Consider the following 72,089-nt stretch of genomic DNA (forward strand, 5'->3'; position numbering starts at 1 on the left):
TGTGGTGGACACAATGTCGTGCTTCATGCATCTTGCTCAGAGAGGAATTTCTGCCATTTAGCCCCCTTTTGCCTCTAGCAGTGTTCTGGACTCTCTAACACAGTCAAGTTCCTAATTTGCCTCAATGAGAGAGAATTATTAACTGATAATAAGAAAAGGAGCATTCACAGCTTCAGGCTGGGCTGTGTGGAAAAGGGTGATCTACCCAGCACCTGAAGCGCATGCAATTTTTATTAATTCCTGCCTAAAACAATGCATTCAGGAGTAAAATTGCTGTGCTGATGACAAAAACAATTATGCCTTTGATTCGTTCACTCTAAAAATGTGAACTACTTTAGCTCAAATCTAACCAGATTAAACAACTAAAGCGGTTGCTCACCTCTCTTGAAATCCAGTTTAGATTGCAGCAAGTGTGTTTTATGTCGAGAAGTTGCCACCGCCACTTAAACTGATTGTTCCTACTGAAATTGCTGAGTGCACAAGTGATTGTGACAATAATTAATACTGTTCTCTCTATACTGTGGTCCTTTGTTTGGAAGATGACACTGATGGTGGTGTTGCTATCTTTATGGGCATTAATCCCAGAAAGAGATATGTAGGCTCCTGCAGTCAATCCTTGCGTGACTATGGGCTTCTGTAGACGTTCTGTGATTTGCTGCTGCTTAGTCTTTTGTTTGCGGGTCTGTCTCCTTGCCCCGTGGGTAGCATGGTAGTTGCGATCAGAACAAGATGCCTTCATTTCCACTTGCTGCCACATCACTAACGGCCTTTTGCTTCCCAGATATTGGTATCTCCCAACAACCAGGGTTTCCATGACTGATGTTTGCAGAGTTTCTTTTGCTGTTGTTATGAGGATGACTATACATGAGGAATTTGTTGTCTTCCAGGGTCCACGTGTCCACAGTTAGCAGAGCTTAGACGAGCTTACGTATGTAACTGTGTCAAACTGAGTGCAGTTTTGGTGTGCAAATAATGAATACATGTTTGTAAAGGAAGACTGAAAAAAGTGTTGCCAGTTATGCCATGACCACACGTATTCTTATGAAGATCATGGACTTGGTCATAATTTCTGTTGGTTAAAAAAGTTTGTCAAAATGGAAAACAGTCTCTTCATGCTGTTGTTTGGTATGGGCATTTTATTCACTTTTGATCCTCTTTCCAGTGTAGTAGAAATTAATGATTGCTTTTGGATATTCTGTCAGGGTTTTTAACTTTTTAAGATATTTTCCTAGTATATGCAATGCATGATTTGATCTGATTCAATACTTCCAAAGTGAATTGCTGTATCCAAATTATCAACTACAGTTCCCCTCCCTGTGTGTAACCCGAACTAGTCCCCATTCACCGTGATGAAAATTCAAGGGCCCCGGTTACATATGCAGGGTGTCAGACTGGCGGTTTTTCTCAAAGCCAGAGACCATCCCAATGTCATTTTCAAAATCTCCCCTTTGCATCTCTATATAATAGGTAATCAGTTTGTTCTGTTTGAATCTGTTCCCCTTTTAATCATTCCTTGAGTGCTAGGAACTTGTTCAAAACTAAGATTCTATAGTTTGGTCTCATTGGTCAATCAACCACTTAACAGTAACCTTAGAAATTTGAGCTTCTTTTACTCCACTTAATCCATACTTCCTCTTCACACACTCACCTAAGAAAGCTTTCTCAGATTACTTACTATCGCACTCAAAACATTTTCCCTTCAGTCCCTCTATAATTTAATTCATGGATTAAAAAGATTTGTGATTGTTATATAATAAAAACCCTTGGTCTCATTTCTGTAAATGTTATACATGGTCTTAACTACTTGAGGGTTGAAATCATATAATATTTTTTTTAATTGCCTAATAACATCTAGCTTGGCATACTGTAAGTACTCAGTACATTTTTTTGTTTGCCAATTGGTTTCTTTAACGCATACCAAGGGTCATTTCCATGGGCAATATTAAATGATTGTATAAAAAACGATGTATTGGGAGTCTTATCTTATAGAACTAGAAACTAATTTCTGAAGCTGGGATATGAGGAGAAAATTGTATTAGACAAAATTACCTTAAGAATTCTTCCTTAGGCAGCTGCCATATTGGAGACCAAAGAATTCTTTCACCCTAATTAGTCCAAAACAGCAAGGTTATCCTCCAGTACTGGAATAGATGATTGTTTTTTATTTCTTGCTTAAACATAAACGAAACAGTTGGCTTGTATTTAGGTTTCACATTGTAGAAAACAATGTTTGAGTCGCCCTCCGTGCTGGCGGCTGTTTCATACGCGAAAGGCATGAGAACTGCAACCAGCCGAAGGAAGAGTGGCTTCCTGTCTCTCGTTTCATGTTCATTCTGTGGGAATAGCTGGCAGAACTGCCTTGATACATACATAGAATCTTCCCATTTATTTATTTATTTATTTGGCCAACTCACATACAGCAGTGATCATATTACTTAGTGTACCTTGTAATTTGGGTCCATTGTGCAATTTCTCTTATTCCAGGAAAATGCTCCCTGCTACCATTTGCAGATGCGTTCAGTGCGTGGACCTAGGTTGTAAAAGCAATCTCAGTCTCGGGGCTCTTATTTGATGTCGCACCTACCCTGCACTCTTTTGTCTTCGTTGTAACTAATTTCATGTGGTGGTCAAGCAACATTTGAGGTGTAATGCTTCATATGGAAAGTATGTCACTCTCTTAAATCCCAGCGTTGCCAAGAAAGTGCAGTTTAGAGAGATGGATAACTGCCAGATCAAAAAAAGTTCATGAAATTTCTCACTGATCTCAAGGAATCTTGTAGAATTTTCTTGTTGCTCTGCAAGATAAACGGAACAAAACAGGTTTGTGCTCAGCCTCCTTGCTTCCTGCTGAACTTACCACCTTTGCTGTTAATATTTGTCTCAGTTCTCTCAAGAACCTGGCATCCTAAAAGACTGAAAAAGTCTCAGGGAGGGAGGGCTCATACATGCTTCCTAGAAGGTCTCTTCACATCAGGCAGGAGACTTCAGGTGCTGGGTTTGCAGGATTTTATGGCTGTCTGTACCGTGGAGATTATTTCTACTAACTTAGGGTTGACTAAACGTAAGACAACACTGATGTTCGTGATAGATAGTCTCAGGACAAACTATGCAGTACTTTTTCTTTTAATAAAGGAATTTATCAAACATTTTAAATATTTATCAAACAATTGAAATAGGTTGAATTGCAGCTTCTCATCTTCACGTAGTGATCGCATGTAAAACACACACATTTTTAAACATTGGAATGCACATTCTTTCATAAACTGTGATGTCAGGCGGGTAGACTGCATGGGAGACGCAAATTATTTTCTGACTGACAGTTGCACCATCTTTAGAACTAAGGAACTAAAGTAGTTCTGTAGTCTTGTCTTGATTTGCTCTACCTTTAAGCTCTTACTTTTTCTGAACATATAGATTGGGCCCAGAGAAACAGAACACGCCTATTTTCCTTCTAGTATAGGAGAGTGCCGTGTTTGAAAATATCATCTGTATGTGCTTTATTTTTATTTCAACCATACGTGCTTTTATAAGTATTTGAAAAGAAAATATTTTAAAGATTTGAAATAGAAAGAAGGGCATATATGTGAGTTATAGCAGCCCCAGGGTAACAGTATCTCACACGCTAATGATTCAGATGGAGTTTATATGTCTATGTACGCTGTCATTTAGATGGGGGAGGGCTGGCTAAGAAAGAAAGTGTATAGCATTTTCTTAAATACCAGTGATTTCTGAAAAATAAAGAAAGAAAAAAGAGAGCACTCTGAACATTACCCTTATTTAATTAGGAACAATCATCACATAATTATTCACCTTAATTTGGTTTCTTACAACAGTTCTACAATTATTGGCACTTCCTCTTTTCCCCTCTTCGTTCTAAAAGAAAAGAAGAGCGTTTTTTTTAATTAGTTGAAAGAAAAAGGGAAAAAGTTTATTTCTAATGAAATTTATAGAAAAATATCCACACTTGGTGTGACTCCTGGGGTCACGGATATCTGCTTGCTAGACATAAGTCTGTACTTTTCTATAATCACTCCACATTCATAAGTTGCTGTGTCTTTAAAGAGGCCAGTAAACTTGAACTCAGATCTCTTTCATAAATGTAGGATTTAGGTCAGCAGAGTCTAGCTCCTGACTTGGAGAGAACATGTGCAGCACCTCAGAGAGCTCTGTGTGGCAATATAAGACTAAAATTGTAGGCCGAGCTGTCACTGAAGCCGACACTATTATAAATGAGTGAAGGGTTGTATAAATGGCTGAAATATAATTGAATCAGCATACCAATGAGATATTTTCTGTCCATTTTACTTATTTACACAGTTAGGAAATTAGCTTTATAAGTGATGTTAATGGAAAGAAAACAGTTGTCTTTACTTCTATGTATCTTAATAAATTCCAGAAAATAATAACACTGACATGTACATAAATGATTTTTTTCCATCATCACAAAACCGAAAGTTCAGATGAATCTGTACAAATTCTCAGAGGTCATCTTTCTGTGTGTGTGTGTGTGTGTGTGTGTATAAAAGTGTGTGCGTATACTTAAAGGGTAAAAGGAACAAAAGTTGGGGAAATTAGTTGAAAAAGTATTAGTTCTTACGATGTAGGGGCAAGAATAAATTAAAGCAGATGCACATTGGAAAGTTTCCTTTCTACTTTTACCCACACATCCATTTCTTTGCCTTTTGCAATTAAATAGAAAAGAAGGAGAAAACTATTTCCAGGTGTCTTCACTCGGTCTCACAGCTTCAGAAACAGCGATACATGACTTTACTATAGACAGGGGACAGAGAGAGAGAATATCATCTCTTCTGATCCTCTGTTACAAATATAGTTACAAAATGGTGTAAAATAGTTCTTTTGAGTTCCAGATTTGTGACTACAAAAAACTGGGTATTTCTTTTTCTCTTTGCTTGAAAATCAAGTCCACCCTGTCTCGACCACATAAATAGAACAATTTTCCTCTGTGAACTGCTTGATGAGGCTGTGGCCAGATTCATATAAATGTCATAAAAACAGAGTACAGAATGGATTATTTTACGATTAAGATCTGTATGGATCTTTGTATGAATGCAACGTGCTCTGGCAGGGCTCCGCTGCACGCACACTGGTTTTAGTGTGTGTGGTGGAAAAAATGGCCTGCCACACTGTCCCTTTAATGTCTTTCTGCAAAGGAGCAGAAATCGCTGGGCTCCACCAGAGGTTACAGCAATCGTATAAAGGTTTGGTCTGCTAACCAGTACAGCGTGTGTTCTATTTCTCGTCGCGATGCTAACAAGAGTGAGATTCAGTAAAATGACACTGTATTTCTTAGCACTGTGTCATTAAATGCCATGTTGACATCTAATTGTAATCATAAGGTGAAACTTTCCTGTTCTCTAATTTACGTAATAAGATTTAATTTTCTTTCCATATCTTTGATTGTGTAAATATGCCGGAATCTTTCTCTCTTTGAGTCTTTCTTTCTTCAGCTCTGATTTATTTATTTATTTTTTGGAGGCGGGGAGGGGCTTCATTCAGATTTATTTTTTTGAAACATCAGACAAGCTGCCAGCAGCACCTGGACGCCAAGATGGTCCTTTCATAAAGAATCATGGTTTAAGAATTTCAACCAAAGGATTAATGCATTAAGGTGAATAATAGCATCCAGGCAGTAGCAAAGATGATGATCAGAGATGGTGAAAGCGAGATTATTGATCATGTGGCTCTATCAGTCACAAACAGGGAGGAGGAAAACAAAGGAGAGGAAAAGGAGATTAAAGAAACAAAATATAGTGTAGTAATGCCAGTTGATTCTGTTGCTAATTACAAATCTTTGGCAGAAGCCTTCGGTGATACAGTAACACTCCACCTCTCTGGTGGTCGGATTTCCAGCAGTCTTTACCTCTCAGGGCAGAGCTGAGATCCTGGAATTGTACCTTTCAGAGCTTTGACCATGTAAGAGCAACTTTCTTTGCTGGAGATATGAAGCTATCTTCTGGAAAATTTATTGAGTTAATTTTGTATATGCATTTAAGATTTCTTATTTAATATACTTGGTCCTCTGGAATTTTTTTTTAGCTACTTTAAGCTATTTCCTAGGTTATCAAGGAAAGTGTTGTAGGGAGGGGGAGGAAACGCACTGTGGATGGGGAAAGAAGTGCCGTTTCACAGACTACAATGTAATTGCCTTGATTGAGAAGACGGGAAGATAGCCCTTAGCTGTGGAACCCCAGGCAGTCTTCATGGAGAGAGGACAAGGGTATGGTGCCTAGTGGGATATCTAGGGTTTGACAAGGTAGAAACTGGAAAGATGGGTGTTCAGGAAGGCATGGAGTAATAAGATGAAGTCAGAAATATCCGGAGTCATTAATGAGGTGCTGAGAACAGCTCAACTTGGTTGAATCCACGAGAGTTTTAGAAACTGAGGTTAAAATGGCAAGTAAGGACCAGGGTGTGGAGAGTTTTAAGTGTCACACAAGGTATTGTGAACGACAGCATCCAGGCAGCAGGAGAGATGATGGTGAGAGCGAGATCATGGAACATCTAACTCTGACAGTCACAAACGGGGAGGAGTAAACCAAGAAAAGAGTTCATTGTTGGCAATTGGGAGCTACTGAAGGTATTCAGTCAGGGGTGATACAATATCAGAGTTGTGCTGTAGGAGGTGGGGAGTCAAGGAAGGTACCCAGACTTCTGGCTTGTTTGACTTTACAAGTGGTGGTCTCATTACCAAAATGGGAAACACAGAAGACACGCATTCTAGGAGAGTGGAGACAGTGGTGTATTGTGTATGGGGAATGTAGTTGGGTTTCAGAGCATCTGTAGATGGCTAGGCTGCTTTAGTGAGGAGGGTTGCAAGGTAGGGAAGCTGGAGAGAGATCCGAAGTCAACTAAGCTGAGGAAAAGGCAATTCGTATTAAATGTTATAATTCAGTGATTGGATTGGATCGTTAAGGGATAAAGGTAAAGACTGAAGGAATGAGGAATAAGACAAATCCTTAGACTCCACGTTAGTGGGAGAACAGTAGTAGAGGTCTGAGAAGTCAGGAAGAGGGTAATAATGTGAACAAAGATCCACAGAACTGCAGCATTATGGGTAACAGAAAATGGAGGGATAAGAGGAAGCAAAAAAAGAACTAACACACACCAAGTGTCAATGATACGTCAGGTCTGGATGTATACTCAATGTCATTTACCCTTCCCAGGTATCCTATTAGAGGTATATCCTTGGCAGAAATTGGTGTTCAGAGAGATCAGGTAATGTGCTCAAAGTTACACACCTGGCAGGCATCTGAGCTGTAATTTGCTTTCAGGTCTGCTCAGCTCCAAAGTCTTCGCTTCTGCATGTCCAATGCTGCCAGCAGGTTGAAGCATGTAGGAGAAGGGAAAGGGCTCTTCGATTTGTTGACCTTCAGGAGAGTTGTGAGAGCAGAAACCATATTTTAAAAGGATAAGAAACACGTGGATGATGGATTCAATTTAGTCCATATACTATTTACGGGGCATCAGCTATGTAATGGGGAACTGTGCTGGCTTCTGCAGATACAGAGATCAATAGGACCTTGTTTTAGCTCTCAAGGAGATGGCAGCCCAGAAGGAGCAAAACACACATCTATGTTATTTTAATACAATACAGCATCTGTTTCGAGAGCACAGTTTACCATTTCAAAAAGTAGAATAAAAATTTAACAAAAAAGCAAAATGAAGGTTTTTTAAAAAAAATATAATGTACCTGTGAAGATGTGTGTAAACTAACTAGAGGAGACAATGGTGAAGAGGTCATTGAAGATGTTAAAACAAGAGCAGATGACAGAGGGGTGGGACCAAGGACAGGAGAGGAAGGTGGTGGGTGGAGTGAGTGGGTGTAGCAATCTTGAGACAAAAAAGGAGAGTATCTGATATTATCCGTCGCTACAGTTAACAGATGCCCATTACTCTCATATGTACATTCTATGGGGGGGGGGAACTAAGCCGGGGAACATTAACCTAACATTTTAAGTGTGATTAATATTGCTCGTTAGACAGGCCACCCTGTCACTTTCAGCCATGTTTGGTTCTCCATTTGTAGCCGGAATAAACCAAGACCAAGACAGAGAAAGTCTTTTTCAAGTATTTGCACCCAGGAAATGCAATTTGAAAACTGTATCTGGGGCAGATAAAAGAGTGTAAAGATGATTATGTAAGTTTCAAATTCTGATTTATTTTCAAACAAACACATCCAAAAATGTTTAGAAAAAATCCATTTTGTTTAGTCATTACTGTTCCAGTTGTAAGGGGTAAATAATTTAAGTACATTTTAATACTACCATTAGAGACTACCAAAGCTGTGTGCAAAAATTTAAAAAAAAAGCCACTTGTGTGCTGATTTAGACCTCTAAGAGAAGAAAAAAAATTGTGTTCTTGTAGTCGATTAGCTTCAGTAGACTGATATATCATCTCATTGTTTAAGGGTGTAGACAATAATCAGAAATCTTGCCTTCATAGTGTTTTCTCTATAAGTTCTTCTTGCTAAATTGTTTTGTACTTTCCCCAGTTACCTACACATTTGCAGTTTCTCTTATAAGATTCAGTCTGTGGCCTGTGATGATGCAGCCTCTTATTTTTATTATTTTTTGATAGATTACCATTTCTTGTTAGCATCTCTACTTTTGAAAAGCAATTCAATAATGAGTTTTTCTAGGAATGCTGTTAGGTGCTTAAAATGGAAAGATAGGTTACAACTCGAAGGTACCCCGGTGTTACTAGAAAGGCACCTAAAAAGAATGACTCATTTTTGCTAATTTGTGACACATCAAATATTAAATAAATAATTTCTGCTCCTCACATAGTTTTTATTACTTAAGCTCTAATAACTACAAAAAATGCATTTTAAATCTTATAATAATAATAGTCATGTTGTCTGCAATACCAATAATCACAGGTTTGTCCACTTACTAGAAATGATAACGACTCTGTTAAAGGGACTAATCTTTTGACTTGATGAACCTAGTTTAGTTGTTCAGCTTGTATTGGCACTGCCAGGGCTCTGTGACTAAAGGTTCACACTTGGAATTGAGATAAAGCATCCATAAATCAGGCGCCAAGAGAAACGCCTGCATTTTGTAGGAAATGTAACAGTGTCTTTGTTAGCCCAATATTTTATGAAGAGTGTGATGTTTGGTCATTAATGTCATCATCTTTCTTTATCACCTACAGCATTACAGCAAAATCAACCAATACCATATGAATTTGCTTCTGGACATATGGAAAAAAGAGATTAAGAGGCCAACACGGGTTTTTAATAGGAACAATAATCTAACAGTGAACTTCAAAAATAGTAATGACATTTTATTTTATTTTTGAAAGTGTACGCTTTATAACCTTTGCTATTTCAAACTCTGATAGGGCTAGATCCCTTCATCCAGCCAAAAATGACCCACAACCCACAAGTTACATCTCATATTTTGAAACGCACATTATACTGTTGGCCTTTTTTTACTGATTCATACAATTGTAGTTCATTTGCATTATATGCTAGTATTATAATGCTAAATTCAATTCAGTAAAGTGCTATAATAATCTATAAGTTTTTAGTAAATAGTAGTTTTCTCCATTTCTTTCTTGGTTTCACTGTTGTTTATCTAAACTGGGGATATCTTCTCATTGTTTTTTTCAGTATCCTCCAGAGTCTTCTCAAATTACCTCCTTTTTATTTTTTCTTTTCTATTTTCCATACCCGTTTATTGGTGTTATGTTTCTTAATGCAATTTTAATTATAACACTGTAATAATGCTATATATTCTCACTAAGTGAGACAATTTTCAAGGTGTGGATTCAAGAGACTACTCATTAAAAAAATCACATGCCTACTATTATGCTGGTTGCTGGTGCTAATTTTCCTTATTGCCATTGTTTATAAGTATCTCTTGCTAGATGAAGGCAAATATCTTAAAGTGACATATTTCTTTTTAGATTGGAACTCTTAAGAAATATTTTAGGACCTTACTAAGAGGTTCTGACCATGGACTGTGGTTGATGTATCAGATGAAAGCCCAAGGGCATGGCCACATCATTATGACAATAGTTTAAGTTGTTAAGAAGCTCAAGGACCAACAAGTGAGAATGTAATTCTCCATCAAGATTGCCAGCTGTTTTTAAGTGTTCAGAGACTGAGATGAAGACCACAAGAATCAGTGGCAGATTGTCAAAGCAATGATGCAGAAGCCTACCATTACCATTACGAGCCACAAGAGGTACAAGTCTGCTTCCTGTGATGATGAAATTCTCGTTGAGCTCATTGAAAGCAGAGTATAATTAGTTTGTGAACATTTCTAAAATTCAAAACTTTTTTTAAGGAAGAAAATTATATGAATATATAGCAAATAAAATAGAGTCTATATTTATGAGAGAAAACTGGGATAGAAAATCAATTGCACATTTCTCTTGCTGGCTCAAATATTCTTAATTAGATTTGTGGGTTATATAGTGGAATTGGTAAAGGAGCATACTGTGAAAAAGATATTTAGAGACACAAAGTTTTTCTCCAAAAGGTTTTACATTGGAACTGAATGTAAGTTATGTGTTTTTCTATTGTCAACATTTAACAAAGCAGAAATATCTATAAGAATTCTTGTTTTTAACTCTACATCCATTCAAGGCAGTCTTAAATATTATAATAATAATCTGAAACTTGAATTATATGAAAATCTGTCTGAGTTTGGAATGTTATGCTAATTCTGGAAAAGAGAGATCATTACTTTTATTCATCTTACTTTTAGTATCTTTTAGTGAATTAGGTTTTTTTTTATTAAATAACAAAACTCTTACTTTCAAAACAACAAATAGAATTCTGGCTCACACTGGATGGCTATTAAAATAACCCCTGGCTAAGCAACAGAATTACACATATTTCCTCCTAACTTATGGGTTGGCTGAAAGTTTCACCTTTTTTCCCCTAAATGATGGCTCTAGTAGCACTTGGTTGTCTTTAACTTTGTTCAAAACAATTTTGTTAGATTGTATTGTGACAGCTGTCCTATCAGCATGCATTAAAAAAATCAACATGGATGAATTTTTGTGTAGCCATTTTAATATTGAAGATGGGAGAAAATAGGCAACATTTTGGCATGTTACATTTTATTATTTCAAGAAAGGTAAAAATGCAAATGAAACACAAAAAAAGATTTGTGCAGTGTATGGAGAAGGTACTGTGACTGATTGAATGTCAAAAGTGGTTTGCGAAGTTTTGTGTTGGAGATTTCTTTCTGGATGATGCTCCGAGGTCAGTTAGGCCAGTTGAAGTTAATAGTGATCAAATTAAGACACTAATTGAGAACAATTAATGTTATACCTCACGGGAGATAGCAAACCTACTCAAAATATCCAAATTAATAAAATTATTGGTGAAAATGAAAAATGTGTCTTTTATTTTGTGGAAAAATCTAAATGGACTTTTTGGTTAACCTGCTATTTCTACACTCCAGGAGAAGATTCAGTGTATGGCTCCAGCAGGAAGGTTATATATAAGGCAGCACAGTAAGTCCTCAATTACGTCCTAGGAAGATTCTTGGAAACTGCGACTGTGGGTGTAACGATGTATGATGAAAGCAATCTTACCACAAACTCATTGATATAAACAAGAGGTAATATTTTTGGTCACAAAACATCATCATAGTTCTAAATAAAGACCCAAACACTTCTAATATTAAACTTTGAAATAAATGTGAGCTATACTTACATTTAAGAAAGATTAATAAAAGCAAATAAGATTATTCTAATTTTCCAATGAGCTTTTTCTACCTCAGGGTCATGGGTGGCCAGAACCTGCGCATGTCCAGGCTGCTCAGGGTCCAAGGAAGGACCCTCCCTGGGCAAAACGCACTTTCTTTGCAGGGCGCACTCCCACCGAGCCACAGCTCGCTCAGACTGGGCCAGTGTAAACACACCGATTCATTCCATGTGTGCATCTTTGAGAGGGGGGAGGAAATAGGAGAATGTGGAGAAATCTCACAAATACGGGGAGAATGTGAGAACTCCACAGAGGCAGTGGCCCCTGCCCAGGATCATTTTTTTTCTCATCAATATCATAACAAAACGATGTTGAATGTGATGTTATCCGAGGTCCTTCTGTTGTAAGGAGTAGAAGGTTTGGAGTTGGACAGAAATGGGTTCAAATGCTCTCACTTCTATGTATCGATAGTGTGTCCTTAGACAAAAAGTCTAGAGTTATTTTTGCCTTTAAAAATATGAATAACATTGTCTAATACATAGAGTTGTTGAGAGGATTACATTTGATGATGCCTGCAAATTTCTTAATACACTAGTGTGTAGTAAGGATTCAAAAAATAATAATTGTTACAATTAGAACTGTTGTTAGGTCTGAACTTATTCTGGTTCCCTGTGGTTCATGCAAAGTTTCTCTCTCTCTCTCTTTTTAAACACAGATTTACTGTTTAGTGAGGTCAAGGAAATCTTGGATAATTCTATTTGAAGTGCCTGGTTGAGTTTATCATGAATGATTAGACATGTTAGGCCTAAGATGGCTCTCAGCAAGCAATGTTAGATAATTATTCATTTGTCCAAATTGTGTGTATTTATATTTTTCCTAAGATACAGCCCTCTACATTTTTTAAATGAGCTGTGTGTTGTGAGAGTTTACTCTATTTTGGTGGTCAGTGTTTAGTATATTTTGGGAAGCATTTTGTACGTGGTGGAAAGACGTACTAGTCTAAGACTGGTATTGATTATAAACGAAGAGTTTGCAAAATGCTTTCACTTGGGGGACACAGGATTATCTTGTGCAAATGTCTTATCTAATAGATGATATAACTAAGGCTCAGAGGAGTAAAAGGATTTGATAAAATGGCTGGAACTGCAATAGGAATCCAGGACCCTTGACTTTTGGTCCTGAGCACATTTCTTCTCCTTACAATTCTTACTTGCTTGAGGACTATGTGAAACATCTATTTAAATGTGCTTAATATAAAATTTTCTTACATTGAATGCTATTTCCAAAAGGCAAATGGTATGTATTCTAGTCTTCTTTGGGGAACTTGAGATAGTATTTAGTTATAGAAACAAATGTTTGACTATATAAATTCCTATCTAAAGGAGGTTTAATACTTAGTAATAAAAGGAATTCTTTCACAGCCCTAATGCCACTGAGTTGTTCCTGACTTATTTTACTCATTGCAGCTTACATAGTAAATCATTTTTGGTTGCTCAGTACTTAGGGAGTGCTAGGTGTCTTGAGAATGCTGTTGAGCATGGTCCCATCAATACATCTGGAGGTGAAGCAGAACCCCAAATTACTGTGACAATTGCCATGACATCACTTACCAGGCTCTGTCTACCTAGGATAAGTATCCATTGCTGTCTGTTTAGTGTACAAAGTGAATGAACACAAATTTCTTATATCTAGAGGTGAAAAGCAATGAAAAAATACTTAAATAGTCAACTGCTTCAAACAAGAGACCTGTATTTAAGGTGGATACACATCTCTGGGCTTGTACTAGAGGTTATGCAACCAATTTTGGCTTTAGTTGTATCATTTACTTTCATGTCAACACACTATTAAAAGATAGGGTCGAATAAGTGGAAAATAGAAGTCAGTGTGTAAAGTCATACTATTGAGACCACACAGATTATTTAAGTTGGGGTGACACTCCAATGCTATATTTCAGTCACTTACTGGAGGCAAGAATTGCTTTGCTTATCTTAATGGTTTACAAGCTTATCAGTGACTGTGACAGTAGAATGGGAATATTTCTTAAGATAATAGAAAATGAGATAAATAGTGTTAGTCCTATTGAATTTTTCTAAATAATTTTGGAGTGTTTTTGTATTTTGTAAGGTGGGTTTGCACTGTTCAGCATCAGCTGTGTTATTTAGAGGGGGCCTTCAGTGCCATGAAGTGTTCATGGCACATTGCATTCTATGATATGTCTACCGATTCAACACCAAGAAATTCACACAGAAGCCCATGGGAAACTATTGCATAAGGAACTTTTAAGCCGTCTCGCAGTGGCTATGGCATTATTCATAATACTTAGGTATTATGGCTTGAGAGTCTTCAAGATCTTCTCTCTTCCAGGAAAAGGCATGCCATACATTGTGAACCGCATTTCAAATGCCAATTCCTTTAACCTGATCTTCAGAAAAACCAATCCAACAAGGTAGGGCTTATGTCCATTTTACAAACAAAGAAAATTGAGGCGTGGAAAGGTAAAGCAAATCAAAAACTATCCCGGCCAATCTGATGCCAAGTCCTGTTTGTAATCAATGCGCTGTATCATTGGTGTTACAGATGCCAAGCCTTTAACTCCTTGTGCGTTTGAAAGTCCTCCTAACTCATTACCTTCATTCTCACTTCCATTAGCATTATGGATAGGCTCCCATTCTTCAGTTAGCAGGCTGATTTCTCAGTTTTGAACCTAGCTCTTCTCTGACTGCTCCTAGGAGACTCAGGAATCTTGAGTTAGAGGTAGCTTCCACTCATGAGTTTTTTGTTTGTTTGTTTGTTTAGTTGGATCAGAGAGGGATATTGTTCACTTTTCTAATCAGTTTACACTTGTAGAGTTAGCTAGGTAAAGTGGCGAGAGCAGATACGGTAGGTTAAGATCAAACTAGGTTCAAATCCGGGATGGAGCGCTTGCAACACCACTTCAGGGAAATGTGAGCGTCTCTCTGAACCTTCCTTTTCCAGAATACTGACTTCCTGTAAAATTTAGTGAAGGGATATGTAACAAAATAATCTGGAAATTAGTTTTCATTCTACCTATTGGTTTTAAGCAATTGTATAATTTTATTATTATTGTTGTTTAAAAATAGTATCTCCTTTATTATTTAACATTTAATTTCTCATTATAGCTCTAGATGCATAAACTACATTGTGGTGTGTCTGAACCAGGGACTTTGTCAGTGTTTTTGAGGATGTTAGTAGTGTAAGTACCTCTAAACCATGCCCCTTATGGTAGATAAATTTATTGTTCACAGAAAATTCAAGTGTTCACCCACCTTCTCTCACCCTATTCCCTTCTCCCCCATAGGTCAAGCAGTTCCATCTGATTACTTCTTGCCAAGGGACAGTGAGGGCAAGTAATATAATATGACTCACTTTCAAATAAAAAGTATTTATGAGCTGGTATGTGGTCCTTCAGTTCACTCTTTCTGATGCAGTAACTGGATGTAGAATGTTCTTACTGACAGAGTTACAAGATAAAAGTAACTTGAATCCTTGTGACATTAGTTGGAAGATTTATCAGACCCAAAAGAACATAGCATGAACAATTATTAAACCTTTATGCATTATGCTGAGATTCTGGGGTGTATTTGTTATTGCAACATAGCCTAAGCTAACCTGACTAATACATGGAACCTTTGGAGGGGTACCTAAACACACACACACACACACACACACACATTTGAAACATGGTAAGGATACAGGTAACTAGCAAATATAAAGAGCAGTTGCAATAAGTCACCTAAGTAATCTAAGTAGACAAAAATAATAAGTGTCCTTGTCACCAGTCACAAACTTTGTGGTTCTACAAGACAGAAAATTCTTTTTTAAAACATTTTTTAAAATTTTATTTTATTTTATTAAATTTATTGGGGTGACATTTGTTAATAATTCTAACATTTTAAAAGCAAATGTTTTGCCATGCTAAATATTTTCATATAGGATTAGTGATTTATTCAGACCAGCCCATGCTTGATATAAAACTCTTTAATAATAAAAGAAAAAACCCTAACTAATCATATCATACCAGGTCAGGGTAATGTTCTAATTCAGGACTTACACATCTTGTATTGTCAAAAATAAATATTTTGAAGCAAGAGTAGAAACTCAAAAAAACTGTCTACTATTGAAGATTGTTTATAAAGATAAATTTATAAAAATATGATTTATGAGAGTTTCACAATTCAGTAATTTCACTTACCATAATAAAAAAAAAATCAGGTAAATGACTCCGCAATCCAATCAACATCATAGCAATTGTCCTATAATTGGTTGGATAACTCACATGGCTAGTATATCCAGTAAGTTAGCTGCATATTGGAATGCTTTCATTCCTCAGACTTCACTTACTTCTCTGCCAAACTCTTTGTATTTGATAATGTAGATACACAGATAAGTTTTGATTCCATGTTCTATATGATTTGATTTAAAATTTGTGGCCGATGAATGGATGACATTTAAAAATAGATGGAATTTTTACTGATGATGTTAATTGGATGATGTTTGGTTTTAATTGGAAAGGCCAAAAATGATATTTCACATTATTCTCTAATTATGCATTTCTATATCTAAAGGTTTAGTTGCTCTTGTCTCATTAGTGATGATGTGATAAGGGAGCAGGATGATGGCAGAGTGGAGCACGTCAGACGTGGGCTGGAGCCCTGAGTCCTGTGGTTGGCTCCTAGCTGTCTTGCAAATGCATTTGTTACCTGAGTGTCCCTGGGCTGGTCATGCAGCTGTTCTCAGATTTATTTTCCTTATCTGAAGAGTGAAGATACTAATATCCTCCATACTTAAACTCATAGGGTCAGTCAATGTAGGAATCAGATTAGCTAAAGCACGTGAAAATGGCTTAATGACATATAAATGTTTTACTTACATTTATTTAAACTTGTGGACGATGTACATATATACAAATAACCACTAATCTGGTGAGTCAATTCTCTTGATCCTTTGCCTTCCATCTTGGAACTCTGAACTGTTTGCCAACCTCCTCGTGTAAACATTTCCTGACCTTTCACCCCATCCCCAAATCTTGGCTAAATGCCCCTCATCCATGGTTCAGAGAGTCCTCTGCACAACTGCATTACAGCACTTCCGGCAGAACATTGGCAGGATGCGTCTCTGCTGGTCTCCTCCACCGGACGGTGAGCTCCTTGAGAGCTGTGGCAGTGCGGTTTTTACTTCTGCATCTCCCATTTCCGGCATTGGCCTTGCTCCTAAATGTTTACCAAACTGATCATAAAATTTGGAGACACTATGATGACTAGTATGTTTTTAAACAAATATTCTCATTTAAAAATATTATTCCACTTGGCTGGTTGACAACTTACAATAAATATGACTTTGCAATTTCTAATTGGAAACCTCTTAATTTCTTAATTGGCTTCACACAATTTATGTTACATCTAATAGAAAGCAATAAGAGTATTTTTTTCTGCTTTTAATATTACTAGAAATAGTTTTTGCAAAACATGAAAATTCTTTGCAACTTTTTCCTTTTAAAGTTCTACTGAGCAGTTTATGGAATGGCAACTTGCCAAATGGTGATCCATTTTCTCAAAAAACATCGTTTGAGACCATGCCAACCAGGCACACTGAGCTTATCTACTGCATCATGGCACAGCCACATAATTCGTGCAAAATTATGTTTGACATTAAATTATAAACCCTTAGCTTAATAATAAAAAATAAATAACCCTAAAAGCAAATTAAAAATATGTTTTCACTGGAGCAGGTTATTAGCCCACTGGAAACTTGATCTGTCGTAGTCAATCCATGGGCATGCTTCCATTTCTGGAGGGGTTTGAAGTTTCTCTCTGCACAGAGAAAAATCCCTAATTCATGAAAGGAAAATTAGCTAATAAAATAATTTTTTCCTCCTGAACTGCTCTGTTGATGAAAACATGTCCACTGCAATCATAGAAATGAGTGACTTTTCAAATAAAGTAGTTTGTGTTGCCATAAACAGAAGGATGGTAAGGCCATTGCCGTTCTTTGCCAAAGGAAAGGGTAGCCAGCTATGTCCAGCTTTTCTTTCTTTTTCTACTGCAGTGTTCATATAATTAGCCTCTTCTTGGGACTGGAGTAGCCCAAATGAGAGCCCATCAAAGAGATCTGGGTTCTCTCTGAGTTTGTACATTGTGAAGCAAAAAAATTAACAAACATACAAAACAACTTCTGGCCAAAATATTATAATGATGAAAAAATACTTCTACTTTATTGCACCTGGTATTTCAATCCTTGTAACTGTTTTTATGTCTCAATAAGTTTTCTCTGTGTTGACAGACCTGCTGATTATTGATGAAGATTTTTGGTGGTGTCGAAATGGTCATTCCTGGGTTCTGATATATAGATCCAAGAGTTTACCTTCTGGTTAAAGCACAGTTTGCTGCAGCAGAGCTGCCCTTAAGCTGGGATTAAATTATTATGTATGTTTCTCCTATGATAAACAACAATAAAAGCCAAGCAATAACAGTCAGGTTTCTCTCTTATTTATTTGTGAGGTTTAATTTTAATTGGTTTTCTTATTAAGTATAATATTTATTCTTGCTTATTTTAGTTAAAAATTAGTACTGTTTTTCTTGTAGTTAAAATATATTTTTGCATCTGTACAAATGTTTATGAAAGATAGCTTGTGTTTCTTTATAAAAACATCAAAAGGGGGTATGTTTTCTTTACTATACTGAGAAATAAAGCCCACAAACCAGACAGACTGCATCTGTGGGGAAGACACAGGACTGCATTTTACCCAAGACAACATTTCAAAATGATTGCCAGGTAACCTGCAAAATTGTAATGTGTTCTGCTGCCAAATTCATTTTAGCATTGGGAATTAATTTTCCAACATGGTTTTGGAAGTAAGAGGTGAATTAATTATTGCAGGCCCTGTGATATCATTGGAAGTCTGAAGTTAGACAGTGATTCAGATGAACATGAAACCAGTAATATAATTGGACTTGGTTCCTTTATCTTTTTTCAAGGGCTCTTTTACATGACAACACAATATTCACACTGTTCCAAGGGATACCTTTGGCACTTCTACAATTCTAATTTCTTTCCACGCTTGCTAGTTCATTGTTGATTCTTGGAACCCAAGCAGGATAGAGGGGGATGGAGCAGAGCTCGTTGTCCGTCTGCCTTTCTCAAGCAAGCCCCAGGTCTCCAGTTAGCCCAGGGAGCATTTGTAAAACTTTTCCGCAGAGACCAATTAATTGTTCTTCTTAGTGAGGAATGCAAACCTTTGCTATAAATTTCAATGGGACTGGTGACTCTGAAAGGGTCTGAAGGTGAACTCTGGCACAGGGGGCACTGGAAATGATCACGCATAGTCTCCAGGAGGAGCCGCATGTTTAGGCCCACGATGCACGGCTGCATTAAACCAGGAGCAGAAGACAGAGTCAGGTGGTTTAAATCTTCCCAACAGACAAGTTTGGAATGCTGTCAAGTAATACGTGTTTGACCTTGATATTAGAGATCCGAAAGACTGAGCAGTGAAAATACGTCCCAGGCCTATAGAGAGGAATGAAATGACAGTAGCTTGAAAGGCAGCATAATCTGTCTCTACAAACAGTTCCTTTTCTTCAGTTTTTCTGATTTTCCCTCAGTTTTGGAGTGTACATGGTACTCATCCTTTTCTTTCTTTTTGTTTTCCGTTTCTTTCACTTTTAAAGAACAGAATTAGATTAGTAAACTCAATATTAAAATTTATCTGATAATATTTGTTAAGGGGTTCACATTCTGTCAGAAGTGTTTTTTCCTTTATTTCTTTCCATATTGATGGGTGTAAAAGAACCTTTAACTGGTAAGGCAGAGGCCATTTCTATAAAAAAAAATAGTAGCTTAAACAGTGCAGATGGTTTTTCTGGGGCAACAGGCTTCCTCGGCCTCGAGTTTACTCACTCGGTCAAAGGATCATTGGTTAGGAGTCAGCAGCACTTGCATTTGGCCTTTGAGTTCCAGATTGAATATCTCTCCTTTGGCTGAATTTTATTACCATGTAATAAAATAAAATCCAAGGTACTTAAACTCTTCTTAATGAGGACTACCAAAATATTTTTAAAGTTATTCTGTGGCTCTCCCTTCCTACTCTCCATATCTTAATGAGTTTTGGAGGAAAAAAATAGAGAATGAACACTTAGACCATGTCTATATAACATTAATATAATGATGGGGACATAAAACAATCAAATCATCAGTCATTTTGTTTGTCAAATGTTGAAAGGAAATAACCAGGGTTTTTGTTTCGTTCTTTCATTTTTTTTCCCTGCCGAATCGATCAGACTAAATAGGTGTTCACCTCGGAATTCAGGCATTTATAACTGGCTTTGAAAGAGGAAATAAGACCTCTTATACACCATTTCTCTCAGTTGTCCTTTTATTTTCTTGTACCTTGACCATTTGTTTATTTTAAACTTGGATTTGGATGCAATGTTCCCTTAAAGAAAACAACAAATGAACCAAGAAATCCCACATTGCCAGTTCTAGTATTTTTGAAGATTTTTATTTTTAATTCTCACCCGAGGATATGTTTATTGATTTTAGAGAGAGAGGAAGGGAGAGAGAGAAACATCGATGTGAGAGAGAAACATTGATCAGTTGCCTCCCGTACACGCCCTGACCAGCGACCGAACCTGCAACCTTTGTTGTACTGCGTGACACTCCAGCTAACTGAACCACCCGGTCAGGGATAAGATATATATAAATATAAATATGGGGAAACATGCTTCAGCATGGAACTAAATTTAGGACTAGAACACAAGGTTTGGATCCTTTCTTTGGTGATATACTAAGTAAATTATTATAACATATGTACAGAACATAGGCATGCTCATTTAAAGAAGACTGTAAGCAGTTTGTTGTTATTTTCTTAAATATCATATTTGACTATATGACTCTTCTGTTGTAGGCTTCCTCTCCGTTATAAAAGTAAAATAGACAACTGGGTCAATATCATGGCTGCATCAGGTAACACTACGTTACCTGCCTTATTGAATTGAGATGAAAACATTTTCAAATAACTCACTTTTGACTTTTTCAAAGAGAAACAATATGGGCTCTTCAGGCATTCTGCGTGCAGTTATTTGAAGTTGCATTAATTTTGTATCAGATAAAGAAAATCACACACATCTCCCCAAACCAACGCACAGAGCGGAGTATACTGGCTATGTCTCTTGCTAGCATATGGTATTCATCATTAGCAGTAGCAGCAGCAGCCACCTCCTTTAGTTGACTGGTGGAAAGTAGAGCCCCAACTCAAATCTCTGTCTGCTCGCCATAGCTTTTCCCAGTTAAATTGGTACCACAATCTGTATGGTTTCATCACTCCATTGGCAGTTTAATATAAACATCTGTTTCCAGTCTTTTATATCCTATCTGAGATTTATTCAGTCCCTCTGAGTTATCTGTCCTTTTCTCCTTCCCCATTTATTTCCTTGACTTCTAAATGATGTTATATTTTCCAGTATTTCTTTGGTCTTTTGCTCAGATGTATGCATCGTTAATGTATTTAATTATCTTTTTTTTTTCTCCTGGAGCCTGAGCTGTTTGTTTATAATCTATTCCCTCCCTATAAATTATGAAGGTCTTTACCCTCACAGCTCAATTTTCCTTGAAAATACAGTAACACAATCCCAGATTTCAATGATGAAGGTGATTATTTTATTGTGATTGGCATCAGAATCAAACTGTGAAGAATTTTATTCAAGCTAAGTGATTTTGTCCATTCTCCACCCATATTTTGCATTTACCACTGTAATGCACAAGCATTTGAAGGCCCTAGTGCTCGGGATTTATTTTTCTTTCTCTTTTATGAAATATATAATGTTGGAAAGTAAGGGCATTTCCTGCGAGGTAATAATCTGTTGTAGAAGCAGAGACCCTGAATCAAAGGCGGTAGAGTCTTTTAATTCAACTATTGGTTAAATGTCAGGAAATGTCTGACCAAGAGGTCATTATTATTAAGTCAACAAAAGCTTTTATTTTCCTATCTCCTTTTTATTTTGGGAGCTGTTCATAAAGATTGATGCTGTGTAAGTCACTAACTGCAGGAAAATGGTGGAATTGTGTAAACAATTGACAAGCAGAACTTTGTTCTTATTGTCCCATTAAGCTTAATATGAGGTGTTAAATTTAATGAAATGTGGTGAGTGAAGTGTTATTTTCTTATTGGTTACTGTAACAGTCATTAACAAGTAGGACACGACTAGTACTGAAAATAGAATACTGTATCCATGACAACACAGAGTTCAGCTTTTCCATTTTCAGCAAATGGGACAGCAATTACTTAATATTTTCTTGATTTATTAATTTCCTTATAAGTGGGAGTAACTAGAAGACTCTTGAATAAGGCAGTTAATTGTCCAAGTTAGTTAAACATTTTAGTTACATCACATATAATAATATAATAATATAGTTTTTCCTTCATTCCTATGCACATTGGTTGAGATTCTACTAGATGGTAGACATTAAGCATACAGAAATCCATGAGACACAGTTTCGGTCCACAAGTTGTTTAGGGTCTATTAATGTAGTAGTTTTCAAAGTAGGGTCTCTGGACAACCAGCATCGGCAGTACGGGGAACCTGTGAAAAATGCAGATTATCTAGGCCCTTCCAAGACTAATTGAATCACACACATGGGGGTGAGATCCAGTAATCTGTATTTTAACAACCCCTTCGAGGGCTTTTGGTGTTCTTAAAGCTTGAGAATGAAGAGCTGTATGGAAAAATTAAAAACGTTTCAATTGATAATACCTTGCTTTATATCTAAAATGGTTACACGAGGATACTTTCACCGAAGAAAGTTATAATTACATAGGACTTAATAAGTTCCATAAATATTTGCCCTTTATAGGTTTATGGCCAAGATGTATAGGCCATGGACTAATTTCACACGATTGATTAAAGTCCTGATGAAAGTTTGATGCTGGAGAATAAATTCATTCTACCTCTCTCCACAACCTACTGCTCCTGTATTTATGCGCGAATAACATTGCTACTCAGACGTTGTCCCAAATCAGACAGACTTCTACCTCTCACTCCACATATTTAAGCAAACACTAAAAGCAAATGGGTTTTATCCCCCATATTCATCTCTACAGTGAATTCCTTAATTAAGACTCAAAATGCCCAGTAGTGATCAACACAGAGTCTCCACAGAAGCCTCCCAGTTCTCAGGCCAGGATGTTCAGTTCATACGTTTTACATGTTGCCAGGGAGATCTTTCAAAACAAACATCTTGATCATGTTACTATCTTGTTTTGAATCATTTAATGATTCCCTGTAAGCTTTTATATAAAATTTAAACTTTTTAGCATAACACATAAAGCTCTCTGTAGTCTCAAGAACAACTATTCTTCCCCACCCACATGACCCCTCTCGTCACTGCCATGCATTTCTCTGCAACCATCCTGAATAAATCACTTTTCTCTCTATCTGAGTTCTATTAAAAGCAGAGCCTGAGGCAAAGACTTGGTGGCAGGGAGTTTATTTGGGTAATTTTATAAGAAAGCAGGGAAGAGGGGCAAGAATAGAGAGATAGGGTGTTTTTGTTAGGATATGTAATTGAAGTTCCGGAAATGGGCAACAGGGCTTCGTTCCTAAAACCCCTGAGATACCCACAATATGTCCAGAATTGTCAGAAGGGCAGCAGGCTACGTCATTTGTCCACTGGTTGAAGGATGCTTTTGGTTGTAACAACCCAACACTTCCAGACCGTGTTTGTGAAGAGGCTAAGTGGCCTCCAGAACTTTCAAGAAGTCCCTGAAGCTTCAGTGGGATGATAGCTATGACACTGCACAGAAGTAGATGTCATAGCTGCAGCTGAAATGTCAGATGGACCAAAATGGCGTGACATTGGGTAACAAAGAGAGAATTCCACTGTGCTATGCTTTATTGACTTTGCATGAATATTTCCTGTGTGCTTAAAATGTCTTCATTGCCTCTCCTCCAAGTTTCTATAGTAAACTCTACGGATCCCTCCAGTGTAAGTATCAGAATTGGCTCTGCCACGGTTTCCCCCGATCACCAGTATTATCTGGAAGTCTCTATTCTTCACATTCAAAGTTTTCATGGAGGTGTTTCGCCGTGCTACATATCACAGTAAATGGCACACACTGTTTTACTTCTGTCTCTAGAATAAAAGCACTTTGAACATGGGAAATGTATCTTGTTTATCTTTGCTTGTATTTATAGTCTAATGCCTGAATATTCAAATACTGGAATCAATATTTGTTGAATAAATGAAAACATGAATGAACAGAAAAAGTTAAACCCTCAGTCTAATCATTTGAAACCATCATTTCTTATCATGTCATCTCTCATCGAAAATTACCGCTAGCTGTACCCTGCTAACACGTAATGTCTAAATTCTTTAACCAGCCTTTCCCAGGTTCCTGTAATGTAATTCCAAACTGCTCCTCTAACCTGATTTTCCTTTACTCCCATTTATTAATTTGTTTTTACTCCAGCCACACTGCTGACTCACTGTCCTTTATACAGCCTTCTAGATCTCCAGCCTCATGCCAGTGTACACACTATTCTTTTTTTTAAAATCTGTCTCTTACACATATTTTGATGCCTAGTTTAAACCCATGTTCTCCTATAAATAAAGGGGAAACCTTTTTGACAGCCTATAGGGGTCCTTTTCTCTCCTTTGAATTCTTGCATTTTTTTGTTGTCCATTGATTACTAAAAACAATGCCATATCTACCTCATGTACATGCATTATGTCTCTTCAGATAGTCTGTATTTCTTGAGGTCAGATTCTATGTGTACTCTGAATGAAACTGTAATTCAAGATACTTATGCATAAGCAGACTATTCAGACATTTACAAGCTTATCAGTCATCTTAACCACACCTGTGACTCTGCCGAGTCTCTCTAAAACCACATACTGCTCCAACAATATCCTTGGCCCAACTGAGGGGCAAAGCAGGTAGATATTTGCTCAAAACATTAACAATAAAAAGTGAAAAATGATTTAAATGTTTTCACAGAGAGAGAGAGACACCATAAAGAGGAGTTATATTACAGGACAGTTAAAATATTTTCTAGAACAATGAAACTTTGCTGAACATAGAAATAACCAGAGGATATGTTTACCTTTGAAAAAAATTAAAACGTTCCTGATGTTCTTATTGTGAAATGTATTTGCTTAACACATTTATTGGTTTTATATTGTTTAATGAGGGAAAGAGCAAAAGTGAGATGTGGTTAGATGATCTTAAAATATAAGTAGCTATTGATTATGGCAATTGCATTTTATAAAAACTATATTTGCGTGTATATGCCCATATTTTCTTTGGTAAAGAACTGGGAGACTAGGGGATAGATACATGGGCAGGTTTGTGCTGCAATACCTTTGCGCACTCTCGAATATGTTGCTGCTAATACTATGTATTATTTAACAAAAAATACAAAAGGTTGAAAAACATTTTTTTTATTTGGATCACTTCAAGAAATGGAAGCATGAATATAGACATGGTAATATTGGCACTTTAACTTTTTACTCTATGTGAGCATCATTTAATATTGGACCAATTACAAAATATGGAAATCATACATGTTTAAATAGACATTGGTTAAATCAATCAATGAAGCTGAACTAAGAGACTGTTGAATGATAGAAAAATCATTTGTTAATATTTAATAAATTGAACTGACAGACTTTGTTTAAATGATATTTTATAAGCTTTAATTGTAAAGGAATTCTGACTTTTTAGCACAGTATAGTTTTCAGGTTAACTCTGTGGATTTACTTTTTTTTAATGTGATAAACTTAAGCAAGAGATTTGCTTATTGTATATTCAAAAAAGAAAAAAAAAGGATTAAAAAATCAGTCCCTTCCTCTACTTGGCTACCTTCCCTCTAATTCTTCCAACATTAATACAACGTTACTGACTATGTTATGTTGTTACTAGGTTGTGTCAAATCAGTAGAATAATTGGACATTAAGATTCATCTCTGAATACATTAATTAGATGATTTCTTTATTTCTGTCTTAAATTACTAATGATTTCCTCTCCATAACTGGGGAAACTCTGTAAGAACTCATTATCCGTTTGGGATTCTATAGCTACTTTAAGATGATTTTTGGTGGATGTGGTTGTTCTGGTAACACTAGACTCTATATTAAATCCCCAAATTAAAATCTCAAAAAGAAAGGGTACTATTTACATTTAAAATGTGTACCCTTCAGGGAATTATTTCTTTTCAGTTGGAATATGTTCTAAAACAGTGGTACCTGTGGAGAGACATGAGGAGGCCATGGATACTAATATGCTCATCAGTATGATCAGTGAGAAGTCAAGGTTTCTCAAAATGCTGAGTTCTGCAAATATCTCCTCTACATGCTGAAGACATAATTCTCCTCAGCCTAGAGGTTATGGCCTTGCTGCACTGGGAGCTCATTGTGAGCAGGTTCTTACTCTTATTCATCTTTGTGTTTCTAGTGCCTTGCCCAGTGCCCAGTATAAGAAACACTCAACCAATATCTTTTAACAGTAATTAATAACATCACTTCACCTTTCTGAGTATTGGGGTGTTAAACCAGAAATTATCTGAAGGTCCTTCTTAGTGTAACATTCTATGAATTTTAAGCAGGCATCTTTTCATAGATAGTGAAAACTTTTCTAAGAATTTATTCCATTATAATATCCGAAATTGTTATTATTTAATGACATTTCCTACAAATAAAGTTTCACTTTAAACTGATAAAAACATTACTTAGTTGCTTTACATTCTTCATTGGATTAATACATACAAGTAAAACTCATCATATTTTTTTAATCTCATGAATGGGATGGGGTGATGAGCTGAAAGGGGTGTTAACAAAGGTGTTCAGAGCTGACAACATGGAAGAGGAACTCCAAAGATAAACTCTGCCCATTCATCATTTGGTGGAAGTGGACCAGTCCTTCCTCGAATGCCTCTTTTTCCTGACACCGTTGGCTCATGTGCATTGGGGCCATCTTCTGCTTGACACAATGGATGCTGTCCCAGAAGTCCTCAGTACGAACTGAATTTTTGTAAATTAGATCACAGCACTCAACAAAGGGTTATTGAACTACAGCACATACTGTTATCCAGACAATATGCATATACTCAGATCTTGAACTCACAGGTTTATAATCCCATAAGAGAAACACACAGTACCTGGATGACGATGACAGGAGATACGGTACCAGGAGAGAAGGAAAAGATGCTTTCCCTCCAGGGGTATCATGGAATGCGGTGGAAACCCACACCCTTTGAAATGCTTTGGGGTTGACAGTAAAAAGAAATGGTTTGTGAATACTCTTCAAAGTTACTTTGCTTTCAAATAACATGCTCTGAAATTTACCTGTAGTAAGTTTGAGTTTTCTGTATGCTTACTTTTTTTTTTTTCTGTAGAGTGGATTTTGCCAAAGACCTAAAAATCAAATGACTCAAACTTTTAATAGGATGAGAACATTTTTTTTTGCTTCTCTGTACTGACCATTGACCATAAAGAATTGTTTGTGCTCCTGAAAGCTCTCAAATATACTTTCAATTTTTATATAACCATTGTAGGTAAAGGCAAAATAATGGATTTCTTTCAGTACCTCCCTTGAATTGACAAGCAGGGTCATTCTGGGTCAAGGAGACATAATTGCTGCTTTTCTATTAATAATAAGTTGCAACCTTACAGGTGTTGTAGTGATTGGTTAGCAAGCAGAAACAATTTTATTAATTTGATGATAATATTCCTCCACTATTTTATTTTACTTGTTTATTTTGGATAATAAAACTGGCATGCTAAGATAACTCAGAGAGAGTTGAAATTTGGCTACTGGATGAATTATTTTCACAAATATTATTGACTACTATATAGGGTGGTCAAAAATAAGATTATGGTTGTTTGTAAGGAAAACAATACAATAATTAATAAATAATAATATGAGAACAAACTCTGTATTTTGCGTACTCATGACTGTAAATCTGCTTTTGCCCCACCCTGTGTTCTAGGCTAGAGCCTGGGCAATAGAGATGAGGACCAAAACAAATTCAGTTCCTGCACTAAGAATGGGTTTTAAAAAAAATTATATTTTATTGATTATGCTAGTATAATTGTCCTGATTTTTCCTCCTTTGTCCCCCTCCACCTACCACCCTCACTGAATGGGGTTTGAAGTCTGTTAGGTAAAACATTTGTTAATCAAAGATCAAAATAAATGTGTGATAACATATTTAGAAAATAGTGGCCCTACAACTATGAATCATAATTGAATGATTTTAGGTACACATGTGTGTATGTGGGTGGGTGCTGTTATAGGGTCATAGTTGCATTTATAACGTACTCTGTCTGTCGTGTAATTGGTATTGCCAATGGTGGATGTGAGGAGACCAGTTAGAAATTCCAGAAAAGACAGTGATGTTAGTTTAGACTAATTTAATGGCAGTGATGGTGAGAGTAGACAGATGACCCAATTGCTACTTAAGTAAAAGAATTAAAGAACTTTAAGCATTAGCCCTGACCAGTGTGGCTCAGTTGGTTGGGCGTTGTTCCCCCAAATGAAAGATTATCAGTTTGATTTTCAGTCAGGGCACATGCCTGGGCTGTGGGTTTGGTGCCCAGTTGGGGTGCATACGAGAGGCAACCGATCGCTGTTTCTCTCCCCCTCATCCTCCATCCCTTCCCTTCTCTCTAAAATTAGATAAATAAAATCTTTAAAAAAAAGAAACAAAAAAGAAATTTAAGCATTAATATTTATCAAATGCTTATAATGTGTCAAATGCTTTTTTAGGTACTAGAGATACAAAAATGAATACTTCTAAAAAATCCTTTCCCTCAAGAAGCTCCCTGTTGGCTGTTACATTTCCAAGTATGGTCAACTCTGCGTTCCTACACGAGAAGGAAATGTAAAGCAGCTATTGTTATGTGATTTGTATCCGCTGTCATTTAACTTTATACATGTCCTGACTTTACTGTTGAGGATTCTTTAGGAATCAACAGAAATAATGCATTTGAAAACACTTTCAAAATATAAATATAAGGTGTTATTTTCCTTTTATTATTTTCCTAATTATATTTAGCTTAGCCTAATATTTAAATAATTTTTGGTCTCCTCAGCCCACAGAAGTCAGGGAGGTATCCTGGTTTGCTTGAGCAGATATAACAAAACACCATGAACTGGGTGGTTGGGAAGCTTAAACAACAGTCACTTATTTGTCACAGTTCTGGAAACTGTGAAGTCAGAGATCAAGGTACTGGCGGATTCTGTTCCCTCTCGGAGGGCAGGGGTTGGGGACGCTCTTCCTGGTCCCATCTCTATCTACCATCACTTTGGGGTTAGGGTTTTGACATATGAGATTTGAGGAAACCCAAGCAGGTCAGTCTGTAACAGGAGGCCTCCAGAGTGTGCTGACCAGTGACAAAATAACTTACCCGGGAATTTGCTCCTGGTTACAAAGAAGGTGACAAACATTTCAGTTCCTGAATTGTTCTTAATGGTGGCACCACTATGGCCCCTGCACTGGCTGCATCCCCACCCCTCACAACTGGAGTCAACCTGAAATTGACAGGTTAGATTAGGTGATTGAGCCAACTAAATTAGACATAAATTAAGGTTGATGCTATTTTATTTGTTTTATGCATTTCAATTCAGGATCTTTTCAAGCCACTAAATCTTTATTTCCTAACTATTCATTATATAAAATTTTAAACATAAACAAAAGTAGAGATAATGGTGATGATAATAATTTCCATGTTTCCATTACCACCTCCAACAATTATCAACTTTTTATCAATCTGATTTCATCTAATCTTTACTTGTTTAGTTTTTGGTTTCACTGGAATATTTTTAAGTAATTTCAGACAAAATATTGTTATTTAACCCATGAATACTTTAGTATATATTTCATCTGGTACAGCTTTAAAAAAATATAACCACTTCTACTAATCAACCTAACACAATTAACAAATATTTCTCAATATCGCCTAATACTCAGTTTATATTAAATTCCCCCACTTACATTTCTGAGATTTTTTTTTATTGTTGGTTTACTCAAATAAGAATTCAGCGACTCCACTCACTGTATTTGGTTATTTTATTTTAGGTCTTTTTAAGTTCTTTAAAAGACTTCTTCCTTTCTCCCTCCCTGCCTCTTCCCCTCTCTCTTATGCTTTTTTTTATACAATCAGTTTGTTAGAAATACCAGTCATTCGTCCTGAGAAGGTTGGGCATTTCTTAAGCCAACAGCGAGCTTGTTCCTTTATCTCCTGTATTTCCTGGAAATAGGTAAGAAGACATAGGTTTCATTAATGACTTGGCTAAAGCTTTTCTGAAAGCAAGGCTTGCAACAAGGGGCCTTATTTATTTGGAAAGTGATTCCATAAGAAGACTAAGGGAGACAGTAAGGCAGGAAAGAAAGATCATTTAAGGTTGTGTTGTCAAGGTACTTGCTGATGACATCAAGACTCTATTTTGTGGGGACCTCTAAGAAGCTTAGAGAATACTTCTGGAAGTTACCACTGACTCCCCAGTACCTTTTTGCTGGGAGTTTTGCTGGAAGCTGATGCTTGCATTCAGTGAATTGGAACTATTCCTCAGAACTGCAGCTGAGATCAGAAGTGGGCAGAGGGATGAGATGTGAGAACCCAAGGCATGTGCTACCATTAGTTACAGATTTTTGGTTGAATTTTTTTCAGTGTAGAACATTTCATACAGGGTTCTGTGTATGCCTTTTGTGTGATGCTTATAATAATTGATTAACACATTTTATTTTATTTTTTGGGGGGGAAAGGAACATTCATTTTTTAAAAAAATTTATTGTTATTCAGTTACAGTTGTGTGCCTTTTCTCCCCATTCCTCCACCCCACCCCAGCCAAACCCACCTCCCTCCCCCCCTCCACCCTCCCCCTTGATTTTGTCCATGTGTCCTTTATAGTAGTTTCTATAATCCCTTCTCCTCACTGTCCCCTCCCCACTCCCCCCTGGCTATTGTTAGATTGTTCTTAACTTCAATGTCTCTGGTTATATTTTGTTTGCTTTCTTCTTCTGTTGATTAGGAACATTCACTTTATATTATTTTATCTTTTTTTACAGTAAAAATTTCAATTACTTATTTAATTTAATTTAAATTATTTTCAATTATAGTTGAGATATGATATTATATGTTTCAGGTATACAATATAGTGATTAGACATTTGTATACCTTACAAAGTTATCAACCCAATAAGTGTAGTTGCCCCATTTTAAATGATTCTGAACTTGAATAAAAGTTTAAAGTCTAAAGTCCTGTAAGCTTTTTAATGTTCTGCAGTAACTTTTCAATAACTATTTTACATTCATTGATGATCATTGCTTATATCCATCATTTTTACAGGGTTGCATGCAATTGGTGGTTTTTCTAATTTTATCATTCTGCCTGTAGTTAATTATTGGAATTTTTCTAAAAGAAAACATTATTTCATTAACTATTTAATTACCTCAAAGTAACTAAAGACAGGATAAATTCTTAATACTTTTCCCCCCTTTTGAAAATCAACTTACGGTGGAATGAGCTGATGCCCTGACAACCTCCAATGTGACCCATTGAATTTTATTTCTTCCCCTGAACAGTAGGGCAGCATTTCCATGTTATTTAAAAAAAGTGGTGGGATGGGGATTGTTTTTAAACAAATTATTAGGCACTCCTGCTTAGTAAAGGGAAGCAGAGGCATAATGGGGTGAATGGATAACCCAGCAGTAGGCAGAAACCAAAGGAAGACAAATCACTTCCCGCTGAGCACAGATGAGTCAAGAGGTAAGGCCAGCAGTGGTCTTGGTGTTGGCAAAAATCACAAACGTTTACTTGCAGCAATTAAGAAGTTTGAAACCCCACATTTCTGCTACTCATGCTCATTTTGGAGCTCTTGACTCCCAAGACAGAAACCCAGATCCTCTTTAGCCCTGTTTACCTAAAATATCTTATTAAAAAGCGTTAAAGACTGTAAGTAGTGGCACCAAATTAAACCTCAAACAGACTTATTCCACAGCTAAGAAGGGTGACTAACTTACCCTGGTTTGCCTGGAATTTCCCAGCTGTAGCACTGAACGCCCCTCATCCAGCATCTGGGTGGAGTTCTGGGTGAACCGGAGTGGTTGGTCACTCCAGCTACAAGGGCAAGATATTTCTACCGTGTTCAGTTTTACAGTTGAGGGGTATAAATGCAATTTCCTTTGTTTGCTGGTCCATCCTATTATTTTCCCTTTCATTCCCCTTTGTTTATAAGGGACTGTGAGGAAAGTCTATGTTCTATATCAAAGGAACAGAGAAAGCAAGGTCACCAGGCCACATGGGGATCAAAACATTGCTGTTAGCATTATTAACAAGTGTTTTAAGTTAATCTGAAAATGAGGATTGGGAATAGTGACTTCGGTATTACTGCTTTTGTACTCATATTATAGTTATATCTTGTTGGGGGAAATAATTTTCTGAAAAATTATTTTCTTTTAGCTTAAAATGGAGTTAACTACATTGCTAAGATATGCTACTCAATTCTCATCCCACTTTGCATATCTGTGGGATCTATGATTCATCCTGCACATATCTTTATATCTTGATAAATATTTTATTTTATAATATTTTTATATAAGCAAGTAGCCCCAATTGGCTAGAGGCAATTATTCTGGAATCTGTTTTTCTTACACCATCTTAATACCTATGAGTGGGATCAAAATGTCCTTCAGTGATCTCACGGTGTATCTTATTCAGTTCCCATGTGTGCTTTTGTTCTAGTCTGAAGTGGTATAACCGGACATATGTGTTTCTTCTATTCAGTGAAACTAGCCAAACATTGGGGTTTTGTTCCCTTCAGATTAAGCAAATTCACAGATGGGATGAAGCGAATGACTTAGCTGCTTCTCAGAATCACTGACGAAGATTTTCAACTGTGTCTGTGTCTAGAAATACTTTAGCAAAAGCCATGTGAGAAACATGCAGAAAATTTTTCATGCCCAATGATAGGAGTACAAGGTACAATCTGAAAAGGAAGATTATTTACTACCACACTGGTAGCTTCAGTTCATATTTTACAGGTAACTCCAGGAACATTGGCTCATGCAGATGGAGTCTATGTAAAACACACATGCTGTTTTTGAACATCAGCCAACAGGTATGTCAGGGGTCTGTCCGAGAGAATGAAGTGGAGACCTATCGCTGCTTTAGCTTGGGTCTTCTAATTCATTTGTATTCCCCTTTTTCATGGGAAAACTGTGAACAATGCCTTTTAAAAGGCAGAGCGAAGTCTTAAATTTGGACACGATAGATTTTAGATTCTTAGCTTAGGGAGCCATGGGCAAACCAGGCTGCCTGCCGGAACCTGGGTTTCCTCATCTTTAAATGGGCGATGGAGCGGACTGCTCAGTCTGCCTGCCACTCTCTTAATCAGGATCATATTAGATGGAGTAGAAAAAAGAGATTAAAAAAAATAACATCAAGCAAATCTTACTGATAATTATAGAGCTAATATTTTGTAGGATGTGAGGGGCACTTTATTCGTTGGTGTATTTTTACCAAAAACCATGTCAAATAAAAAAAAGTACTCAAAGCATACTACATAGTGATTGGTACATAGTAGACCTTCAACAGATGTACTTTTCCTAACTTATTAGATCACATCTCTCGGTATATTTTTTTTCTAGGAAGAAAATCATCCAGAATTGTCTCCTATTTTCCCTTATCTGGACTTCAGACTCTGGCTGGAGTGTTCAAATGTCTCTCTACAGACACTGTCTTCCTCTGTACTAAAGTATTTTGAGAGAGCAAATAGACCTTGTTTATTCCTAATAATATAAATTTTACTCCATAAAGTATAACCAAGCTACTGTCTTTAATGTTTTAAACATTTTCCCTAGGAAAGTTTCATCCTGGATTGAGCTAGCTGTCTAAGCAGATTGATTCTTACCCTGAAGTCACTGAAATAACATTTTAATGCCACTTTCAAAACATAAATTTTGATGTGGTTTTAGAAGGTGAAATGAATACAATTTTTGATGCTAAAATAAATGCAAAAATATTACAACTATTTTACTACCAAACTACAGATACACATTCCATTTGTTCTTTTCTCATTTAAAAAATAAAATAGCTATTGAGAGATATCCACAATATACTTTTGTCAAGTTTTACTGTGCACAGATGACAATTATCAGATATTTTGGAATGGCCTTTTAGGGCCTTCAGATAACTGTCTTTAAATTGGCCGTACGTGCTCCTAGTCATATTTGCTTTCTTTAGGTTTTAGTGCATCAGAAGGACACAGACCACTTTCTCTGTGACAAAGAAAGAACCCAAAAAGGGGCAGTGTGTTTTCCCTCACAGGTGATGGAGTCTGTATAAAGAATGCAGTGGATAATGGCTGGCTTGTCTTCAGAACAGATGGTGATGGTCTTGTTGCTAGGATAAGGCCTCAAGAATTTAGTTAATTCCACATTATTTGCCTCAGTGTCATGAATATCCCTAGTTTTCCTGAGGCAAAAACACAAAAAAGGCAAAATAGAAAACCACACAGGAAGAGAGAGAGGAGAGAGAGAGAGAAAGAGAGAGAGGGAGAAAGAGGGAAGCGGGGAGAGAGGGGTGGAGGGGGAGGGAGAGAGACAGAGAGAGGGAGAGAGACTGAAGCCAGGTCAACAGAGGCTTTGGGGAAAATGCCTGTTCAGCTGTCTGCAATCACCTGGGTTTGAAAGACAGGCAGGAAGGAAGATTGGTTTGGCAGGAGAACTGGGCCTTTGATGCCTTGGATACCACAGAGAAAAATACCCATTTCTTCCCATTAGAAGTCTGTTGACTTTACTAATTAAGATAAACATGTTTCTGAAGGAGTTAGCTTTTACAGTATGAAATTTATAAAAACAGCTATATATACACACAAGAATGTTTGCCAAGAATTTGGGTTGATGGTGGTCTTATGAAGCATTTTATAGAAATACTTTAAATTAGTTGCCATATCTAAAAGTGAGCTGCTTTCATTCCCTCCAGTAATTAAATATCTAATTTCAACTCTAGGAGATAATATCTGAAATATTTTTTTATAAATGAATGAACAGTTAGAAAACTGTTAAACACATAGCCCCAAAGCATGAAAAAATATATTCATTTAACAGCTTTATTCTTTTATCATTAATTTACTTCAGAGAATTTCCTCTAGTGTAATTTTCAATAAAATGCTGTTATTTTGAAGTCTCCTTTATTGAATATAAGAGCAATGCATGTGATTATAGGCCAATAGTGTAAAGGACTCGGGGATGCTGAGCACTCAGCTGTGAGTGAGGGTGTGTCTAAGTGTTGGAACAGGATTACCTGCCAGGGTTGTCAGATCATCTGAATTAGTCACCTCAGTCAAATAATTCATTATGTTGCCTGTCCTCCCACAACCACACATACACACTGTAAGTGACATTAATCACTTGTCTCAGAACTATCTGGATGCAACTTTAATAATTCAATAATTGACCATATGCTTTGTATGAATAATGTGATCGATGGCATTGTACACGTCTTCCACTTAATGTTTGTCTCACTGTAAAACGTTAACATATGTTTGCTAAGTCCCTACACTTCGGTTCGGACTAAGATCAGGTACCTGCTGGCACTGAGAAACGTATACCTCACTCAAAATTGCCATTAGGAATCCAGCAGTAAGAGCTGTCACTGGAGCCTGGATTATGCAGGTCGAGAATGTAAACCACGTACTGTCAGTGTTCCAAAGGCTGTCAATCACACTCAGATTTTATTAGCTGGATTGGAGGGAAACGATGCCATAGGTTTTCTCCCATCCCCATCTCCTCTAACCTTCGCATTTATGACCCTCTGAAACTCTGCCTCCCCTGACAAACTACCCAGTGTTTTAGGGGCTCTTCTTGTAAAACGGCCTACCACTTGTGTTTTTAAATCCGCACCCTCATCAAAATTACCTGTTCGGTACTATGCTCTCTCAGGGTCTTTGAATAAACTATCTGTATGGTCGGATTTATTTATTTGTTAAAAAGATTTTATTGTTATTCTACTGCAGATGTCCCAATGTTCCCCTCTTTGCCCTCCGCTGCCCAGCCCGACCCCTGCTCCCACAGTCATTGCCCAGCCTGCTGTCCATGTCCATGGGTCATTCATACATGTTCCTTGACTAGTCCCTTCCCCTTTATTCAAGGTAAGGTGTTAATGACTTATTAATGGCTTATTAGATAATATCTTTGTTTTCTGGTAAAAATTTTCACGCATGCACAAAACTAATGAGTAGTGGCTAGAATTCTAAATGCTACAGGAGGAATGGGAACACGAGCAGGAAGAAGGGGACGGCTAGTTTTGGCACAGATGCTCTTCTGTATCTCCCAGGGCACGTCATGCAGATGGCGGCCTTTTCTACTCACGTCTGACCAGCCCTGTTTGCGAGCTCTGTTGCCGTCTGCAGCTGGGCGTGTGTCTGGACATGCGATAGACACCATAATCTGGCTCTTTATTTCTACTGGCTAAGACACACCGTAAAAATGTGTCCTCCAAAAAAAGCAGACTTCATTTAGATAACCGACGGTTTTGGAAACACCCACTTACTATTCATTTGGACTATTCATTTGGACAAATTTACCTTAAAATTATTTCTAAACTTATTTGCATGGAAATGCAGGCATATTTTATCTCAAATTAATTCATTTCAAGCTTTGTACTATAAACATTGGATCTTCACAGAACACATGTTCTTATATATTTCACATTCATCAAGAAATGTATGAATGAGTTTCACCCGATTGTGTAAGTCGCAAGTGAATTTGATACTTTTCACTGCTGTTTGTTATTGTTTCCAATTTTGAATAAACAGAGAAGCAAAGTCATAGATCTAATTTTATATGGAAATAATACAAGTATTTTCAAATAAACCCTTTTTAAAATATATGTTAAGGAATATTAATAGTTTTATTTTACTCTGAAAATATTTCATTTTATGTTTGTTATTTGCAATATTTCATGCCTGTATGTGTATATTTGTATATGCTTTATATGCCACATTTTAGAAAAAGACTATCATATTGCAGCTATCAAATCACCAGAAGTCTGACTTTTAACAACTGTGAAGTCCTGTTGAATGTGGCCTTAAATCACCCCCCTCTCTTAAATACAGATATTCATGGGGCAGCAGACTGAAAAGAGTTGATTTATGACTACTGCAACTTACCATGTTCATGATTTGAATGACCACTAAGGTACCTTGGAACCAAAAAAAAAAAAGGGAATGAAAGGTCATGGGTGTTGGACCAGTTACTTCTGACTGAGACATTTTGGTTGGCCAAGCTTAACCAGAAACATCAAGTGAAGGATTTGTAAAGAGCTCTGTGGAGAAGAGGAAAAAAATTAAGGCTAGCAAAAATAACCATATGTTTCTTTTTTAAAAAACCTTGTTTTCTCTCCATGTACCCCCTTTACATCTCAATTCTAATGAAGTGTACGTATTTTCTGACAGCCACAAAAAACATGTGATAGGAAGAGAAATGCCATTGTCACAATTGGATGATATCCCATCAGAGCACATAAGGGGGTCTGGGCATTTACAACGAAGCTCAGTAATGGCACTATCATGCTTGGTGGGTAAGTCATACAGAAGGGAACAAACTGTGAAAACTGTGCCTGCTAGTTTTTTGGTGAACATGTTATCAATCTGTTTAAGTAAACTTTGGTGTTAGATTGTTCTCACTGATTATATTGCTAACACAGTGTTCAAATGATGTGAATGTTCTTTCTTAAATGAAATCCTCTGCATGTAGATTTTGCAGGACTCTCTAAACAGAGGGTGGTTGCATCACACACCACTGCTGTGGATATTTTATATGCAGCCAAATGAGTTAGAAACAAAGCTGTTTTTTTTAGCGTTATTTATTTGACCATAGATCACTATGGTTTAATGAAAGAAGTATACATTTATGTATAAATGTGAAAAGTATAGAGCAAAAAGAGGATGTAACTTGGTACTATTTATGGTGTTAAGTCTAACAGTCACCCTTGGCACTCCCTAAATAGCTTAGCTTTGTACCCTGCATTGAATAATGTAAATGATTGATATAATAGATAATAATGGATTAAATCTAATTCCAATCCAACTCTGTCTCAAGAGTAAGAAATGAAGGTAGCAGATTTAAGAAAGCTGTTTGGGGCGGATATGGGATTAAAATAAAAGCAGAAAGCCCATTGACAGCTAGCACTTTATCTCAAATCAAAATTGTTCTGATTCATGGGATGTGGAGCAGCTGGAGACAAGGGATGACAGAGATAAGAGAGAGGAACATGTTGCCTCCAGAGTGTGCAATTCCTTGACTTCAGAGTTGTAGATAAGAGTGTAGGACTTGAGAGTAATTTGGGGACATAGTGCTCTAAACCAAAACTATGGATATGACAAAGTAAGTTAGATTCTCTAAGAATTTCAAGTTACTCCCTGAGATTGTGAAAAGGAAGGAATAGTTCTTCCTAGAATAGTTACCCAAACTGACCATCTCTTTTCTACATGGAGAATCGGGTTCAATATGATACAGATAACTCACCCATATTGATATGTTATCAGAACCCTATGTTCCCTACTATTTTCAGTACCACTTGGAAGGTTATAGGGATTGACTCTCTATCTTGTATTGCTTTTATATTTTTCTAGAGAAAGAGAAGATGTATATATATACATGTATATTCATTCATATGTATGTATATATATATATGTCTTCTATAAGTAAAAATAAAGATCCTTGGTAAGGCTTTAAGAGGATGTATTACTTTTATTCAGTGCCTGCAGATTATTTTTGTGACATCCTCTTCTAGTTTATTTCAACGAATAATTTGGCTTTTTGCTATGAGTCCAATACTATAAAAATAAGGATGAAAGTACTGGAAAATAAAGAAGAAATAGTTCGCATGTACATACCTTCTAGATAAGATCTTAAAAGCTTTATCCGTGATGATGTAATATCTGATTTATTCAAATAAGATTCAATCACCTTTCTTTAAGCCTTAGATTTTGGCTATGAAGATTATGATATTTGGTAACGCATTTGAACAATACCCAAAGGGACGCTTTCAGTTTGGTACATTTTGCAGAGAGCAAAGTTGGAGAGAAGTGAGAAGGAAATAACATTCAACAAGTAGTTATTTGCCAGGCACTGTGCTGAGTACTTTTAAATGTCTTTTTAACATTTATTCTATATAAGAGTTATCCAAAATAACTGTCATGGTCCTGACTCATCATCTCAGAAAAGAGATTTAGAGAGATTAAATTACTTGCCCAAGTTTGCAAGTGGCAGGAATTATACCTGTTTTATTTTACTTTCTCACTACTTTCTCCTCAGTACCTAACGGTAGTTGGCTTCTCACTAGTATTCATTATGCCTATGTTTCATCTGACATGGAATCTGCTTTCCTCATTATTGTTGTAGTGTCCATACTCAGAAATGAACTACATGGAATATTGATTTGTGTTAGTTTTGATTGTACATTATTTAGAGTTTGCTTTATATATTGGTATACTTCAGTTAACCAGTTCAATTTTGGTGATAGCTAAGCCATTTCATTAGAAAACTGGAGAAACCCATAGCCAGTAATTGTCTCTGTGGCTCATATCCAAGTCTTCTTCCATCTGTGCAAAAGAAATTACTATCCAAGGGTAGGCTGCCCCTCAACACCATAGGATCAAAAGAATTTGGTCAGCAGATCAGAAAATTCTTTTGGCTGGCTGCTTTGACCCACGGTCTCCATTTCCCCTCAGTCGCCACTACCCGATCCAAGTCAACATGGATGTTAGCTCCCCAGATTTTCCTGGGAAAAACCCAAGCTACCCAGTTTTTCTCCATATTTTGGGGTCTTTTGTGTACACAACATTTCTTCTATTTTCCTCTCTCCATTAGCTGGTAAGTTTCTTGCAGGCAGGTAGCACAGCTGAATGCTTCACTCCTGTGTTTGCAGCATCTAACACAGCACTGTGTCTGCAGCACTTACATAATAGCAATATTCTGGATAAATAAATAAATGCGTTCCTTGCTCACTGGCTACTGTTTACTATTGGGAGATTCCACACATGCCCTGTTATTTCTCCTAAACTTACCAATTATATGTTATCTCTCTTCCCATGTGTGTTAGTTTGCTAGAGCTGCCATAACAAAACACCACAAACCAAATGGCTTAAAGAACAGAAATTTTTTTCACAGTTCTGGGTAGTAAAAGTCTGAAATTAGCAACTTGTCAGGGCTGGTTTCTCCTGAGGTCTCTATTCTTGGCTTGCAAATGGCTGTTTCCTCACATTCCTGTTCCTGTACGGAGGTTTCTGTGTTGTATCATAATCGCCCTTCTTATGAGGACACCAGTCATAGTGGACTAAACTCACCATGTGAACTCACTTTACCTTAATTACAACTTGAAAGGCCCTGTCTTCAAATGAAGTCACATGGGATGATGTACTGGGGATTAAGAATTAACATATGAATTGGGGGACACAATCCCCAAAAACCATGGGATGGAATGAAGAGCAGAGAGAAGCCTTAAATGCCCCTTTCCTTATTAATTTTCCCTTCTAAATAATGGAGTGGAAATTCCACCTCTTTGTGAAAACGAGAATGGGAAAACCAGAATCTCTCTCCCTGTATCTTTTCTCCCAAAATGTGTGGAACGCAATGACCTCAGGAAATACCACCCCCCCCTTTAATGTTAGCAAGTTCTGTAAATGCTCTTTTGAACAGTCTTGCAAATCTACTCTAAAATCTCTTTCAACCTCTTTCAAAGTCTCTTTCTAATGAAACTTTGCACATGTAAATGCCCACAAAAATCTCTAAGTATATGACTAAGAGGTTTTTAGAAGCTTTCCTACTTTTAAGTAAGACAAAAATATATTTTAGGTTTTGTGTTGTGTGAAAGATATTTGCATATCACTCATAAAATAGTTTTTCTATTTTTTAATTTCTATATTACTTTGAATAAGCGTACTGACCTACTGATCTGATCTCTAGCCCAGGACTATTGTATGAACAAGAAATAAATATCAATTGAGTTTGTTTTAGTAGTTTGTCTCACCTAATTAAAACAGGAATTATCATCTCAAAGTATATAGCTACCACACCAAAAACATAAAATATGGGGCTTATAGTGGTCAGGCAGTGAAAGCAAGGAAACAAACATTGGAAATAGAAAGGCAGTGGAGATCTAAATTACGCAGTAGATAAACATTTGGTAAAACTATTGCTTGCAACAACTTGGAAGGCAGATATACAGAACCTGCTAACCTAGAAAAAGTTGTAAAAAAGACCCAGAATATTTGTGTATGCACTTTGTTGCATTTAGCTTGATATTATAAAGGTGGGATGAGGTTAGGAAAGAATAGGCTAATTTGTAAGTGTAAATGACATCCTAGGAATTAGAAGCTATTTTCTGTACTCTAAAGAGTAGGCAAAATGACTGAAAAAGACTTTCATGGTCAAAGTTCCTAATTATTTCTCAAAAAACAAAACAAAACAAAAACAAGTAACTCAACATTATAGCAAAGGTGAAATTAAGGGGGTTGGGAGTTCTACTTCTGGCGTGACAGTGTGAGAAGCTTGCAAGACCTTCCCCCTAATAAAGCAGATGAACACTATAAAAAACTAAGGCTTCTAAAAATAACTCTGTAGACATACATTAAATGAAAAAAAATATTCAAGAAAATCTACTAGTCCTGACTGATGTGGCTCAGTTAGTTGGGCATTGACCTGCAAAGCAAGAAGTCACCAATTCCATTCCTAGTCAGGGCACATGCCTGGGTTGTGGTTTGGTTCCCAGTCAGGGCATGTACAAGAGGAAGCCAATCAATATTTCTTTCCCAAATTGATATTTCTTCCCTCCTCTTTCTCCCCTTCTCCCTTCCCCATCCTCAAAAAAAAGGGGGGGGGGAGGAAAGAAAGAAAAGAGAAAACTACTAAAATCAGTAAGAACAGATATCTCCAAATTTCTCCCTGGAGTAATTGGCTTTATTTATAATAGAGTATGGATAAATTCAAGTCTAAGGGCATTCTCAAAAAAAGTTTTGGTGAAAGGATATTAATAGACTTATTAGAGATATAGGCTAAATTGTAGGCTGGCTAGTTTTCTGGATAGAAATGGGAAAAGATACAGCTAAAAAGAGCCCTCCCGGTGTCAGAACAAATGTGAATTACTTACCTAGGAACTAAATATTCCTCCAAAGAGCTTGAACTATTTTGGGATTAGTCAATAAAGTAATTTATCCTCAGGGCATTGTTGAAAACAGTAGAGCAATCAGGCAGCAACTAGTGGGGTTTAACAGTATGCTCAGGGAAAACATAGTCAAAGAGAGTTCTGCCCAAACCACTGACATCCCAGGGTACCCCAAGTGAACATCTGAAGCTGCGCTCCATAAGTGGCAACAGCAGAGGCTTCACACTACGAAGGAGTTATACTTCATTAAAATAAGGCAGCCAGTCACTACAAAAGTAAGGAAATAAATAACAATAAGACCTGAAGGAGAAGAACCAAGTACCCAGATTTGTTATATTAGTAAAATTTCCAGTTTTAAACAAAAATATGAGATATGTAAATAATGAAAAAGGTATGACTCATATACCAGAAAAAAAATCAGTCAACAGAAACTGTCTGTGAGAATAACCAGATGTTGGATTTAACACAGAAAGATTTCAAAATAGCTGTTATGAATATCTTCAAAGAATTAAGGAAAACATTTAAAACATAGTATGATGGTAATGATACATTAGATATAGAACATCAATAAAGCGATATAAATTATTTAAGAAAGGGGCAAACAGAAAATTTAGAGTCAAAAATAATAACTGAAATTAAAAAATTTATTATAGTGTCTCAATAATAGTTTTGAAGTGGCAAAAGAAAGAATTTACAAATATAAAGATTGGTAGAGATTATGCCATCTGAAAAATAGACATAAAAAGAATGAAGGAAAAAAGGCAGTGCTTCAAAAATATGGGAAACTATTAGTACCAACATCTATCTAGTGGGAGGACCAGAAGAAGAGAAAAGAGAGAGTAGTAGAAAGGGCAAAAAAGTTCCAAATTTATTGACAAGTATTAACTTGCACATCCAGGAAGCTCAATGAACCTGTTAAAATAAATACAAAGAAATCTACAAAAAGATACACCACTGTAAAAATGCTTAAAAGCAAAGACAAGGAGAAAATATTGAAAGGCTCAAGGGGAAAATGACTCATCACTTAGAAGGGAACCTCAATAAAATTTTGTAGCAGACTTGTCATCAGAAACATGGAGGCCTGAAAGCAATGGGATAACATTCTAAATAAATGCTCAAAGAAAAAATTGTCAATCCAGAATCTTTTATCCAGCAAAACTATCTTTAAAAATTAAGGGCAAAATGAGATTCCCAGATAAACGTAGACTGAGAGTATTTGTTGCTAGCACACTCGAATATAAAAAATTCTAATGGGATTTCTTCAGGCTGGAGCAAGTGGCTCAAGATAGTAATTTAACTCCAAATGAAATAAAGCAATGGAGAACCCTGGTGAAAACATTATATAGTTTTAATAAGCAGTACGAATGTAATTTATTCTAATTTTCTCTCAACTAATTTAAAAAGCAATATGTATGCAATGTGTTTTTGAGCCTATAACATATAAGATGTAACATATTTGTCAATAATAGCACAAGGGGGTAGTGAGAAGCAAAGCTGTATTGGGCTAAGCAATGACTCCTGATGGTAACTTGAATTCACAGGAACAAATGAAGACAACAAGAAATAATAAAAAAGAATTTTAATATAAAAATCTATAAATGTTTCTTATTTTTTCTCTATTTAGCTTCTTAAAAGACATACAATTACATAAATACATGCATTATTGGGCTTATAACATTTACAGTTTAGAGCTATATATAAGAGTAACTGTTCTACATCCCACTGGAATTAATTTGAATAAATCTGAAACTGTTTATTCTAAGTTAAAAGGTGTATAGAAAGCCCTAGTACAACCGCTAAGGGAATAACTAAAAGAATAGTAAAAAATTTACTAAAGATATTAAAATGCTACATTGGAAAATGTTCACTTAGCTCAAAGAAAAGCAATAAAGGAGAGTAGAGGAACAATGAGAAAAGGTGAGATATGTAGATAAAAAAGTAAAATGGTTGACATGAACTCAACTGAATCTTAACACCTTAAATGTGAATAGATTGAACAATCCAGTCAAAAGGTAGAGGTTGTTCTCCTAGATGGAAAAAGAAGACAGACTATTTGCTGTCTACAAGAGACACACTTTTAATTCAAATATACTAATGGTTTGATAGTACAGGGATGGTAAAAGGTGTTACTCTGATACCAAAACCAGGCAAAGACATCATAAGAAAAGAAATGTAGAGTACTACATCTTATGAATATAGATTTAAAAAATCAGCAGAATAATAGGAAACTGAATCTAGTAATGTGTAAAAGAATTATACCATGACCAAGTGGGACGTATTCCAGGAACACAAAGTTTAATTAATGTAATCAATTTAATCAATTTTAATGAAAATCAATTAATGTAATGCACCATATCAATAGAATAATTAAAAAACCTACATTATCATCTCAATAGATTCATAAAAAACATTTAACAAAATTCAACATATTTTTTTCTCATAATAAAAACACTCAACAAACTAAGAATAAATAGGAGGGAACCTCACTAATTTGATAAAGAGCTTCTCTGAGAAACCTGTAGCTAACATCATCTTAATGGTGAATAAACTGGGTGCTGTCCCTTTAAGCTCAGGAATAAGACAAGGATGCCAACTTTTGCCACTTTTATTCATTATTGTAGCAGAGATTCTAGCCAGGGCGATTAAGAAAGAATAACAAATAAAATATATCCATATTGAAAAGAAAGATGTAAAACCATATTAACAGATGACATAATCCTGCATATAGGAATTCCTATGGAATCCACTGTAAAATGTTTAGAATGGAGAAATGTGGTCAACAAAATTGGGGATATAAGATTAATATGCAAAAATCATACTCCTATATACTTGCCAGGAGTATTATGAAATAAAATTAAGAAAACAATTTCATTTACTATAAGATTGAAAAGAACAAAGTATTTAGGAATACATTTAATATAAGAGCTGTAAAATTTGTGCTCTTAAAACTACAAAACATTGTTTAAAGAAATTAAAGAAAATCTAAATAAATAGAACAATATTACCATGTTCTTGCATTGGAAGACTTAATATTGTTAAAGTGACAATACTCCTAAAAGAATTTACAAATTCAATGAAATGCCTATCTCAATCCCAGCTGGCTTCTTTGTAGAAATTGACAAGATGATCCTAAAATTAATATGAAATTGTAAGGAACCCAGAATAGCCAAAACAATCTTTAAAAGAGAAGAGCAAAGTTGGGGGCTCACACTTCCTGATTTGAACACATACTACAGAGTAGGTGTAATCACCACAGTACAGTCCTGGCCTCAGTGTAGTCATATAGATCTATGGAATAGAATGAAGCGTACACAGATAGATGCATGTTTTTATGGTTTCCTGATTTTTGACAAGGGTATCCATTTGATGGTGGAATAATAATCTTTTAAACAAATAGTGTTGGATAGCCATTTGCAGAGCAATGAAATTTGACCTTTACCTCACACTATATGTGAAAATTAAATAAAAATGGATCAAAGACATTTACACAAGTCTTAGAAGAAAACATAAGGGTAAATGATCATGATATCAGATTAGGTAATGAATTGTTAGATATGACATGAAAGCATGAGCAACAACAAAGATAATGGATAAGCTGGACTTTATCAAAATTATTTTTAAGGACATTTGAAGACAAAAATACAGAATAGGGAAAACATATTTGCAAATTGCATATGACAAGGAACTGATATCTAGAATATATAAAGGACTCTTACAATTCAATAATAAAAAAGACCCAAATGAAAAAAAAAAAAAGACCCAAATGAAAAATAATTACAGGATTGACATTTAACCAAAGAAGATACACAAGTGGCCAATAAACATTTAAAAAATGCTTGATACCATTAGTCATCAGGAAAATATAAATCAAAACCACAATGAGATACCACATCATACCCACTGGAATAGCCATAATCAAAAAGTGAAATAATAACAATTGTTGGTGAAGATGAGCAGAAATTGGAATCCTTAAACACTACTGGTAGATATATACATTGCTATAGTCACTTTGCAAACAATCTGGAAGTTTCTCAAATAGTTAAACTTGGTTACCATGTGATCCAACAATTTCACTCCATGAGAAATGAAAACATATGTGCACAGAAAAAGTTGTACATGAATGTTGGTAGATGCAGAACCAGCTCAAATATTCAACAAGTGATGATGGGTAAGCAAAATGTGTTATGTCCATGCAAAAATATATTCAGCCATAAAAATGAGTGAAGAACTGATACATACTTCAACATGGATGAGCCTGGTAAATAATATGCAAAGCACAAGACCACATTTTATATGATCCCATTTTCATAAAATATCCAGAACAGGAAAATTGATAGAGACAGAAAGCAGGAACTTGCTTAGAGCTTGGGGTGTGTGGTAGCTCTAGGAAATGAAGTTTCTTTGTGAGGTGGTAAAGATGTAAAATTGACCATGGTGAGATTGCACCTATCTGTAAATAAACTAAAAACCATTGAATTGTATACTTTAAATGGTGACTGATACGGTATTGAAGTATATCTCAAAATAATTAAGTGGGTTACCTTCCCATATAAGCCTCTTGTTTTGTTTTAGATGACCCAAAGTATCTGTCATTAGGTTGAAGTAGAGGTGTGAAAGCTAAAAAGCAAAATAAGTTAATAAACAAACAAATAAAAACTTAAATAAACAAATCAGTACAAGAGGTCCAAGTCTTAAATCTGAAAAAGAATTTAGGTGATTATTACTGACTCATGGAACTGACTGCAAACAAATATGATCAGAAGCAATTAAGTATTTGAAAAAAACTGTATTGCCAATAAAACAATAATTTCAGCCTTAACAAAACTCTGATTATAAAACAACCCTCGGCAACCTAAATGCCCATCAGCAAATGCGTGGATCAAAAAACCATGGTACATTTACACAATGGAATTCTACGCAGCAGAGAGAAAGAAGGAGCTTATACCCTTTGCAACAGCATGGATGGAACTGGAGAGCATTTTGCTAAGTGAAATAAAGGACAAATACCATATGATCTCACCTTTAACTGGAAACTAATCAACAAAAGAAAAAAGCAAACAAAATGTAACCAGAGACATTGAAGTTAAGAGCGATCTAACAATAGCCAGAGGGGAATGGGGAGGGGATAGTGGGGAGATGGTTTTTCAGGAACTACTATAAAGGACACATGGACAAAACCAAGGGGAAGGGTGGAAGTGGGGTTGGGGTGGGGAGAAAATGCAGACAACTGTAATTGAACAACAACAACAAAAAATGTTTAATTTAAAAAAAAAACCCAAAACAACCCTCGGTTCCTCAAACTTAGCAGGAAGTAGACAGGGATGACTTTGACCTCTGAAAGTGAATACATTTACTTAGTGTTCACTTCAGATGTGACCTTGTATAATAATGGACTAGGGGAAAAAAAAATCCAGAGGGTGTAGCATGGGTTGTAGAGTAACAATGGAGACAGTAGCTGCTCCTGGAGAATTAAATCAAGATCTTGGAACTTGCTCAAGTGTTGTGAATTGTGGCTTCACAATTCCTTTCCAGTAGAGTTCCATCATTACTGTGGATCTGTGGTTACTGTGTGTCTACTATTCTGCTCCCTCTGCCTCAGAGTTTCTAAGAGAGTCATGTTATTTCTTCTCTACTCCTGATGTAGGAGTATTTGGGGAAGAAGAAGAACTTGTTTTCTTGGTTCACAGCATGCAGGACCATATGAAACCACCTCACATTTGAATAGAGAGAAATAACAATTCAGTCACCCATGGACTTCGAGCTAGATGCGTTAAGCAGATTGTCTCTTTTCAGGATTTGACTGAATGCATTCTACGTGAGGGGAGAGAGGTGAACGTGACTGTGCTGACCAGAAGGGCAGACTGTGGCAGAAACTGCTAGCTGGCCAAGGAAAAAAGTCCGTAGTCCTGTCTTCTTCATGATCACACAGCTACAACATTTTCTAGTCTCTTTCATGTCTAATTGTGATTGTGTGACAAGGTCTAACCAATAGAATGTGAGTAAAAGAGATGTGCGTCTCATCCAGGCCTGGTTCATTAAACATCACTGCAAACACATTTCCATTCTTGTCTCCCTAGCCTGATGGCTGGAAGGGGAAATAATTCGCAGAGTGGCCTTCACAGCCATGGGTTGAATATGCCTCCATCAAGCTAGGTCTTTAAGTAACTGCATGGAGGAGGGCCTTATCAATTTTTATTTCTTCACTTAGTACCATTATTGAAATAAAAAATCTTTTGAATTTGTTCCATTACACATGTACAGTGTTTTTTTTAAAGCAATTAGTTTGCCCCAACTGATATAACTCTCATCATTGAATGCCTTTCCTATACCTGCTGAGTTTAATAAATTGTGCTCACCGGGTATTCCTTTTTTTTTCCCCCTTTGATTCATGCACATTCTATGTGATGGTTTCAGTGGCCACTCAGACTACTTATATTCTATTCAAGGTGGTCTTACCCTCTTTAATTTTATGTCTTTCACCTTATATTTGATCTTTTGATAGTTTCATCCCTGTAATTTTTAGTTGCCCATGTGGTATATTTGTAATAAATAAAATTGAAAATGTGGGAAATTTTCTCTGATACATAACTTAAATCAGGAGGAATACAGACTAGATAAAATATATATACTTATATTATATTCATACATAAATATATGTTTATGCATATTTATATATTTATATTTTATATATTATGGCTATTCCACTTGTCTTTGCTACTCAATACCTTTGGAAGTTAACATTTAAAAAACATAAATATACATTAGGGGGTACATTCATTCTTTGTGTGTAAAAGGATAAAACATATTTAGGTCTGCTGTAGTCAAATTTTTTAAACCCTCTTAAAAGCTAATTTGGATCACTATAGCAAATTTGATTGATAACTATAGAACGAATGAATAGTGAGACCCAAGAGTTTGGGTTGACCACAATTATGTAGTGTATACATAGCTTCAATTTTATCTCTATATCATCTTGGTAATGTACTTTAACTTGTATATCATTCTTTTCACCTTGTCTGTCGGAAAAGAATTTCTAGAAAGTAACATATTAAAACACCCGAAGTATTACTCATTTAAATAATTTACTTTTCAATCGGAGACATCAGTTTGATGATTAATACACTGCATTCATTTTCTCCTTTAAAGAAACCTGGAACAAACAGTCTTGCATGGTGTGTATATAATTCATTGAGGTGTTGAAATCTGAATCTACATTTGTAACAGAAAATTTCAAATGAGCCATAATTAATATGTCACTTCAGGAGAAGCAGTGGGATGAGGGGGTGGAAGTAAATGGATCTACCTGATGTTCTTGCAGTGTGTGTGTGGAAAGGAGAAATTAAAGTTAATGTACAAAGAAGAGACCGCTTTGCAAGCTTAGTTCTTTGAGTTCATGCCAAAGTAAATAGGTATATCTGTTGATAATTCCTTCTGGAGGTGTGGAAAGTGTAGGTTAAGTGTGATGGACTGCAGCACATTTCAGGAGAGGAAGTTTGAAGAGTGCATTAAACCGGAAGGCCAATCTTTTTTTTTTCTTCCAGCTCCACTGCCATTTACTGGGTGAAATGTAAAAACTTATTTAGCATTTCCAGCTCTCAATGTCTCTCTTGAATGAAGACAACCAACAGCCATCCCTTTTCTACCTCATCTGTTAATATAAAATGACATATTGAAGGTGGAAGTGCTATACATGTTTGTGCTATATGCATCTGTGTTCCATGAGATTTTGACTCTACATTACTGTCATAGGAATTTAATGTTTCAATGTGGGACGAAAGGTACTCTGAGCATCGTTTCAGATTGATCTTTAAGTATTCCCAGTGAAATTTGGTGAATTTAGTTGTTTTTCCACATCCATAGGATCAGGAAAGGCTTCTATTCTATCACAGTGATAATAATTGTTTGGGTGACTTCAGACAGAAGCCCAAGATTTTGACTTCTGGTTGAATTCAGAACGACCATTAAAGGATGGTGAGGGAAGGCTTTTCCTTCCCAGGCTTGGCTCTATAGGATTGCCTGATAGGTTTCTTTTCTATGCAAAGCTATTACCAAGTCACTGGCCTAGTAAATCATCCAAAAGGGGGGAAAAGAAGTGTATGTCTTTGCAGGAATACTATTTCTTTACCTTTGGGCAAATGATAGGTTTTCTTGATAATTCCAGAATCTAATTGCCATGGCTTTAAGCATAATGTTAGTGCATTGAGGTGAGAGAGATTGGAACTAAAAATAGAAGGCTTACTATTTTAAGTGAACAAATACTTATGGAGGTTATGCTCAACTGAGGTGCCCTTTTTAAAGAAGAACGTGGAAGAACAGTGGCCATAGGGGCAGGAGAACAGGTAGTGAGAGAACTTGACAACATCCTTTCAGAGGCTACTATTGCAAGTGAAAATAAGATGCTTAATGGGGACCATGGTAGCACATACTGTAATGTTCAGAGTAGAGAAACAAAACACAGAACAGGAAGGAAAACTACACAAAACCAATGGATATACATTGTTTTACTAGATTTTGGTTAAATATAATGGAAAAAAACTTTCTAATATGTGGCATTGCTAAACTGTAGTAATGAGATCTACATCTCTGAAATTATTTTAGCTAATATTAGTAGTTAATTTATTAAATAAGTTTGAAAACATCAGGAAGAAAGTTTAATTACTTGAATTTCAGTGTACAGAGTAAAATTAGTGGTGTGTACTCTGGAATCTGAAGGACTGAAATTCCACTCTGGACTCCATCATGAACTAGTTGGATATCTTTAATATTTAATATCTTTAAGCATAACAGCCTCATTTGTAAAATGTAAATGATCACAGTATTTACAAGATAAAGTTGCTGTATCTATTAAATAAGAAAAATACATTGAAAACATTAAGTATAGTCCTAAAGTATAGGAGATGATTGATAAATAGCCATTTATTTTTATTATCAATTCTACTATGTAGCTTTCAATCTGAAGAATTGTTTATGATGATGTTCAAAAATGTTACTACAGAATATTTTAATATAATCAATACTTTTATTTTTTCAATAGTTAGATGTATTACAAGAGTGGTCATAAATAAATTATTAAATTTTGTATCTTATTCATAAGATTGTTATTGATAATGGACTGAATTCTTTGTGTAGAAAGTCCATTGAACCCTTTCTTTAAAAAGGACACTTCCAAGGGAGATGCTAGGGATGAATAAAATGTAACTATCTTGGGGAAAATCAAATCACATTTCTTCCTTTTTATAATATGTCAGGAATTTGTGTGTAAATTGAGACTTCCTTTACCTACACTTCAAGATTTTCTCTGTGAGAAAGTCTCTTTTATGACAGTGGATTGTTCATAATTAATTATGTTGTCAGTTACTTGCTGAACATTAATGAGTCATTGAGAGTTTGAGGAAGAAATTAAAAGAACACAGGTTTTTGTTGTTATCATCAATGTTATGAAGGTTTAAAATCCTGACTTGTTGAAAATTAGAATAAGTAGCTATGGGGTTGAGACAAAAAAAAATTACCCAGGGGAAATTCACAGTAATAGCCTTAAGTTCCTAACAGATTTAATGCCCTTTAGCTTGCATTCACATAAACAGGTTTAATTTTATAGGAGTTTGCAATTTGTCATATAGGAGTTGCAATTTCTGTGAGCTTCTTGAAAACCCTTTCTATGTTCTGGTCTATTCTCTTCTCATTTCATAAATTTTTGTTTTACAAAACTGTTACTCATAAAAAGGCATTTATGGTTCAATATAATTTTCTTCTTTTCTTTTATTTTCTTTCAAAACGCAGTTTTAGAAGTAATAAAGCCTTTCCTTCTATAAATCTTCAATCTTTTTTTTTCCTAAGGGAAGATTAATTTGTAAATATGCTAATGGACTTGTATAATATTAAACTTTCCCAAGAAAAATTACATTACTTCCTATGAATGAACACATCTATCTTATTCAATTTATAAACTAATGGCTGAAAACACCAAAACTGTTTCCTACTATGTGTCTTATAACTAAAATGTCTGCAGGCACAGCCACAAACTTGGCATTTCACAGCAAATTTATTGGATGAAATTTCTTTTCAGTTCCTTTATTGAGTTTTCCTCATTTAGTTGTATTTGAATTCTAGCTAATAAAAAGCAATTCCTCTTACAGAAAGGTGAAAAAGTAAACATACTGCTCAAAATAGAAGCAATTTCTAAACAGGAAGTAGACTAAAAAAGAACAAATGCTTGGCTTAGAAGTGACCAGTGGTAGGGATGTTGTGACAGAGATATTCCCACAGCTAACTTTTATTAAAATAGCAGTGTGACTTCTTAGGTTAGGCAATGAGCTAAGGGCTTGGTGGTTCAGTTAGGTAGCTATTAGGAGCTATTATGGATTTACTCTGATGTTATGTATGAGAAGCCACCCCTACTTATCTTGGTTCTTGCTTTATTACTTATTTTCACCAGCTACATAATCCCATTGCATAAATTACTGAAGTCAGGCAAAAATACCTTAGTGTCCTGCCAGTATCCTGGGATGACTCTAAGAGTGTTCATCAGCTGTTGTCTCTAGGGGACACCCTGAATGCTGAGGTAGAATTTGTATTGTGTGGAGATCTCCCTTTGAGGAACTCAGTGAGAGTTGGCTGGACTCAGGGAAAATAGGCAGGAGGACAAGGGGCTCTACATTGAGAATTAACACTAACCATCCCATAAGTGACCTAAAAATGAACTTTTTGGAATTCTGATAATTCTACCCAATAATTAGATACTATGTTTTCATAAAAATTCTCTACTAGCAACCCAAAGGAATCTTAATTCAAATGGAGATGAGTAAAGGGGAATTTTGGCAGTCACCTTGTTTCTTCACATTTTCTGGAGGGGATACTTAGGAGGGTCTTGAGCAATGTGAAGAGAAATAGGTACGAAAATAGCTCTAGAGTGCTCATACCGTGACGCTAGGGCTCCCTCTGTTTCCGCCTCTCGGCTGTACTTCCCTTGTTAGGGCTTATTGATAGTTAATTGGACCTATGGCCACCAGCCAGTCCAGTCAGACACTGAGTTTCTCTTCCACCACAGTCCTAGCAAATGCCAGTGCTCACTGCCACCGTCCATTTTGGATCATGTGCCCGTACTTGGAGATAGCAGTGAAAGTCGGCCTCACCCAATCCATAAAGACTGAGAGTGGAAGGATGGTGGTTCTTTGGGGGAAATGTGGATGCCAGTTCTACAGGCGAGAGGAATGTGTCATGTGCAGGCAAAAAGAACGAGTGCCTACCGTCATTAGGAAGAGACATGACCCAATAAATTGCTAGGAAAATAACGCAAGTGGCAAAACCACAATAGGGGGTATTTTGCTACCTCATAAAGAATATTCTGGGCATTCTTTGTTGAAGCCTTGTGATTCAAAGTGATAGGATTGATTAAAATGTTGTCCATATGGGTATAGATGTAGCTGGGGGAAAAAAGAGAATCCTTGGCTTATGAGCAGTTTTGTAGTGTTATTTATAAGTTTTGGTTCTTCCAACTAGAATGTAATTTCCCCAAAAGCTGGCACTGTGTTATAGTCTTTTATTGTACTTCTCTAAGAATGTATCACAGCGCTGGATACAAAGCAAACACTGAATATATACTTTTGATGGATTCATTTCAGCTGTTTGCAATGCTTATCGCAGTGAAGGATTTCCCAGCAATTTTTCTCAAAAACCCATCCTCTCTGAGAACTACATTTGTTTCCCATCTTTCCATATCGCTTGAGTCATCTGAATATGTCCAACATGCCTCCAGGTTTCTGTGCTTTCTATCACACCACCAACGCTCTGTCTGGCAGAAGCTGGGACCACGGCTGCTGTCTTTCTTCCATACCAAAGGGCTGTGTTTTGCAAAGTATTGCTTCATGCTGCTTTCCTGATCCACTCTGTGTAACTGCCTGAAAGATCCTACTTTTATGGATAATCCCAAAGAAAGAAATATATTGAATATTTTTTCACTTTAGCATGTTTCATGGGTCGAATCCATTTAAAATAGTATGAAAGTGAAATTCTACATGAGGCAAGCATTTCTCAAATCTTAACTAATGGTCAACTACTTTTAGAGCATATCTGAGACACTGTAATTAGAAAATAACCAAATAATTAGGATATTTTCTTTGAAACATAGGATTTCAGTGTTCTTTATCAGTTCTTGATTCAGTTCATGAAAGGGGCCTTAGAGATAACATGGTCCAGGCATAGAAAGTAGATGAATTTTGTGTGTCAAATTTGATCAGTTGCTAGTGGTTGCCTGGAGTGCAGTGTTAAGAAAGAATTTATGGCTAAGTTCAGGCTCCGAGGGAAAGAGTGCCAGGGTTGAGTTTTTATGCCTACTGTGGGTAAAGAAGGGGATAGTAGCATCATATGTACCACATATTTGCTAACTCAATCCAGTCTCCAATTTTAGAAAATCAACTCCTGGAGAAATTAGTCCAAGGTCACATTCCTAGTTGGTAGCAGAGTCTCTTTAGTCTTTTAATATTTTCCCGAAGGCTATTGCCGTATGGATGAGATAGGCCTGCACATCAGTCAGGGTCTGACATATATCATCTGACCTCAGTAACCATCAGCTCAACTTGACATTTAATTAAATTATACATTCCTTCATTAAACAAGGAATTGGCAAATATTTGTTGAGCATGTACTATGTGCTAGGTAAACATATGCTTGCCTCAGTTGATGAGCATAACTTCTTAATTTATTCCTCAGAGGTTGATCATTTTTCTGCTAGAAGGAAGGATCTGGATTGTGTTACGATTCATTTCTGCCATGTTGTTATTTGCTTTCAGTGACAACCAGTTAGGTTCTCTCTTTGAAATATATTGTCTATGCATAGATGAGGAGAAGTACACTATTTTCCCATTAATATCATCCTGTGAATATTGTCCACTTCTCTAGAAAAGTACTACCTTTTGGAATTCATGATAAATTCCATGAAAATGGAATTACATTTAAGGGACTTAGTAGCACATTATGAACCTGGTTTTTAATAACAGGTGTCAAATGTGTGCATGCAACATCCGAAACATGCTGATGCAAATGGATGATTGCATGTGCAAAAATATGCAGATTAATGTGCAAACAGATGTTCAAATAATTTTCCATTACTGTATGCATGTCCCTCTTTTGAATGCACAACTGAATATTTTGTATATGGATATGTTTGCATTGTTGATTTTTCATGTGTGCAGTTTATACACATCTTTTCGAGGACTTGTCTCCATCGTATCCTTAATTGGGAAACCTTAATCTTCCAAGGCATTTTCAGTTCCCTGAGATAGTCGTCTGCAGGAATGGAAAATCCTATGACTTACCCTAGGAAAGCTCAATATCACTAGAAGATAAATGCTAATTTTTATCTGTCTCTCTTTGTTAGAAACATGGTCCTTTCCTATCAATACAGCTTTTGATGTCAGTGTAATAAAATGTAAAATCTGTGCAGATTCTCCAACTGTCAAAACAACAGTATGCACTTAACAAAACTTATCTAGTTCTTCATAAGTGTTTAATTTTTTTTTGTTTTCTTGAGTTTTCTTACAACTCCATTCCCGCAGTGTTATCAGTGCTTACAGATAACCCACAAAATATATCCTTGATTTTGAGGTAAAAAAAAAAAAAGCTTAGGTTTATGGTAAACTCCTCTAGGGATTTTTTTTTCTGGGAAATTTTAGATATCAGATCAAGAAATAGAAAATAAAATGTAGTTAGCAACTCATTTTTAGACCAAGAATTTTAGATGATTTGCTCCAAGTTGCTATCTCTTATTACTAAGTTGATTTAGTCCATTTCTATCTATTAGAAATTCACATATATCATTAGAAAACTAAAATTGCAAAAGCTTTATGTGGTTCTCTAATAGGTGTTTTCTAACATAGCATTTTAATATCCTCAAAGTTTACATATTTAAAATAATATATCACCAAATCACCATTTTTCTCAAGCTGAGTTTGGCATTATTTGGTTCCAAATCTCCATATATTACTTTATTGAAATGCCCATTTATTCTGACATCATGATTTTCAAATATGTCCCTGCAAACATAGAAATGCATACTGAACCCCCTCCCCTCAGGATCCAGAGGGGTCATATATTTAATATAATTTAAACACCAAATTCCTGGGGGGTTGGGAGGGGATGGTGGGGAGAAGAAGAAGAAGAAGAAGACACTGATCGAGAACCACTCCTGTGCTTTTCCTTTAATTACAGGGAATTGTCTGTTTTTATTCAACTGATAAAGTCTTACTGATTGCTGCAATTAAAAAAAATGGGAGGGGCGAGGAGACATCAGAGAGGCCTTATTCCTCTAAAGGTAAAACAGAGGAATAGTTAAACAGAGAGGTTATATTGGAAAATCATATTTGAAATATGGTATCTTATGCATGATCTCTAAAGAAAAAGTTGTACATGTGTCAATGCTGAAACCTGAAGCAGAGTGAAGATAAGAGTTAAATGTTTCTTCTCCTCTTCTGAGGTCCCTTCTCCTCCAATGTTACTTATTATTAGGAGTTCAGAAGCATTAAATCTAAAAGTCCATCAGCTCACATCTCCCAGCTCTGACTGTCTGTGGAAGGACCCTGTCTGTCTGTTTCCTCTATTGCACTATTTTGTTTGTACTACTGTAATCATTTTGCTGGCCCAGATCTGTGTGGGTGTGCTGGCAGCTTTACAACAAAGTTACATGGGAACAGAGTTAAGGTTGAATATTTATTAGAAGAAGCCATCTGGCGTCAGGCTGTCTGTACAGGGGGGCTGGCTTCTTTAGTAGGCTCTCCTCTTTCTCTAGAGCTCTTCCTCCCTTTCTCTCTCCTGTTCGCTCTCCCCGCCACCCCTCCTCATTTCACAGTTCTGAAAAAGTTGAATATGCCTCTTTAACCTATTTATTTTGCCCTTGGCATTTATGCTTTTAGAAAAATCTCCAGATCGCTTTTTTTTTTTTTTAATGTGCCTCTTTTCTTGGAAGCAGCTTGTTGCTTGTGTCCACAATGACAGTGCTCACGGAGGGTCCTCAGGAGAAGGGCAGCCCCAGTGGAACAGCCGTTTCCTATGTGCACGTACGATCAGCCTTAAACATCCACTTCCTGTTGCTGCCTTTCTTTCTTACTTCCAGTGGGCAAACTAATAGAAAACACCTCTCTCTGGAGCCAGGGTTGTCTCCACATAAGCAATGAGACGCCTTCTTAGAGAGTAAGTAGTTCCTTAGCCTTTTGCCATCCTGCTCCACCTCAGCTGACTTTAAATTGCTCACTAAACTATCTTTGAGGTGTTTATCTTTTTCATTTCTATTTTTTTGCGTGTCAGTTGTTTATTTTCCTCTTCTCTGAGTGTCCCTCTTTTCTTGTCTTTTCATTGTTGTGTAGCTACAACTCTCGCTGCCTCTGTGTAGTCACCCCCCAAACACACAGCCTCTGCTGACAGCCTCCCCCCATTTCAAGTAGTTTGTCCTGAAGCTACAAGGGTGCTGCTCAAAATGCTATTATCACTGACCTGCTCAAATGACACCCATTTTCAATATGCATGGTTTGTAACCCATGAAGCCAGTGGGAAGGAGGCTGACCTTTGCACTTGAAAATCCGTTCAGACGTGGCAACAAGTATTTTGTGAATGCCAAGGGGGCCTGCCATTCCTGCTTTGCTTCTTGTGGAATGACAGCCACTTCTGGGTTGGTCTCAGTTAAGTCCCCACATGTTACCTCCCCTCTCCCCCACTCTGCATTGTGGGAAACTGCCCAGAGGGAAATACCATGGCAAGATTGCACGCTACAGGGGGGAGGCTTTCTGAAAGTGTGGTGGATAAACCTGTAGCGAGGCATTTGTCCTCATATTGGAAGGGTGGCAATTTGTTTGCTCAGTTCCCTAATTATCCGGAGTACAGAAGTTATCAGAGGAATTGGATAGGAGAAGTTAAATGATCAGTGCAGCATTTAATACCTCCAGTGCAGATGGGCTATTAGGAATCTAAAGAGTCAACAAGCCTGAATCAAAGTCAGCTTAATAATCACTGTCTCAGCTCCATCGTAGAGATGGACTTTTTTCTGAACGTGATTTCTCATCATTATCTCAGGTGGGATATGGGCTAGCCAGTCACTTTACTAGAGAGCCCTTGTTTCAGGCAGCTTCAAATGCCTCATCATTTCTGAATGAGTTTCAGCTCCAGGAGATTTCAGTGCTGGAGGAATTGCAATAAGCTATGAAACTTTATCCCTTCTCAAGACTCTTCCGAGTCACTGGGGAACTCTGGCTTCCACGGGTAATGGTAATTGTTCTACTCACTTATAGAAGGGAAGGTACCACCTCAGGGGTCACATGACAATACCAGAGAGGTTAAATCAACTTCCAGCTGAGGTTTTACAGATACGTTTGGGATCTTGGAATGATATTACCATATTACTGTGCTTTTACTCTTGTTTCTTTTGGCTCACAGCTGAGGGAACAGTCTTGGTAATACATTTACTCAGGGAAGGCTTCACCTGATCTGAGCAAGGCTGAGCTGTAATGTCACCCCGTTTTGGTTTACCATGTACAAAATGTCTCAGACAGAAATGTTGTTGGTATTCTGAGACTTGTATTTATCTTTAATTTTTGAAAGACTTATTCAGGAAAAGAATCCAACCCAGTATCTCAGGGGAGATGAGCATGGAATGAGAGTAATAGCTGTTAAAATAAGAAGAGGTGCTTAGGGAAATGACTGGTCATTTGACACTTTTTTTTCTCTCAAAAATCTGCCAAATGAAAGAGTTACCTGATTCATACACCACTGGGATATCTAATTGTGCCTATTTTTGAGAACTTACTCAGCCACCTATGTTCTTCTGCAAACATTTAATTGGATTAAGAAATAGATTTAACCCTAATAGTCACTCGAAAAATCAAAATTTAATTATGGATTAATCACTGACAAATCATAATAAAAATAACATTTTAAGAATCTTATAGTTCTCCTAAAAAAGATGCAAGGGTGAGGAGTAAAACACGTAGCAAAATTGTTTTATATATAACAAATTTATAAGACTTTAATAAACAATTGATTATCTATTATTAAAGGATAGGTTTGATTCTTATTTGTAAAGATTTAACAGTCTTACAAAGGAGAGTAATAAACCAATATACTAACAGAAAATATGTGAATACAATAATGACCAAAAAGTGTTAGGTAGTTTGCTGCTCATAAATTTATTGATTTGCTCTTAAAACATCGTGCCAAGTGCTGTGGTGTATTCTAAGCTAATTTGATGCAATTTTTGTCTTTAAGGACCTTACAATATATCTTGAAGGAAAGGCATTTTTACAAATGATAACCAACAGCAGTCAGTAATTGCCATAAAGAGTGACTACATCAAGGAGTCAGTGGGCATGTCTGGGGAGAGCTGTGCTGTAGTGGTGATATTTGTGCTGAGCCTTTAGGAAAGGTGTTAGCAGTTTCAGAAAGAGCAACTCATGTTAGAAAGTGGTCCTCTTGGAGCATGGGAAACCTGTAGAGTAGTAGTGAAAAGGAGCCTAGAACTGTACTGAAAAGGAGTTTGTGTGCCAAGGTAAAGAGCATTCACCCTGAGGGACAGGAAGGAGTCATTTGTGTAGTTAGCGATAAAATCATAGTGGTGTTACTGTAGGAAGGTAAATCTGGAAGACAAAGCAGGGGAGTAGAAGAAGTTAGACTAATGGCCAGAGTATTACTCCTATGGAAGCAGACCAAGTTATACTAAGTAAGTGTAGTTATATCAGCGTTGGAAAGAATGAGAAAGAAAATGAAAGCTACTAAAAAAAAAAGATTGATAGACCTTGGATAACTAACTGGATAAAAAGAAACAAAACAAAGATATTTAAAATTTTGAGTTTGGCATGCATAAATTATGGGGAAATAGAAATGGAGAAGTCATGTGGGACAGTAAATTGTACAATATAATGAATATTTTGATGTTAGATATGTTGACTTTGAAATGACCAAAGGACATCCAGGTAGCAACCTCTGGCATGCAGCTAAAAAAAGGGAAGGGGGGGATATGGTTCCAGGGAGAATCAGAAACTAGAGGTTTGTAAGTTATATGCATAGAGATGATAACTGAATGTGAAAGTGAATAATATTTTTCCAAAAGAGTATAGAAAGGTAGAAGAGAAGAACACGACACAGGATAGAATATTAAGAAAAGCACCTATTTAAAGAGTCAGAGAAGAAAAACAAAGAGTGAAATATTGATTAGAAAACTACCAAAATATGACCACAGTTAAACAATGAAAACAAAGCAAGGAGTATGACCAAAAAGGAGAAAATTGAACTTGAAATGGACTTACCAGTGGTCTGAGACAGAGCTGGCTCAATAAATATATTGGAGGAGGAAGCATTTTGAAAAGGTTGTATGGATGGCAAAAAAGTGAGAAAAGAAATATTGACTGCTTTTTAAAGAAATTTGGCAGTCATAACATGTGGGGAAAATATTGGCTAGCTCAAAGGAACAGGAGAAAATAATTTTTAAATAAGAGAGACCTGAGCTTATTTGTGGGCCAAGGAAAGATTAAGAATGCCAGAGAGAAAAGATAGTGACTGAGCGAAGTCTGCGATGTGCCTTTGAGGCCTTCTTATATTTTTAGGTAAAAATAATATCTTTTTTCTATCATTCCATAGAATTTAAAAATGAGTAGTAATACTTCTGGTGTTAGAAGAAAAATGTGCTCATAAGAAGTCACATAGAAAAGTATAAAAAGAACTTTTTAAAAAACTATAATTTTCCATCCAGTGATAATCCCTCTTACCCTTCGCTGTGTGTGTATCACAACGTGGTGATTGCACTACATGCAAATTCTGCCGCTGTTAATTACCCTTGAGGCTCTTGATAGTCTCCAAGTTTTCTATTTTTTCTGAAGAATATACAAGGAATTATATGGAGATAGCAGCATTCATTTAATCATTGTTATTGTTGGCTTTTAAGGTGTGTCAATTTTTTTTTTTTTGCTATTTAAGCTATTATAAATATCCTATGTGTATTTATTTGCTCATCAGTGCTTATTTCTTTAGGATAGACTTGCTTGAAAAAAGTTTTCAGCATACAAAAATAAACATTTAAAAACTTTTGATAGTAACTTCCCAACTACTCAAAGTAATTCCTTACAAAGAGTAAATCTCATGCAATATTGGTTGAGTGGATAAGACAGATGTACAGATAAAATGGTACATGTTCCAATTTACTCTCCAAAGAACAGTGTTTAAGAACACTGTAACAAATATGGAATACTGTATTACTGTAAAGAAATTAAAAACTTTATACCTATTGGGGGTGACATGGGTTTAGGAGATTCCATAGGTTTCGAGTGTGTATTTCTATGATACATGATCTGTATATTGCATTGTGTGCCCACCATCCAGGGGCAGGTCATCTTTTGTCACCATATATTTGACCCTCTTTACCCTTTGCTATGCTCCCACCCCCTTCCCTATATGTCTATGAATTTTTGTTTGTTTCTTTTTCTTAATTGTTCACTTTTTCCTTTCAGTTTTATATTGCACATATGAGAGAACTCATATGATTCTTAACTTTTTCTGATTTATTTTGCTTAGCATGATATTCTCAAGGCCCATCCATGCTGTTGCAAATGGCAGTATTTCCTCTTTCTGTACGGCTGAGCACTATTCCCTTATATGGATGTACAACATCCTTTTTATCCCATCATCTATTGAAGGATGCTGGCTTTTTTCATGTCTTGGCCACTGTGAATAATGCTGCAATAAAGTCGGCGGTGCATAAATCTTTGTGAATAAATGTTTTCAAATTTTTGGGGTACATACGCAGAAGAGGGGTTGCTGGGTCATATGGTAAGCATTCATAATTTTTTAAGGACCGGCCAGACTGTTTTCCATAGTGGTTGTCCAGTTTACATTCCCACCAGCAGTGAATCAGAGTTCCTTTTTTTCCCACAACCTCTTCAACACTTGTATTTATTTGTTTTATTGATACTAGCCATTCTAACAGCAGTGAGGTTGTATCTCATTGTAGTTTTAGTTTGCATTGCCTTAATAGCTAGTGAAGTTGAACATCATTTCATATATCTGTGGGCCATTTGTATGCCTTCTTGGAAGAGCATCTGTTCAGGTCCTCTGCCCATTTTTTATTGGATTGTTTGTTTTTTTGGTGTTGAATTGTATGAGTTCTTTATATATTTTGGATATTAACCCCATTCATAACATTGTATTACTCTTATTTCTGTCTGATTTTGATAGGCAGAAAGAGTCTTGCACAGTTCCTTTTCTTTGTAATAGATAAAGCTGTAAATTATTTTTCACATTCTTATTACCCTTCATACTCCTTTTGTTACATGGTTGCTCATGTAATTAGGTTTTAGGTCTGACTTATTGATTTGCGTGATGGATTCATATGTTAGGACAATAATTGAGTTGCATAATATATTTTAACAACCTTTTATATTTGCCTTTTAATTGTGTTATTTGCCTATATTTACCCTTTAATTGTGTTATTTTATGTGAGAATTAAATATATTTTGTAGTCAATTTTATTTATGGGATAAATATATAATTTAAAGATTTAAAATAAAGATTTAATCAGCAAGCAGTATTTTTTTCCACTGACAGATTAGGTCACCTTTCTTATATCTTATACTTCTACATATAAATTATGATTTGCTCCTGAGCTCTCTATTTGTATTCCATTTTCTGTCTGTTGATGTGGGGAATAGTTCCAAGCTTTTAAAATTATTATGCTTTTATAATACCTCTTAATATCTAGTAAGAAAAGTATCTTATCATTTACCTGTATTTTCTAAAATTTTTAAGTATATTTTATTGATTATGCTTTACAGTTGTCCCAATTTGTTCCTTCCCTTTATTCCTGTCCATGCTGCAACCCCCCTCTTACAGCCTCCCCCCCCTTACCCCCTTAGTTCATGTCCATGGGTCATATATATAACTTATCTGGCTTCTCCTTTTCCTATACTATTCTTAACCTCCCCCTACCTATTTTGTACCTATCCTTTTTGCATCTTATTCCCTGTACCTTTTCCCCCATTCTCCTCCATCCCCTTCCCCACTGGTAACCCTCCATGTGATCTCCATTTCTGTGATTCTGTTCCTGTTCTAGGTGTTGGCTTAGTTTGTTTTTAGTTTTGGTTTTGTTTTAGGTTCAGTTGTTGATAGTTGTGAGGTTATGGTCATTTTACTGTTAGTTTTGATCATCTTCTTTTTCTAAGGTAAGTCTCTTTAACATTTCATATAATAAGGGCTTGGTAATGATGAATTCCTTTAACTTGATCTTATCTGGGAAGCACTTTATCTGCCCTTCCATTCTAAATGATAGTTTTGCTGGATAGAGTAATCTTAGATGTAGGTCCCTGCCTTTCATGACTTTGAATACTTCTTTCCAGCCCCTTCTTGCATGCTAGGTTTCTTTTGAGAAATCAGCTGATAGTCTTATGGGAACTCCTTTGGAGGTAACTGTCTCCTTTTCTCTTGCTGCTTTTAAGATTCTCTCCTTATCTTTCATCTTGGGTAATGTAATTATGTGCCTTGTGTGTGCTTCCTTGGGCCCAACTTCTTTGGGACTCTCTGGGCTTCCTGAACTTCGTGCATGTCTTATTTCCTTTGCCAGATTGGGGAAGTTTTCCTTCATTATTTTTTTCAAATAAGTTTTCAAAACTCTAGGGACTTTTAGCCAAGATGGAGGTGTAGGTAGATATACTTTGCCTCCTCACACAATCAAAAGAAGGACAACAACAAATTTAAAAATAAAAAACAACCAGAACTGCCAGAAAATCGAACTGTATGGAAATCAAACAACCTGGGAGTTAAAGAAGAAACATTCATCCAGACTGGTAAGAGGGGTGGAGACAGGCAGCCAGGCGGAGAGGATGCACGGCAAGGCAGCAGCTGGTGGTCCCACATTTGCATGTGGATAAACCAGGAGGAACAACTGGGGAGCAAGACAAACCATAAAACCCAGGATTCCAGCACAGGAAGAGAAAGCCTCCAAACCTCTGGCTATAAAACCTGTGGGGGTTGTGGCAGTGGGAGAAATTTCCAGCTTCATAGGAGAATTCCTTGGAGAAAACCATGGGGTCCTAGAGCATTTTCCAAATTTTTAATTCCAGTTTCATCTGTTTATCCTTTGAGATGTATTTTAAAATCTTCTTTTCAAGAAACAAACAAATCCAACTGAAATTTCATTCTAAATTCAAGATATTCTGGTTATCACAACATATAGCAAAGGGGGTTATGTTTTAATTCATTCCTCTTATATCATTTGGCAAACCTTAATTGTTTTCTTTACATAAGTCTCATACTTTCATGTCAAGAGTTTTCCTATATATATTTCCATAGTAATTATAAATATTTTTTTCTCTGAGAACACTAAAAAATGTAGAAATACCATAAATTTTTATGAATTTATTTGTACTTGGCCTCTTAACTTAGATATTTTATTAATTATAATTTAAAATTGATGCCTCAAATTTTCAAAGCTTACAATAATGCCATCTACAAATTAGGATAAATATTACTGTTCAATTACAATAGTTATGTCACTTAGATGTATTCCATATTACATTGTACTACTTAAATATTTAGGAGGTTTTATATACATATATATTAGCATATATATGTATATTTATATACATTCATACATACACACATATATATTATAAACACATGGCTTCTTGAGGACTACATGTTTCAACTATATACTCTCAGAACCTACCATTTTGATTTCCACAAAGATTATTATGTACTAAGCACAGTGTTAAATGCTTAATCTGCCATTTCTCATTTCATTTTTATGATAGAACATAAAAATTGTGTTACTCACTTTATAGCTTCTTTTGCCAGAGAGATTAAGAATGCCAGAGAGGTTAAGAAACCTGCCTGTACTGTTTAGCTGGAAAAGGACAGAACAGGTATTAGAACCCACTCTGGATTCAGACTGCTCTACTGCTGCCTGTGTACCCAGTGAGTGTTTGTTGACTGATCAAGTGAGCCACCAATTAGGTGAATGTATGGTTGATTGAATACAAGATGTGGGATCACGTGGAATAAAAATCTTGAGACGGAATTGAATTTTGATAAATGTTTTATGCTTTATCCCCTAAAATTGAGGAGATGGATTCCAGACAGAAAGGATGACAATGATAATTTTGTGATAGAGAAAATGGGATTTAAAGACACATATCACATGGCCTGACTCTGCTCAGTAAATGAAGAAATGGAATCACAACAAGCAGAATGAAATGAGTTGATGTGGTGTTGAAGACAGAGGCCAGAGGAGACGGTTTGGAACACCTTCTGTGGGACTGTCATCAGAAGTCCAGAAGAGAGGAAAAGAGGAATTTCTGAGCAGCGGAGAGGATCCAGGTGAGGTCTCAGAATTTTGTTCAGTCAGTGGGATCAGTTGATGGAGCTTTGTCATTGAACCAGAAATCATGTGGGGACCAAGAAGCCAGACAAAGGCTCAAAGACATGGAGTGCCTGTGTTCCGCATCCCTGCTTCTAGCAACCTTTGCTTCATTTTAAGCACCGGTTATTTCTCAATTTTTTGAAGGGGGTGAAAAATCTCTTGATTGTACATAACATGCAACTATATATATATGTAGGTATTAATATACATTTTTATGATATATATTTTATTTTATATCTTTTCAGTTAAAAATTATCCGTAATTTTTCTTAGAGTCAATATGATAGTTCAATCATTTTATTTCAATAACATTATTATTTATATTGTCTGTCAGTCATTACTTCACAACTCTGTCAGTCATTTAGGTTAGAGTCCAGCAAACATGTAAACATGTCAAAATTGAAGAGTCATGTAGAATTTTACTATTAATAATTTACATTTTTATGGCAGTGACAGTTTAAAATAGCTATTATCTCAATTGTTAGTACAAATATATATACGTCTAACTTTTTACTTAATCTTTCATATATGCACATACATACATTCTTATGATTTGTTTTTCTCCTGTTACGGCAGGCTGTTCGGCATCACAAACAACTGGTAGTGAAGTCCAACCCCAAATAGGAAAGGTCAGGGCGGGGTGACTTAGGTTTCAGGTGGCAGCCCTGCACAGATGGAAAGAACGGAAGGAAGCCTCATGCCCAAAGGCAGAACATGCCAGGGCGAAGAATGAGAGGTCAGAAGATATGGACCCAGAGTATGTGATTTTGATATTTCTGAGAACAGAGCACAGTGACTACTTTAAGAACTCTGAGACTGTGAAATTGAGTGAGTTAGTCATTTATTCAATTGCCTCACATCATGTTTGCCTAGGAACTGAGGGAAGATGGTTCGGAGACTGTGAGCGACAACTAGCAGTCAGCTGGGTAAATTTCCAGGAAACTACTGTTGAGAAATCTACCGATTGACTAGTTTCAGGAGGCCGAAATGTGTGAGTGAAGGAGTAACACCAAGGGTTCTGCGCACCTGTTGTGTTACTGTTTTCAGTCCTCGATTCAGAAACAAAGTCTAATATTTGCTTCTTAGTTGCATTAGAATATTGCACATACACCCACCTAGAATGGATGTATTGCCCCAAAAAGGCAGGTTGAGGATATGATGCACTGCAGGGACTTACGTCGATCTCCTAGCTACTCGGGAAACAACAACAACAAACCCCCAGCTGTTCAAATATGGCAGAATCAGACCTAGTTTCTGAATTTAAAACCAAACCATTTGTGATCCTTTTTACTTGGTCAAGCAAAATATTTTTGTTTTTCTTAACTTTTTCTTCTCAGCACTAATTCCTTCAGACTGTTCTTAGTTCACAAAGAGGAAAACCAACTTGTTTTAGTAGAGATTTTAGTACAGAATTAGCAGACACTTATTTAAGTGTCTAATAATGAAAAAGTTCAAGTATTTTATGATAATATATAAATTAAGATAATTTGTAAGAAAGCCTAAACAATACTTATATAATGAAGCTATTTAAAATGGGCTTAAACATTAACTTTTGGAAGCTAATTTGATATTTATATCAGTTCTGTAGGAATTAAATTCACTTTACCACGAAATTTTATAGCTGTAATTTTAATAAAACATAGGCACCTTGCTACTTAGATTTATGCTCAGATATTATGAACTTTTACTATTTCCTTTGAGCCTATGCTACTTTCACTCAGAAATGTTATAAAGGATAAATTATTTGAAAGTAATGATTTAAGAAAAAGTCTTCTCATAGGAGTTAACAATTAGCTAAATAAAATGTGTTACCTTTGTTTTCGGATAATAGTACATGAAGTTAAAATTTTGATATTAAAGACTGAATTTTGTAACATTTATATATTGAGAGTATATTTATTTTATGCTGATGACCTTCTCTATCTTTGAAAATATGTGTTTACATTTTTATTAATGCTACAATTTAATTACTCTGCAATGAGAGAAAAGTTCATCCTTCAATCTCTTTCAAGGTAATAGGGGTTTTTGTTTGTTTGGATTATATAAAGCAAAATAAAAAAGGGGAGAAGAGCTTTTTGACCTCGAATTTAAAAGTAAACAAGGTGGCACCTGAAGAAAGACAAAATCTTGATGGTGTAAAATATTCCACAAATTATACTATGACGTGTTCGTGGACTTTAGCATTTGGATATAATGTATGCTCTGGTTTGACTCTGCAAGCTGTTTTTACTTTTGGCTTTTAAATTCCAAAGAACTGCTAAAAAATCAGCAGGGACAGTGCTAATTAATTTATAATATTGTTTTGTGTTTCTGAACTAGGTACCTTGGTAATTAAGTGAAATATTTATGATGAATATAAAACAATGCAAATTCATTTGTTTGCCTTAAAGCTAACTTGTTATTTATTTAGATTGATCATTGGAAATATTTTTAAATTGAATTTTATGAGGAAGACTGAAAATTTAGAGCAGAGATGGGGAAGATGCTAAGGATTGATGTGTTAGAATACACTGTTACATTCTAACTCAGACAAAGGGTAATCATAAAAACTTTAACCAACTGATAAAAATAGTTCTTAGTTTTCCCCAAGGAAGAAAATAAACTATAGTGAAAGTGGGTCAATAATATACTGTGAAAGAAGATGTTTAACTCAAATAGGTTGGATAGTGCTCAACCGAATCCCCAATTTAAAATTGTGTGTGTGTGTATTGATGATAGAAATACAGAAAACCATAGTCCTATGTGCTGTTTTTATAATACATGTTTTAACCATTTTTCTTTATACAGTATGTACTTAATCCTAATTTATCTCAACCTATATTAAATGAAAAAACTGTTTTACTCTTTAAAATTTTTTAATCCTCACCCAAGGATATGTTTATTGATTTGTGGAGAGGGAGAAAGAGAGGAAGGGAGGGAGGATGAAAGGAAGGAAGAGAGAAAGCAGGGGAGAGAAACTGAGAGAAAGGGAGACAGAGAAACATTGATGCAAGAGAAAAATGTTGATGGGTTGCCTCTTGTATATACCCCGACCAGGCATCAAACCCACAGCTTAGGTATGTGCCCTGAATGGGGATTGAACTCACAAGTTTCCATAAACTTTTGGTGACGGGATGACACTCCAACCACAATTGACCCACCTGGCCAGGGCGAGGCTGCTGCATTTTTTATTAAATTTTTTTTTTATCCTCACCTGAGGACATTTTATTTTTCCTTGCTTTTAGAGAAGAAGGGAGAGAGGAAGGGGGAGAGAGAAAGTCAATGCCAGAGAGAAGCATCAATTGGATGCCTCCTGTACACACCTTGACTGGGGGTCATAGGTGACACGATGGGGGATCACACACCCCTGTGTCCTCACGGGTATCAAACCTGCAACTTAGGTGTGTGCCCTGACCCAGACCGGAGCACGCAATCTTTCAATTACTGGACAACGCTCAACCCAATGAGCCACACTGGCCTGGGTGAGACTGCTTTACTTTTAATGTCAGCAACTAAACTGCTCTTCTTTCCCCAGAGGAGGCTAATGGTTTATGGTGCAGCCTGTAGGAAAACAACAACAACAACAACATATCTTCATACCCACAGGTAGGGGATTTAAACATTTTCTTTCCTTGGGAACAAGGCCATGTTATTATTATCTTTCAAGTAACAATAACTTCAAATGAACACTAGCAAACTTAACAAATTAAGGTAACAGCACTCTCCTGGTCTTTTTCAGAATAATCATCAAAGTTATGATTGAAATATTGCCAAAAAGCCCACAAAACTTTGATGTAAAACTGAAGGAAGAAAAAAGATGTTCGAGCTAATGGCTTGTCTATTTTCAAAGAAAAATCTTTTTTTTATTTCTGAAGCTGCCATGTAGGAAATGCAGAAGTTACACAATTTTGTTCTTTGCTACAGGAATGTGAAGATTGATTTTATGCATTTATCCTATTTAAGTAATACCTGGTATTGGGACTGTAGGTTCACCAATAATAATATGGCATCAGAGGCTATATGTTTATAAATGATTATATGTAATATTTATCACATCTATCATATGTTAGGCACTAATCCTATTCACAAGTTTATATAGGTAAATACTTCTATTTTGCTAAGTGGGTACACTGAGGCAGAAAATGTATAATTCTTAAATCACTTGTATATGAAGAACCTTAGCTTAAAATCCAGGTCATTTGATTCCAGACCTGTATTATTTGTCCCAGGACATCATTTTAAAGCACTGTTTCAGGTCTCCTCTGATTGGTGTGGCTCAGTTGGTGGGGTGTCATTCTGCAAAGCAAAAGATGGCCAGTTTCATTCCTGGTCAGGACACGTGCTTGAGCTGTGAGTTTGGTCCCTGGTCAGGACATGTACCAGAGGCCACTGATCGATGTTTTTCTCTTACAGCGACTTTCTCTCACTCTCCTTCTCTCTCCCCTCTCTCTAAAAATAAAATTAGAAAGTCTTTTAAAATATCTATGTTTCAGGTCTATATAAAAATGAAATAAAAGTATAGTGTTAGTCTAGGCTTGCACTTTCCAATATGATTGCTATTAGCCACACGTAGCTATTTAAGTCTGAATTAATTAAAATGAAATAAAACTACAAATTTAGTTCCTCAGTCACACTAGTCATAGTTCAAGTACTTGATAGCTGCATGTGGCTAGTGACTGACTACGCTTTTGGATAGTACAGATATAGCACATTTTGCTAATGCAGAAAGTTCTATTGATAGCTCTAGTCTAGGCAAAAATTTTGAAATTAACTGAAAAATATACACTTTATTATTTATTTCTGAAATTATATTTTATTGATTATTCTATTACAGTTGCTCCAAATTTTCCCCTTTGCTCCCCTCCACGCAGCACCACCCACACCCTCAGCAATCCCCACGCCATTGGTCATGTCCATGGGTCATGTGTATAAGTCCTTTGGCTACTCCGTTTCCTATACTGTATTTTATGTCCCCATGGCTATTCTGTAACTACCTATTTGTATTTCTTAATCCCCTCACCTCTTCACCCATTCCCCCATGACTCCTTCCCATCTGGCAGTCTGGCAACCATCAAAAGGCTCTCCATATCCATGATTCTGTCTCAGATCTTCTTATTTGCTTAGTTTGATTTTTATATTCAATTGTTGCTAAGTATGTATTTATTACCATTTTATTGTTCATAGTTTTGATTTTTTTTCTTAAATAAGTCCCTTTAACATTTCATGTAATGATGATTTGGTGATGATAAACGCCTTTAGTCTTTTCTTGTCTGGGAAGCTCTTTATCTGCCCTCTGATTCTAAATGACAACTTTGCTGTGCAGAGCAATCTTGGCTGTAGGTCTCTGCTTTTCATGACTTTGAATATTTCTTGACAGCCCTTTCTAGCCTGGAAAGTTTCTTTTGAGAAATCAGCTGACAGTCTTATGGGAACTCCCCTGTAGGTAACTAAATGCTTTTCTCTTGCTCCTTTTAAGATTCTCTCTTTACCTTTAAGCTCTAGCATCTTGATTATGATGTGTCTTAGAGTGGGCCTGTCTGCATCCATCTTGTTTAGGACTCTGTGCTTCCTGGACTTGCATGTCTATTTCCTTCACCAAATTAGGGAAATTTCCTTTCATTATTTTTTCACATAGAGTTCCAATTTCTTGCTCTTTCTCTTTGCCTTCTAGCACCCCTGTGATGCGAATGTTGGAATGCTCGAAGTTGTCCCAGGGGCCACTTGCACTATCCTTGTTTTTTTTGTCTTGTTGTTCTGATTGGTTGTTTTTTGCTTCCTTATTTTCCAAATCATTGATTTAATTCTCAGCTTCAAGCACTCTACTGTTGTTTCCCTGTAAATTTTTCTTTATTTTACTTAGTGTATCCTTCATTTCTGAATGGATCTTTTTTATGCTGTTGAGGTCCTCACTAAGATCCTTGAGTATTCTTATAACCAGTGTTTTGATTGCTTATCTCCATTTTGTTTAGTTTTTTTTTTTTTTCTGGAGTTTTGATCTGTTCTTTTATTTAGGCCATGTTTCTTTGTCTCCTCATTTTGGCAGCCTTCCTGTGTTTATTTCTATGTGTTAAGTAGAGCTGCTAAGACTCCTTGTCTTAGTAGCATGGCCTAATATAGTAGGTGTGTCCTGTAGGATCCAGTGGCACAGACTCCTCTAACACTGGATACTTGAAGTACACCCTTCATGTAGATTGAGTATACCCTCATCTTGTAGTTGAGCCTTGATTACTGTTGGCAGGTCAATGGGAGGGATTTACCCAGGCCAGTCAGCTGTAAGGTCTGGCTGTAACCCCTGACCACCAGCAACCTCTGCCTTCTGTGGAGGATTAGCTGTGCAGGAGCAGGGTGGTGATGCCCCCACATCGTCTACAGTTGTCCACTGGGTGTGTAGGCTCTGGGATTTCCTGGGTGGTCGAGTATGAGGTTCGTCCCCACCTGTCTTTTGCCCAGGGCCACCCTGCCTGGGCTGTAAAGCAATCTGAGATGGCTGCTACTTGTGCTAGGCTTAGAGATTCCCAGGAGAAGCCAAGCTGTGAATCTAGGCTGGTTGCTGCTAGTGCCAGGCCTGTTGCCCTTTACCAAGAGCAATGGGGACTGGGTGTTCATTGAGACTAGCCCTTGCTTGTAAGAGAGGATTTAGGGAGTTTGAAGCATGAGCCAAGACCAGCCATTCATATGGAAAAGCAGCCTGGAGGGGTCTGTAAGTTGGGTGGGATGGAGCCTCTGGGTATCTCCAGGGTGGGGCAAATAGTGTTAGCCAGGTTGGTGGAGTCTCAGATATGGCAACTGGCTGCTGGCCCTGTGCGTCTGTGGGCACAGAAAATAGACAATATCCTCTGCCCACCTTTCAGTCTGGGAGAAAG

The sequence above is a fragment of the Desmodus rotundus genome, chromosome 2, assembly GCF_022682495.2.
Source record: "Desmodus rotundus isolate HL8 chromosome 2, HLdesRot8A.1, whole genome shotgun sequence".
Classification (NCBI taxonomy): domain Eukaryota; kingdom Metazoa; phylum Chordata; class Mammalia; order Chiroptera; family Phyllostomidae; genus Desmodus; species Desmodus rotundus.